At 41.9% G+C, this 72,089-nt stretch overlaps 3 protein-coding genes and 2 pseudogenes across 6 annotated transcripts; 4 read left to right on the top strand and 1 right to left on the bottom strand.

Annotated features, from left to right (window-relative positions):
* Nucleotides 1-593: 593 nt before the first annotated feature.
* Nucleotides 594-2,977, top strand: LOC147435447 (chalcone synthase 5-like). The gene is made up of 2 exons (XM_086488516.1): nt 594-1,500; nt 1,672-2,977. Exons 1-2 carry the CDS (start codon nt 1,272-1,274, stop codon nt 2,688-2,690), a joined length of 1,248 nt encoding a protein of 415 aa, XP_086344642.1. The 5' UTR covers nt 594-1,271; the 3' UTR covers nt 2,691-2,977.
* A 28,717-nt stretch (nt 2,978-31,694) lies between these two features.
* Nucleotides 31,695-35,624, top strand: LOC147435446 (importin subunit beta-1-like). 4 transcript variants are annotated; one of them, XM_086488514.1, is made up of 4 exons: nt 31,695-31,925; nt 32,279-32,398; nt 32,513-34,950; nt 35,044-35,624. In XM_086488514.1, exons 3-4 carry the CDS (start codon nt 32,525-32,527, stop codon nt 35,240-35,242), a joined length of 2,625 nt encoding a protein of 874 aa, XP_086344640.1. In that variant the 5' UTR covers nt 31,695-31,925; nt 32,279-32,398; nt 32,513-32,524; the 3' UTR covers nt 35,243-35,624. The 4 variants fall into 4 exon arrangements, with proteins under 4 accessions (XP_086344640.1, XP_086344637.1, XP_086344641.1 ...); XM_086488511.1 differs by having other exon boundaries at nt 32,279-32,411; XM_086488512.1 differs by lacking the exon at nt 31,695-31,925 and adding an exon at nt 31,933-32,188 and having other exon boundaries at nt 32,279-32,411.
* An 862-nt stretch (nt 35,625-36,486) lies between these two features.
* On the top strand, nt 36,487-37,441 carry LOC147435445 (uncharacterized). The gene has a single exon (XM_086487958.1). It carries the CDS (start codon nt 36,898-36,900, stop codon nt 37,306-37,308), a length of 411 nt encoding a protein of 136 aa, XP_086344084.1. The 5' UTR covers nt 36,487-36,897; the 3' UTR covers nt 37,309-37,441.
* A 27,123-nt stretch (nt 37,442-64,564) lies between these two features.
* LOC147435444 (uncharacterized) lies at nt 64,565-66,885 on the top strand (annotated as a pseudogene).
* A 1,904-nt stretch (nt 66,886-68,789) lies between these two features.
* Nucleotides 68,790-71,183, bottom strand: LOC147435443 (putative pentatricopeptide repeat-containing protein At3g13770, mitochondrial; annotated as a pseudogene).
* Between the last annotated feature and the right edge of the window lie 906 nt (nt 71,184-72,089).

Below are 72,089 nucleotides of genomic sequence, written 5' to 3'. Positions count from 1 at the left end.
TTCAAAAACTAGTTTTCAAGTCACACGCAAGTTATAGATGTAATTTCATACTTGAACAGGTGCTTAATAAGAGCATAATTTTGGTCTTCCAAAGGTCCCCTCATGGAATTGGGACTATTCTAGTGCAGTTTGACAACTACAAATGACTTTATATGTTGAAACCAAGAGACTATGCATTTTTTCGGCTCCCAAACTCAGTTAAGTTTCGTTGCTTGAACTCTATCTTGAACTTTTAATTTGCAAAAACTCTTGAAAAAATTGAGTTCTCCCTATAGTAACATTGAAATCAAGGTTTTAGGTGTCCCAATTGTGTATGTACTGCGTACTTTGATACATTTAGTTGATCTATGTGAAAATTTTGATATTATTTGAGGTTTTGAATGCTTAATGGAAAATATCAAAGTTTTCTCTTAAGCAATTTTGAATATTTAAAATGCTTCAAGAATTGTTTCATACCAAAGCCCTTCTACTTGCCACCGTGAGTCCTCAATGGAAAGGATATGCAATGTATCACTTTCTAAAACTCACAAATACAGCAAAAGCATATTTTTCTTTGTATACAACAATATGCTTGAAATGGCCATATCAAACATGTAGATCTTTCAATTATTTTATATACTCTAAAGTGATTTTTTTTTCACATGAAACTTTCAATTATCTATAGCACAATTGGAAAAAAGTCACGTGAAATTTTCTACAAGGTCCCTTCATTTTTTTCTTGAGCTTATAAAGCGCTCAATCCAGTGAAGAAGCGGTCAATGCTTTGTGTCGGAGGCCATCCTTGCTTATCAAGCACATGCAGGCGTTCTAGTGAGAGAAAGGAAAAGAGAGAGCGTTGTGACACAGTGCAGGAAGTTGCAAACTAATGAAGGACCCTCCCGCCAAGCAAACGGTGCTTCATCGACAGTGACTGTTAGGACCAGGGGTACTCAATCCCAATGACGATGATCATGTGTCAATGGCTCTGCGATACAAATGGACACGTGTGTGCACCGTTGACGGTGGGCCAAGCATGATTTTTGCCCTTTTTTTACGCCGACAGCATTGCATGTGCGAGCGAGAGAGAGAGAGAGAGAGAGAGAGAGAGAGGGAAGGCGAGCCAGCCTAGGACGAGCCAAAAAGGAGGGGTTGGTCCTACCAAAACGCTAGACGGGAGGTGGGGATAAGGTATTTACAACTGCAAACAAGTGACGACAAGGGAAGGCATCAAAGCGAACCCCCCTCACTCCACTTTTAAGTATCAGAAGCTCTTGAATCCTCATTGAACTGGAATGGCGCCAACTGCCAACTTCGTGCAGGAGAAGTCGATGGGCGGCGGCAATGTGATGATGAAGAAGGTGGGGAAGATGGTGGAGCGAGCAGAGGGGCCTGCAAGCGTGCTGGGCATAGGCACGGCGGTGCCCTCGTCCGTCTTCCTGCAACAGGACTACCCCGACTTCTACTTCGACATCACCCATAGTGCCCACAAGACGGAGCTCAAGGCCAAATTCCAGCGCATGTGTAAGATAAACTCTCTCTCTCTCTCTCACACACACACACACACATACATGTAACTCCTCTCTCTCTCTCTCTCTCTCTCTCTCTCTCTCTCTCTCTCACACACACACACACACACACACACACACATGTAACTCCTCTCTCTGTTCTAATATGATGATTTATGATTTGCAGGTGATCGATCCGGCATCTCTAAGAGACATCTGTACCTCAATGAGGACATACTAAAGGCCAACCCTTGTTTGTGTGAGCCTTGGGAGCCCTCCTTGGACGTGCGCCATGATATCGTAGTAGAGGAGGTGCCCAAGCTTGGCAAGGAAGCAGCCACCAAGGCCATCAAGGATTGGGGACAACCCAAGTCTAAGATAACCCACCTTATCTTTTGCACCACCTCGGGGGTCAATATGCCTGGTGCAGATTGGGCACTCACTAAGCTCCTCGGCCTCCGTAGCAATGTCAAGAGAGTGATGCTTTATCAACAAGGGTGCTTTGGAGGTGTCACTGTGCTACGACTTGCCAAGGACTTAGCAGAGAACACAAAGGGTGCTCGTGTCCTTGCGGTATGTAGCGAGATGACCACAATGAGCTTTCGTGCACCAAGTGAGGCGCGCGCAGATAGCCTTGTGGGCCAAGCCCTCTTTGGTGATGGTGCCGCAGCGATGATCATAGGCTCAGATCCTATCCCTGAGCTTGAGAGGCCAATCTATGAAATACAATGGGCAGAATCCGAAATCTTGCCCGACAGTGATGGTGCCATTGAGGGACACCTCAAGGAGGTTGGCCTTGTCATGCACCTTCTTAAAGATGTGCCCGCCATCATATCGAAAAACATAAGCTCCTTACTTAAAAATATCTTTACCAAGATGTTTAACCAAGGATCTGAAGGCCTAGGAGCTCCTAGCTATAATGAGATGTTTTGGATCACACATCCAGGGGGACCTGCAATTTTAGATCGAATGGAGGAGAAGCTTCTCCTCAAAAAGGACAAGTTGGCTGCTACTAGGCATATACTTGATCAATATGGTAACATGTCAAGTGCGACTGTGTTCTTTGTGGTGGATGAGATGCGCAAGCGATCAATGAAGCAAAAGCATTCCACAACAGGGGAGGGGCATGAATGGGGGTTTGTACTTGGCTTTGGTCCTGGCCTCACTTGTGAGGCTGTTGTTCTTCGAAGTGTTCCTCTTCCCTAACTTCACTTCTAATGAAGTAGCCTTTTCATCTCACATATGATAATATAGCCACCCAACCTAATTAAGACCTAGTCCCTAAGTGGGAAAAATTTTCTTTAGCATACAGAGATAAGATTCTAGAGTTGCTTCTACCTACAAATTATCCAATTGGTTCTATTTTCTTGGCTCTATGACATTTTCACCAAAAACGTTCATTACAAAAAAGATTTTATGTAGTTCATGACTGCAAAAACACAATATTTTGCAAGGATATGTGTGAGCTTATTCCAAACAAATAATCCGAATGTAAAGACCTATTTGCCCTCGACGTTCATTCCCATCAATGCTTTTGCCTTCAAGTAGCACAAAACCATGAGGCTCGAGCGATGATGGGGTACTTATGTGATCTGTGCCACTTGATTGAAGCCTTAACTTAAGTCTCCTCACCTTTAACAGTTTTCTCCTCAAGTCTTCATGCATGATTGTTTATGGGTTGCATCGAGCCTACTCTTGCTCCCATGTGGTTCAAGTTCACCAATCTTTCACTATAGCATCACCCTTCACCGATTCTATTGATAGCCCCTTCTTGACAAAGTGTTGGGATCAAATCCCCATAAATACTTCAATATGAGATGGCACTCAAAAGTTCTCATGGAACTTCACCTCCCAAATGATGTTCATGATAGCATCATTCAAAGAATTATAATGTGGGCTTCATGACACCGTTAAGCTACAAACACCTTCTAGATGCCTGATTGGAATGTGTCAAGGGTATCTAATTCCTTGGTAGAATCCCTCCAACTCAGAAGGTCTCTAAAGCTTCAACGTCGCCTTATCCTTCCCCTGCCTCTCAAGAAGAGGTGAAGATCCTAGGAACAACACACCTCCTTCAACCCCAAGAAATCCTAAGAAGGGAAAATCTTGCTCTTGTTGCTTTGCTGGAGGGAGCACTTCCTTCCATATGCTAGAATGTTTTTTAGGCATAGCTCCAAGTGTGCTATTGATTTACATGCCTCTAAAAAAAAAAATCCCTCAACCAACATGGCCTGCCTGGAGGGAGTCACATCAATAAGATAAAGCATTCATGCCAATTTTTTCTCCCCAGAAAAGGGTTCTCTCCTTATAGAAAAGGACAAGCTACCAATGAGTGGAGAGTCTTAGAAAACCCCTTACTTGTCACTAACATATGATGATTATGACCACCACCAGCCCCCCCCCCCCCCCCCCCCCCCCCCCCCCCCTTTTTCTTACGCTTACGAGAGGTGTAGTGAAAAAAAATATCATAGTTTTGTATGATTCTTTGAAAACACACGATTGTTGAATTTTTTGTGTAGTAAAACTCTCCTCCATGGTTTTTTAGCATTAGTTTTTGTAAATAAATCTCGAAGGGGTTGTTCTTATTCCTAAGCCTTAAATAACCCCAACACAGAACAAGAAAATCAAGAAGTAGTTGGTAGGTGATTCTCAATTGTTGTCTAAGTGAGTAATTTGTAGGAAAAGTAATATCAAAGACTAACTTTCAATTGATATCACATGGGAATCACAAATATTATGTTAGCCAGGTTGTCATTTGCTATATCCATCAAGAGCTCTAACCATATATGTCAATGGAGATAAATGTGACTCATCAATTTCATAGAGAGAATATATGATCCTCCACTTCCAATATATCTCTTATCTTTCCCCTTTCTCACTCCCCCCTCGAGTGGGACTTACATTGCCCCCGCCACCCCCAAAAAACCCCACTTATAAGTTTGAAAGAGAAACTATTGGGAGCCTCACCGTAGCTTGTACAAGTATGTCCGAACGATTTTGCAAGCAGGTCTCATTAGAAAGAATCTACTAAGATGCTCAAGTAGGTTGGAGGGAAAAAAAGGCACGGTTGTCACGTGGAGGAGAGAGAGAGGGGGGGGGGGGGGGGGGGGGGGGGGGGGGGGGGGTTTTACCGTGCGTCAGGAGTCCGTTGAGAGAGGGATAGATTTTTGTTGAAGACGCGCGGTTGTTTGCATCCAAGGCAACATGTCAGAGAGAGAGAGAGAGAGAGAGAGAGAGAGAGAGAGAGAGAGAGAGAGAGAGAGAGAGAGAGAGACGGGTTGGCGAATACCCGACTGGCAGAGAGGTATGCACAGGCTTAGAGAGGGAGAGCATGGAGTGGGAGGCAAGTCAGGGGCGAGGGAGGAAAGGCCGGGGCTATAGAGGAGAGCCAACCAGAGCCAAAAGCGAAAGGAAGAGCAAGAAAGTTGTACGCAGGGCTGGCGATGGAAATTTGGTGTGATGAATGCAGGCGACGAGGTGCGAAGGTATGCTCGCGACCACAGTTAGGTGTGTGTGTAGAGCCAAGATGCTTGTAAGCTTATGGAAGAAGAGAGGGGGCGTCGAGTGTAGCATCGCGATGCAGGCGACTGTCGATGCCGATCGCTGAGCAGGTGCAGGGGGACGAGGGGGAGGGTGTGTGATGTGGACACCCACTTTTGCTTTTCAATTCATGATTCCAAAGGAATCATCGACGGAAATTAATTAATGGTGTGCAAAAGGACCCAGTATGTCTGAACGATTTTGGAAGCATTTGTTTAGGTGGAATCTAAGAAAGTGCTCTTGAAACGCTAAACGAGAAGGAAAAGAAAGAGGCAGGTGGCAGACGAGGGGAGGAGTTGCACGGGATGCGATGAGCAAGCGTGGAGGCACATGAGTTAAAAGATATTTTGGTTTTACGAGGGGATGCGTGGAAGATCTATCTCTCTCTCTCTCTCTCTCTCTCTCTCTCTCTCTCTCTCTCTCTCTCTCTCTCTCTCTCTCTCTCTCTCTCTCGTGCGTCGCTCCAAGGAGAAAAACATGCACACACAATAATCTCCTGCGCCCCCATGCAGTTCCCTGATTAAAAATCGAATGCGAGATAATTCAAAGAACGGGTATCGAGCATCTCTGTGTTAACAACTACTTTACTTTGGATTCGCATTTCTTGTGCCCTAACTGCCATCATCCATAGCTCCATGTCTTGTAAATTCACACATTGAGATCTCTATGATTCCATTCAATTCAATTCAAATCATGAAGGGCGCAGAGAGATCTTAAACTAGTAAGAATTACACACACATTCTTTTCATTAAAAAGTTCTCTTCATCTATGGAGCTCCATGAAGCTCATCCTTGTAGCGGAGATTGGAGCCCCATAATATCCTTCTCCTATTGCTTTGTAACCAAACAAAGGATCTCCTCCCCTGCTAAGTACAACCCAATTTGAGTTATCAAGATTCGACATTGGCCCAGATCTGACCCCTAAATGGTGTATGTTGAGTGCTGACAAGCTCTTCTCTGATGGCAAATTTTGCCTTGTTTTGTTGAAGGAAGCTTTGGATTTGGCATGAAAGAGAGTGAATGGAGAGAGGAGGGGGGCATTTCGATATGCACAATGTGGATGGAATTTTCCATGGAGAGAAAGTTGCCCACAATCAGAGCAAGAAAGGTGGGGGAGGAAGTAGATGATGATGGAAGCACAAGCAGAAGATGTGGTGCGAAAGGGAAGGGGGGGGCGGTGCCTTGGTTTGGAAAAGGCAGGGAAGGCGAGGCGAATCTCCTTAGATTCGGTTTAATAAATTTGAAATCGAACCAGGTATGTGGCCCTAATTTTGGAAAGCAGCTCAATTAATTAGAATCTATAAAGATGCTTGTCTAAAGTTGGATAGGGAAATGGGAGGATAGGGCACATAGAGAGAGAGGGAGAGAAAGAGAGAAAAAAATCTGCCAAGTGTGGCGACAAAAACGGTGGGGATGGCGTGTGGATTAAGAGAGACTGGCACAGATTACGTATGTCAGATGCTTGTGGAGAGAGGGAGATTTTTCCTGCCTGAGGAGATTTTTCCCCTTTTGTTGTGCTTCTATGATGGGTGGCGAGGTGAGGACCCGTCTGTGCGCACAAGATGCAGGCGGCCAATGCAGGCAAAAACGAGAGGAACGGGCATGTGGTGCTCCTGTGGAAGAGTAGTCAGGTCATCTCACGAGGGAAGGGAGAGCAAGAAAGGTGTACGCAGGGCTGGCGATGGCTGACGAGCTGCAGAGGTATGCTTGCGACCACCACAGGCAGCTATGTGTGCAGAGCCAAGATGCTCGCGGGCTTATGGAAGAAGCTAGGGGGCGAGTGTCGATGCCGATCGCTGAGCAGGCCACAGGGCGATGACGGGGAGGGTGTGTGACGTGGAAACTCAATTTTGCTTTTCAATTCACGATCCTTTGGAATCATCGATGCAAATTAATTAATGATGTGCAGGATTTGACCGAGTAATACCCATATAAGTGCAAGGGAAGGTTTTTTTTTAATCTAGCTTTTAAAAAAACCCTTGCCTTGCACTTATATGGTATGGTAAGTTTTCCATGGTCAATCTCTTGGGCCATGAAGATAGGAACCTTAATCCAAGAAAGTTCATAAGCATCTATACTAATACATAATGGGGGAAGGGATTCCGGTCCCCTTCCCCGGACACGTGTCAACACAAGGTTGATCCGGCAAGTCTTAGGCCAATGTGCACGACGCGACACGGTGTAGTGACACTGAAGAGCAGTCACGACTCACACAGTAAGAGAGAGAGAGAGAGAGAGAGAGAGAGAGAGAGAGAGAGAGAGAGAGTCCCTCTCCATCTTCTCCTCGGCAACCTACAACAATTGCTAAAGCCGAAGATTGAGAATTTGAAGGTAGTGGAGATCAAGGCATGATTGTGTTGCAAAATTTCTCTAATCTCAAAAAAAAAAAGATTCCCGAGCAATTACAAGTATTCACGAGTATTCAAGTTGATTTAAGGAGGGTCTTCCCGCGGCAAAACCGCAACAGCTGAAGCCGATGATTGTAGCTATCGCTAGCACGTCAAGGTTAGTAAGGAGGTCGGTGAAGGGAAGCAAGTTGTTGGAGTCATTTCCTTATGGTTCGTGGCATTACAAGCTGCCACTTTGTCATGTGGCAAAGTATTGCAAAGTTTATTTTTGAATGTATGCACGACATGAGTGGGAAGTCATGTAGAGGTCGATAAGCAATGAAAACAAGAGTTGGCAAGTTTATCTATATGGGCTCCACGATCAAGAAGATTGATGTAACCAAAGCGAGTTTTTTTTATGCTTCTCAACATATGTCTAACGGGAACAAGTTGGCTTCTTTTGATTTTATATCAGTTAATTAATCATAGTTGATGCATATATGCAAGGTTGCCCGATAGTAAGGCAAGTTTAGGAAAGTCCTGTGGCTAGATGAAGGTATTTATTTGGCAAGGCTGACCATTAATTATAATTTCAAGAATTTGTCAAGCAAGTTTTCTAGGGCATGGCTCCTAGGCAAATTGTCTGCCAATGCAGTCAGACAAGGACAGGATCCACCCATTGTCGGCAAGCGTGATCCGACGAGTTTTCAAAGGTACTTGGCAATGAGCATATGCAAGCATTCTTGTTCAAGAAGAATGGAGGTTGGTCGATTAGCTTGTGATCATTGTAAATGTATACAATGGTGGGTATTTTACATCATTGGCTCTATGCACAAGGTGCAGCCAATCCAAATGATTATTTTTATGGGTAGGCATAGCCTAGCTATCAAGCAAGTGATTCATGGCACGATATGAATAGATTATGAGAGCCTCCACGCAAGTAAACTCTTGAGAAAATCTATTATGGCTATTTTCTTTGGGGGTATTTGACATCTTTCTCCTTTTTTCATGGAGGAAGAAGATTCTCTCATAACTTAGTTGTGAATAAGATTCTAACTGCGGAAGATCTGTTGCTTAGTTGCAACATTGATTATGTCTCTAGGAGTGGTATTTTCAGGGGTATGACGTAGCTAATATACAATCGCTCCGAAAGTCATGATTTTAGCTCACAGTTGTACTTTCAAGGAAAGAAGTCCGCAATCTACCAAGGGGTAGTGGAAAAAATCAACTTTCTCAATTGATTCCAAACACTTTTGGCCATGATAGATCGTGTTAGTCACCGTTGGCTGCTAGGTTGAGCAATTTTATGCCAAGTCTAACCAAGTGGTTTGACATTGCATAAGTTAACCAAGGGGTTTGGATTGCAAAGGCAACACCTATGGTTACCAATTTGTACTGCTTGTTTTTCACTAATCTTTCATTTAGTGTTCAGTAGGTCACCAAATTATTACCTCTTTTAAGGCTGGTTTTATGGTAAGGCTGAAGGGGATCGGAGAGCACCACAGACGGAGAGTGAGAGAGAGAAGGAGACACACGACACACAGATATGGGTCGGGAGACTCATAGAGTGAACAGCCCCCTATACACTTATGCTATGTATAAGGTATACAAGTCAGTGGGCACCCAGACTCTGGGCGGCCGGGGAAGGCACAGGCGCCTATACCCCAACAACCTCCCACTTAAAGGCGACTGTGCCTTTAAGCAAGAGAACCTAGTCTAAAGACTACAAAAGGTGAGAGAAAACCGCTCTCAATCGATGCCCACTGGCTGGCTGTGATCGTGTGCATCCGGCTGTCCTGCTCCTGTGTAAGTCCATACACCACCAGACGTACCGCACATGAACTGCAAGTATGCACGCAATACGTGCATATCTCCCTCGTGCACTATGCCATCATCAGTCAACAAACAACTGACAACCCCAACTACAAATGCTCCCACTGCAGCTGCGATATCCATTCTCAAGATCAGCATCTCATACATGAGACCATCGAATGCCGATGCAATGCTAGCGGGCCCTGCTAGCTCTACGGAGCATGCATCAACATATATATCCCTGGCAATAGGCATCTCTGACTGACAAGGCATGTCAGCCACATGCATCTCCTGACTGTCCGCAAAAGACGCATCAACCTGTCGTGCAACCTCAAAGCAAACCAACTGCTCTAGGTGTCTGTTGGAAGACATATCCTGCACAACTATATCCCCATGCTCACTGTCGAGCATAGAAAGGAATGATTGCATAATATCTGACATCTCAGCCTCCTCTGCAATCATCCATTGCAAACATGACCACTCAATCTGTTGTTACTCAATAGAGCTCTCATGCTCTAACTCCTTATGCATAGACTCTTGCACAACTTCCTCCTGTCGTGACTCACTAGAGCAAGACCGATCTACCTGTCTATCCTACATAAAAGTATCTCACACAATTGACTCTCTGCTTTGCTCAGTCACTAGCAAAGCATGCATGTCTGCCTCTGTCACCTTTCTGTGTGACTGCTCAAGTCGTGCCCCAACTGTGTGCACAACGAGCTCACTCCTCTGCACTCCATACAAAGCACCCTGCAACCCATGAGCAAAAGAGACTGTCCGGGTCTCTCGCTCTCTGCATGTCTGTAACAAGATTGAGACTCGACCATCTCGCACCAGTACTACGTGCAATGGGTACCATGTGCCAACTCTAGCACCTCTCGTAATCACCAGTGAACCCAAATGCAACGCAAAAGATCGCTTAAGGAGCGATACCCGACATCCACTATCCCTGAGCTGACCAACGGAGATCAAACTCATCGTCAAATCTGGCACATGATGCACATCTTTGAGCACGTACGATGCACCGCTCGGTAATGACAGTCTCACATCTCCTGAACCAACAATCTCATGCAATTACCCATCTGCCAATCGCACACTACCATGCACTCTGCTAGAATAGCTACTGAACCAGCCACGATACGGAGTGACATGAAAAGTAGCGTCCCTGTCTAGCACCCACTGCAAAAGAAGTGCACTATCCTCAGACATCAAAAAATCAGGAGTAATACAGGAAGCAAATGTGACCTCACTGTCACTAGGGTACTCAGACTCTGTATCTGATCCTGCAACAACTGTCAAGTCAACGGAGCCTATAGCATCTACTGCATCCTTGAAACTAGCCTGTCTCCTGTGCTGTCTCATACGACGAAAGCATCTCCGTCTAATGTGCCCTATGTGACCACAATGCCAACATCTCAAGTGTCGACACGAACGAGAACGCTGTCTCTCATGAGTCATTGTCCTAGACTCGAAAGTCTCACACATATTGACTACTATAAGTGAATGTCAAAAATAACCAAGAGCTGTAACTCTACTCTAGGTACGGTAGCAATGAAATGCACTCAACTGATCAAAAGAAGCAAACTGCAACGAGAAAATGCTCTCAAAAAAAGAGCTCACCAGCACCTACAATGCTCATGCGAATCCACGCATAAAATCTCTCGCGGTAGTGTAACCACTCTGTGCTCCACAAATGGCAATGATGCAAATCCCAAATGCCAAGTGTACGAGGCTCCTGTAGAGTAAACCAAGCTCGTGTATGGCTGTAAAATATGGCTTCAAATCAGCCCCAAAATTCACCTCTTAAACAGCTGCATAAACAAGTCACAAACATGTCCCAGATCAGCCTACAACTGAGCCATACATGGACACTTGCAAAGAGGAAACAATGGCTGAAAATTCAGCGCCCACATAAGCCCTCAAACTTGCCTATAATCTTGTAAACCTGTACTGTAGCTGAAACCTGCTGAAAAACCTCAAGCCATTAGTGCTCGAATCCGGCTACCTAGCTCGTAGCCACACAAGCATACATCACAATATTTACTCTTGTGAGTGTGCCAAGATAACTGTACGCCTGTCAAACCGTGAGCTAATCACCAAGCCCACACTATGTGGTATCGATGCATACACACGCACAAATCTCCCACCTGCAGAGAACACCGCACGCAAATGTTGGGTGTAACCCGCAATCTCTACCTAGATTGCATAAATGATGAGCATAAAACTCCTAGGAAAATTTAGCTAGATTTTTTACGCACAATGGCTATCAACACAAAATAACCATTGTCCTGCAAGGTCAATACAATGAGCAATCAATGCGCATCAAACTACACTCAGCATACATGCATAAGCTCTACAAACCTGTGTCCAACAAATGCTCACAAACAGTACCACAGGTGACCATACATGTCATCCTCAACCAACCTCTGCACTTGCTCACAAGATCAACTGCTCACCACATAAGGATACATAGAGCATTACCCGCTCAAAGACCATGTATGCAAGCCACAACACTGCAGAAGAACCACTCAACTGCAACTGACAACACCTGTGGGAGTACTAGACTCAACCTGTACCTGGGAGTCAAGCCCGATCTTGTAACACCTCATATGTGCCTGCTACCTACAGTGTGCATGGGGAGCTGTCTGCAACAAAGAAAACAACAAAGCCCAAAACTGTCCTGAAAAAACAGTCTCTGTGTTTTTAATTTCAAACCCACCTGCACTCCGACTTAGAAAACAATTCCTTCTACAAAGTCGTAGAGCTTGAAGCTAGCTCCGTTTTGAACCAAAAAGTTTTGGAATCGGAGCTTTGTAGCTCAAGTTATGAGCAAAACAGTAGACTGGTGTCAAACTGCCAAAAACTGAACGACTTTCTTCTGTGCTTCTTTGAGCTCATAGAAAGGCTCAAACTCACTTACCACCTCGATGCGTGAGCTGAATGCGTCAATCTCACAATGCTTCCATATCTATGGAAGCTCCAAGCTCCAATATGTCGCCGATGTAGCCGTTGCAAAGCTTGCCGAGAAGAGGGAAAATGTGTACATAGTGGGCTGATCTGTAGAGGAACTATGGACTAATCTGTGAGCACTAGGAAGCTTCTGAGAGCTCTCCTGCAAGCCTCTGTATGGATGTCCACAAGCCTCCTCTATTTCTTTGCTTAGATATGTGACCTCTCCGCCATAGCCGACGAGTTCATCGCGAAGCCGTCCATCTACGCTCTCACACATGTCGCTCTGATACCAATTGAAGGGGATCGGAGAGCACCACAGACGGAGAGTGAGAGAGAGAAGGAGACACACAACACACAGATATGGGTGGGAAGACTCAAAGAGTGTACAGTCCCCTATACACTTATGCTATGTATAAGGTATACAAGTCAGTGGGCGCCCAGATTCTGGGCGGTCGGGCAAGGCACAGGCGCCTATACCCCAACAAAGGCATCTTTCCAGTTGTATCTTTCAGGTTTTCAAAGTGCAGGTGACTACGGGTAATTGAATGTTATGTTCAACCTCCAGGTATGCATATGATTTGGTTTTATTCTCTTTTTGAATATGCTTTGCTTGATTTTTTCAAGTTGGATGAATAAACTTGAATGATTTCATCCATTTTTCTCTTTAGAGACATGACAAGGTCATGTAAGAGCAAAGAATTTTGGTCCGCAGTGTCCCAAATACATTTCTCTATTATGAAATTATGGACCTATATGTAGGGTTTTCTTTGCACATGTTGTCACACGGGATACAACATGGTCTAGTAACTCAAGGAGTTATGTTTAGCCAATGTGGAGCAAGGTTAATGAGGATCCTTCTCACTCGTGTTGCTGAGTGTTTATAGTTACCTCCATACACAAGTACATCTCGTACTTGAAAGATATTCTTTCTTCAAACATATTTATTTGAGACATATTCCACATGGGGAGAATATGAGTCTCTGAGATTGACACTAGCACCCGCTATTTCAATTATGTATCACGACAAAGTCCTTAGGTACTGGTAAAATCCGTTTATAAGACCATTTTGAGCACATCATATTAGGAACAATCTCAGTGGCCAAAAATTGTCAGATACTGTAAACAACTTTAATAGATGGTTGTTTATACATGTAGCAAAGCTATGTTCTGTTAATGAAATGTTTCATTTGATACCTAGGTATGATCAATTTTCACATTCTATAATGGTCCAAATATGTTCTCACGACTTTCACATGCAAAGTATTTAGTTCTTTCCTTGTGAGTTGTGAGCATAACGTTAGCCATAAGCATAGGCAAGTAGGATCATAGATATGCTGGTTTAAATTTGTTTTTGCTAAATGCATGCACACTAGGTGTTATGGGCCCTAGTGTTTAGCAAAGGCTAATTTGGAGCGGCATGCACATTCATGACAATAGTCGCTTATAAAGCATCTTGCACTCTATGTGCAGTATCTTTATGGGATATTTTTATCTACCAATCACCAATAGAGGTCATAACTCGGTTTGGATGCGGTTATTCATAACATTGTTGATTTGTCAGCAATGTTGTAAGGCATTGTGATCCCTATTTACCAGTCATTTTGGAAGATTGTTTGTAAACGATGGGGAAACACCCCTCAGTACTGTCATTTATCCAAAGAGGATAGGCAGATTACAAGTGCCATCTTGTGCTAAAGGATATGTGAATCACGTACGTTAACACCATGCAATCCAATTAGAAAGCATGTATCACTCTAGTTGGAGTTTTCTTACCATAAGGTAAAGCATGTTTGCGACTAGGTTTAGTCTCATTGTGTTTACGTCAAGTTATCAACCTTGAACAGTAGTTATGGTGGGGTTGTTTACTAACGCGATAAGATAACAAGTCAAGGACTTAAGCTTTGCTGATGAGTTATGTCAACATGTTACTTTCATGGAAAGTGAGAAGAGGTATTCTTTGCGACACCTCCTCATTGCAATAACTCATTTAGTATACTCAAGTGAGTTCTAAATAGAGTCTATACGCTATGTTAGATATGGGCCGGTTACACAAAAGGTTGCAAAGAGACAACAATGTGAAAAATCAAGATGGTATTCTTGATTTTATTGAACCTCCTATTGAACCATGGTTCGGTCAAACAGATGGATCCATGAAGGATGATGTTTTTTGGTTTGGTAAGCCATCTTTGTTGTTGGTGGCCTTTTGAATGTTGATTATTGTGTTTTTTCTCCTTCATTTATATATGTTTGGGCAAGGGGCACTACTTCCTGGTCGTTCCTAAGCCTCATTGCCTTTCTATTGGTTATGGACCTATATGCTTAGTTTATATAGTTCTCAGAACCAGGATATGCTTATTACCATGTATACTTTTTTATTGGACTTTGTGCATTAAGGCTTGGAATTAGTACGACATATGCTTTTTTTTATGTAAAACACTCTAAAACTTTTGAAAGTTAAGAATTTTAAATATAGGGGCTCAAAATTTTGTTCAAATTTTCATTTTTTGGTTGCACGACTTCTTATAGTTATGCCTATTTGCTCATGGCCAAGGTTTTTCTATGCATATGGTTTTGCTTCCTTTGAATATGATTTTTTTTTTGGGTCATTTGTAAGGATTACTTGTAAGATAATTGACACAATGGTTTCATAGAACCATAAAAAAGATGTTCTTTTTTCAAAACAACCCCCTACTTTGAGTGTTGTTGACAATAGTACTTATGCTTTACTGCATGGTCATATATACGATTAAAAATTTGCTACCCTGCAGACTATGATGTCAAAATAATTTTTTAATGCACATGTTTCTATACTTGTTGGAGTCATAGTTGGCAAATTCATTTGTCAAAGAATTTGGCTTTTCATTTTAAAACTTTAACCAATGAAGATAACAACAATGGCCATAACCACACTTTTACCAAGGAATCTTTCCCATGATTTAACATAGTGGTCATGGTATCCACTATTTTCATACATTATTTTACGTCCTCGATAGATGCATATTTCCATGATGGTCTTGACAAATTGATATGAATGGTTTTTTTGACAATAATTTTGGCATATTTGATAGTTTTTGTTGTTTGAGTCTATTTGTTAGTTGCACATATATTTTATAATTCATAACAACATTAGTAGCCTATTAAGACATGCAAGCCACTCTCAAGGGTGCATAGGTGTACATGTGTATTTAGTGCCAAGTATACCTATTTCCATACACCGCCAAGACCTCAATATAAATTTCTCCATGAGGGTGCACATATGTTACATGCATGCCATGCTCTCAAACAAACATTTTGCAATACTGTTTTTTGATTGGGATTTATTTTTCCCTATACACATTTTTATTACGCATTGGACATGGAAGTTTTCTTCTAAGCATTTATTTTGCCTCTATGGATGACAAATGACTCGTTTATGATTGAGTCTCCTCATTCTTATATGCATGCGATAAAAGGTGTCTCTTTCTTGTCCATAAGTGTGGTTATGAATCAGAAGGAGACCAAATCAGGTGGCCTTGATTTTTCTTTATTTTTATCATTTTCCAATCAAGCATTCTACTGCTATGCTCTATGTTACATGCGCGGCATGTATCCCACTAAATGATTGATGCAATGACATGCTAAATGTCCACATGCTAGCATACATGATGGTCTATGCTTTGGACAAGGGTCCGGGGCAAAGATCCCATATGATTCTACTTGTGGGAAAAGATTCTAAGTTGGATCGCTCAACCTATGGACATGTGATTTTGTACCATTCATGTTCCTTTAACTACATTCATGGTAAATTTTCTTTTGAGATATCAAAGCACTCAAACTCGCAAGTAAAATCTTGAGATGAGCTTAAACTGTGAGACAAGGAGTATAGGTACACTCATTCATTATGACAAACCGATGACTTCTTTATGGAGGTTTCATCACATAGGATGTTTATTGATAAGATAAAATTAGACATAGCTAGCAAAGGAAGGCATAACACTTAGTGTACAAGGTTGTCTACTCTATTAGCATTCCTTCCACCACATAGCTAGCACTTTTATGTTTACGTTACATTGTATGTGTTCTAAATCTTTTATATGGAAATTTTTTATTAGTTAAAAGGGTGGACAACATGGTGTAGAAGCTCATGAAGTTCAATTTAGCTACATAAACATGGTCTAGAGCCCATTGGTATGAGGGTCCCTCTCACTCTTGGGTAGAGTGTATTAACATATGTCCACACATGCTACTCCTTTTTGGCAAGGAGACTGACACAAATATTTGAGTTATCGACATATTCCACATGTAAAAGATATGAGTTCTCATGAACTTTGACAGTGACGTCATATTTTCATATTTGTCATGACAATGTTGATCACTCTAGTTCTATGAGGATCATTACAACACCCTCTCCTTAGACAATTACGGTGACAAACGTTGCCTATTTGGCTATGATTTAGGCTTGATTATGGTTATGCTTAAAAATATCACATGAAAGAAAGTAGGACAACCCCTGGAGTGGTTGTATGGTAGAACCTCGAGATGACATTATGTCCTACCATATTCTGGTTCTCTTTATATCAATGGTTGTTCCTTATGAACAAAATTAATAATGCTTGTTTTAGTATCCTTTACCTACTAACAAGTACATTCACCCATCAAACTTATGACATGTTTATGCTACGAGCATTTTGATTAAATGTTGCATGTCTACATCTTCTCAATCAACATAGCTATTTGTGGAGACAATGCTTTTACAATGCTTACAAAGTTTTTGGTCAAGTGGAAAGATAGCTCTGAGAAGGGATCCACTTGGGGAAAACATTAGTGTGATTGAGAAATGTTTTCCCAATTTTGTTTTTGAGGACAAAAACTCTTCTCTATCGGGGAGGAGTGTGAGGAAAAGGGTTCTCGGCAAGGTCATAATAGGCAAAGGGCCATGAGTCCATATGGCATATGGAATCATTGCCCATGCAAACTCAATAGAGAGCTATATAAGTAATGGATGGGTGGAGATACCCAAGATCTTACACTTTAAACTTTGGTCTTGCTGCCTCATCTTCTCCTGTAACATTTAATGCACTAGTAACTTGTGTGTAGCGGAAATTGATAACATAGTGAGCATTTCATTAAAAACAAGTTCCTAATGAGCATAAATAGAGTACTTAATTTGAGAAAGCAAAATAGCAATTTACACCTAGCTAATTTGGCATTGACAATACTTGAAAAGAGAGAGAAATAGAACAATTGACAACATTTGAGGACTTGATTTACATGGAGCCGGTCCCCTCTCCATAAAGGCTTTGTATTATAGCTTCTCCCATCAAAGGAGAAATTTGTACAATACAATTCTTGTGTTCCTTGACAAAACCCGTTGATGCAATGAAGATGGAAGCTTCATGCACCAAATTATGCTTGAAAAACACAACTAGTGTCCCTAGACTCAGTCCCAAGACCTCACACACCTTCAAAAATTGTGAGAGCTTGCAGGGAATGAGGATAGATTGAGAGGAAGAAGGTGCATCTTACGAGAAAGAAGTATTCACCTCACATAATCACTCTAATAGCATAGCTGAGCTTAGTAATTAGCATGGTAGAGGAGATGAGCATGCCATTTAAGCTTGGCTCTCGGTTGGATTTGCATTCCATAGCCAAGAGTTGTTGGTGTAGGCCTCTACTTGTCAATGCTTGGAGAAGGAGATGGAGTTCTTGCTCAACACATAGCTTGTGTGTGTGTGTGTGTGTGTGTGTGTGTGTGTGTGTAGCAAAGTGTGTAAGTAAAAAATGCAACTTTCTCTCTCTTCTTGGTTGACCCCTCTTGCAAAATACTCATGATGGCTTCCCATTGGCTCTTGCAAAGCTTAGCCAATGATAAATTAGGAGCATAATTGATAGCCTTGTGACATGGGTCCCCCTTTCCCCTAGTTTTGTGAGAGCTTTAGGTAATTAAATAATTCATTTAAACTCTCATTAGACCTTTTAGTCTTTCGGCCAATAGGAATCAGGCAAGACATTGGGCTATTGGATGCTCATTGGACCCCTTGGTAGACTGTCCAATAGTCCTCTAGGGAGCTTAATTTCTATTGGTTCTTTTATCAAGCATTTTAAAATTGATTAGACTAATATTACTCTAGCCTAATTCTTAGTGGTCCACCTCTATGGCCATCCAATAGGATTTGAGGGGAGCTTGGGGCAACTGGCCTAGGAGCCTGGCATGTGTCCAATATTCCCTTTGTGTAAAGGGGGACCTTTGGAGTGTGTGTGTGTGTGTGTTTCTCTCTCATCCCCTACTATAAGGGCTCGCCCCCTCCTTGATAGGATGTGGGTTTTGAGTCTTCCCTCCACCATCCAAATTTCCCCTACTTTGGCCATTGGATAATGCATTTAAATTTAGGAACTTTAGCCTATGGAAGTCTTAATGGAGTTGAACCTTAGGTCAAGCCCATTGAAGCACGTTGCTCTTTTGCAAACTGTCCCCCTTTGGATCCCTATTTTTCATCCTTTGGATCCCTGACAGACACCGGTCTAGCATCCTTACTAATATTCTAGCTTTTACTCCCCTGGCACTTCCCCATATTAAATGATCAGTTTAACATGAGAAAATAATTTGGGAGAATTAGATATTAGTTTTTATGATATTACCTCTCTCTTAAAATCATAGTCGTCCTTGACTATGAGGTAGAGAAGATAAAGCCTAGTCATTAGTCCGTTTGCTAGCGGGTAGAGGATCCCTATTTTACCCTATGACACCGTTCCAGAATAGATGACTAGTCCATTTGATGCTTGAGAGCCTTAGCTGCCACAAGCATGTATGCGCATTAGTCCGTATCAATCTTCCATAGTAGAGTGACAAACTCTACTTGGTGTTCGGGAGACGTCGTCTCCACAAACATGATCCTAAGCATGCATACTTATGAACATTTGTGCACAATAAAGAAAAAGAGAGTCTTATAAGTCAAAAACTTCGTTCATTCAAACATATTTACATTTGCTTACTCTACGGAATCATTGTAAGCATTGACAAGGTTTAGGTTATCCTTTGTATGCCTTGCATCCATCTAGCATCTTTAAAAGGATAATTTTTAAACTTGATAAGGTATCGTCGGATAGTCTTACCGCCTCGTAATACCTTGTATTTGTGTCGGAGAATGTACTAGGGCTGCAACATCTCTTCTTGGTCCTCGATCTCCGGTGGGTCTTCAATGATTGCTTCTTGAGGTGGCTCTCCTTTATAAGGCTTTAATAGGCTCACATGGAAAGCATTGTGTATGATCCAATGGTTGGGCAACTTGAGTTGATAGGCCATCTCATTGATTGGCCTAAGAATATGAAAGAGACCATAGTACCTTTTTGCTAACTTAGCATAGTACTTTTGGTGTCCTGTAGGATTCTTGCCCGTTGTGTGCCTTAATTGAGCCTTGGGAAACTTGAGCAATTCCCAATCATTTTGTTTAAAGCCTAGGGCTCTTTTGTGCTTATCAGCAAAAGCCTTTTGCCTTTGCTGAGAGATGGATATAGCATCCTTAATCTTTTGGAAAGATTCTTGCAGGTCTTGGCTATATTCATCTACAGTGAAGATCTTCCCATGTACCTTGAGTAGCAGGGGACTTTTTGATCTTCCCTCTATCACCTCAAAAGGTGCTTTTCCCGTGGAGGTATGTACAATGTTATTGTAATCATAATCCGCTAAGGGTAAGTACTTCTCCCATTAGGACTTTTGATCTACTTCTGTGACATAAGCTTTTAGTATATCAAGAATTGTTAGGTTAGCTATTTCACTTTGGCCATCCGTTTGGGGATGATAGACCGAAGAGAAGTTTAGTTTGTACCTAAATTCTCAAAGAGACCCTTCCAGAAATTATTGATCATTCTAGGATCTCTATCCGACACTATAGGCATTGGCAAGCCATGGTATTTGAAGATTTGTGATATAAAGAGGGTTGCCATTTGATGGGCCTTGATAGTCTTTTTGACAGGTATGAAATGTGCTTGTTTCTAAACCTGTCTACTATCATCCATATTCCTATATTCCCATGGATAGACTTGGGCAATCCAAAGATAAAATCCATGGATATGCTCTCCCATGTGGAATTAGGGATTGGCAAAGGTTGAAGCAATCCAGGTTGCTTCCCTCTATCAAACTTCGTCTTTTGGCATACCACACATTTTGAAACATACTCTTGTATGTTTTCTTTCACGGCAGGACAATAGAAATATGTTTCTATCCCTTTTATGGTAGACTGAATCCCTCTATGCCCCGCATAAGGAGGAGCATGAGATTCATAAATTGCTTTCTCACATAGTGAGTTAGTAACACATAGTTTGGTTCTTCCTTCTTCCCTATAGCAAGGGCTGAAATCACATCTCTAAAATCGGGGTTGACAGCGTACTCATCTATCATAGAAGATAGATCATTGTGAGTTGCTATGGATACCACATTTACTCTTGGTCGTCTTGAGAGTGCATCGGCCACTTGATTATGCTTGCCAGAAATGTGAGCAATATGAAAATGAAATTGCAAAAAGAAATTTGCCCACCTCATTTGTTTGTCGGAGAGCTTGGTCTACGTCATGAAGTACTTAAGGCTTTGGTGATCCGTTCGTAGAATGAAAGGAGTCCCCAGTAAATAGTGCTTCCACGAATCTAGAGCATATAGAATTGCTAAGAGTTCCTTCTCATATATGCCTAGAGCTTGCTCAACAGGGTCGCGCCTTCGACTTTCATAGGCTATGGCGTGCCCTTCTTAGAGTAAGACAGCTCCAAGGCAATCACCACAAGCGTCGCATTGGACCTCAAATGGCTTTGAGAGATCTGATAATGTAAGCACAGGTTGAGAGATAAGCTTCTCTTTAAGCTTTTCAAAAGCATTGTTCCCCTTGGTGGACCATATATACCTAACGTTTTTCTTTGTTAAGTCATGTAATGATCTCGCGATTTGTGAGAACATTTCTAAGAAGCATCTATAGTATGCACACATACCTATAAAGCTTCTTAATTCATGCAGATTCCTTGGATTAGGCCATCCTTTTATTACCTCTAAGTTTGATGGATCCATTTGGGTGCCATCTTGAGAGATAATGTGACCTAAATACAGAATCTCTTGAAAGAAAAATTCACTTTTCTTTCAATTTATTTAAAGCTTATTCTCTCGTAAAACTTGGAATATTACATGGAGGTGTTGCTTGTGTTCGTCTAATGAATTAGAGTAGATGATTATATCATCTCCAATAAAGCTTCGGTGATGCATGAATAGCTTCTCCATCAGACGGTTAAATGTGGCTAGTGCATTGGTCAAGCCAAAAGACAATGTACTTGTAAAGACCAAACGTAGTGCGAAATGCGGTCTTTACAATGTCTTAATCAACTATCCTTATTCGGTAGCCACTTTTTAGGTCAATCCTATTGAAGTAGGTCGACCCCTGTAGCTTATCAAATAGGTATTCTACCCATGGAACGGGAAACCTATTCTTGATAGTGATCCTATTTAGTGCTATAGTCAACACACATATGATATGTGCCATCTTTCTTTTGCACTAATAACACTGATGAGCAAAATGGAGATGAGCTAGGCCTAACCATGCTTTTTTCAACTAACTCATGCACTTGCCGCATAATCTCCTCTTGTTGAGCTTGAGAAACATTATAAGGAGGTTTATTAGGCGGTGAGCTTCCTGGAAGAAGCTCCATTGCATGGTCGTCATCCCTTTGTTTGGGGGTAGCTCACAAGGGATGTTGTCAATAAAAACATCTTGGAACCCCTTGAGGAAATTGGATAACTCTAATTCATTTTGATTGTTTATATTTTCTTTTGCTAAAGCATAAGGTTCATTTTGAGAATCTTTAACAAAAATCATATACACGAAAATAGAGCTCTTTATTGACTTATTGAAAGCTTCTTATGTACAATGGGTATGATACTACCCAACTCCTTAGCATCTATGTACATAACTTTTTCCCTGAACCTAAAGTAGATTTGTCTTTCAGGGAATACAACCTTGGTAGCTATGCGATCAAACCATGGTGCCCCTAGGATTACATCCTCATGCTTGAGAGGAGAGATGAAGGAATGCTCCTTGTCCACATAGCTTTGGACATGGAGCCATGGAGCCTCAATTTCCCAATTAAGGGACTAACTGAGGCTTCTTGCCCCTTGAAAGCACCATCAGCAGGTAGGACATCTCCCATCTCATAGACTTGGATGCCTAGCTTGGTGGCCAACTCTGTGGATATGAAATTGTGAGTAGAACCAGAGTCAAAGAGAATGAAATCATCATGTTCTCTTACCTTTCCCCAAGCATGTCATAGAGGAGATCCTTTGTGATGAGCATCCTCTTCTTAAATTTCAACCAAGGTAGCTCTAGGAGGCTCATTACATGTATTCTTCTAGGGGCAAGCACGATAGGCATGCCCTTGCTCCCCGCACTTGAAACAACGGTGATCTTTTCGATAACACTCTAGCTCTTCAGGAGAGAGTTTATTTTTGCCTTTATAAACTCCCTTCTCCTTAGCTTTGTTGTCGTAGGATTTGACTTTGGGATACTTTTGGACGTTTTCCTTCCCCTTAGGCTCGTTACGGTCCTTGTTTTTCGTGGGCTTAAGATCTCTCTTAGCCCCTTGTTGGAAGTTGATTCTTGAAGCCACCATGGTAACCACCCGCACAAAATTGTTTTTTTTGTTCTCCAAAATCCATCTTTTTGAAGACAGTGGCTTTGAGGTGTAAATCCCAAACCTTGTCTACATATTTGTGAATAGATTCGTAGAGAGAGAGCTTCAAGCTTCGCCACTCGGTGAGTACTTTGTCTTTGGCATCGATAACCGAAAACTGCTTCATGATGAAAGCTCTTAAAGCTTTCCATGTTCGTGGAGCTTCACCGTTTGCTCGTAGGCTAGACCACCATTGCCTGGCAGACTTTTGAAAATGCATAGCTACATGATGTAGCTTAGAGGACTCCGTGAAGCCCTCATATCCAAACACCGCATCAAATTGTTGGATAAAGGCAAGACTTTGTCCATAGAACCAAAGGTACTATCGTAGGTAAGGAAGGAGATGTTCTTTCCTCCCTCTTTGAACTTTTTGAGCTTGGACGACCTCCTCCAAGTGGCATAGGATTTCCTATGGCCTCTTCTTTTGGGTGATTTGAGAGCTGCACCATCACTTTCTTCAGAAGAGGAAGAGTATGAGGAGGCCAGAGAAGAGGGTGACCTCTTTCTCGCCTTTTCTTTCCTTGCTCCTCCTTGTCTGCACCATCACTTTCTTCAGAATAGGAAGACGATGAAGAAGATGGAGAAGAGGGTTACCTCTTTCTCGCCTTTTTCTTCTCTTGTTTTCTCTCTTCCCTCTTTGAATTGTGGTGAAAAGGATTATGTGATGGTCTTCTCCATTTAGGGGGTGATGGAAAGCGTTTTGCCCGCCCTCTTCGCGGAGCCATCTCCACCAAGGTGGCAGGAGACTCGCTTCTTTCTCATTCTTTCAGTGAGGGCTCTACCATTGAAACTTGGGTTCTCCTTTGGGAGGGAGATGCTTCATCGAGTAGTAAATTTTTGAGCCCTTCGTACGAGTCCTTCTCTTCTTCCCTTATCGAAGAGAGTCCTCTTTTGGAAGACTCACTAAGAGACTTCTTAGGTACTCTCTCTTCTTGGTGGGGAGTTTGGAGAATACCATGGGTGCGCAATTGCTATAGCACTTTACCTTGGAGGGATGGATTGCCCAGGGCTTGTTGAAGCCTAGAAACAAGATAGTTCACAAGCATAGGGGCATCATTAGTCTCTCTTTCATTAGCAAAATCAAAGCTATCAACATTCATTTCAATCTCTTTTCCCTTGTCAGCCATACTAGCAAATTTTAGGTGTAGATTTTTACTTGTACTTTGGCACTTCAAGCCTTGGTTGCGACTCCTCTTTACCTTCAAAGTTAAGCACTCAAGCATCTATACCCGTGGCTCGAATATTATTAATTGCAAGGAATAGAAGAGAGGGTTCAACAGAGCCAAGACATCACCGATTCTTGCCAAGCTTCTAATAGCTCAATAATGGTTAAGCCATAGGTAAGCCCCATAGGACTTCATTATTAATCCCATAGCTCTCGACGGTATCCCCGTTAACTGCATAAAGCAGGCGTGCTTCAAGGATGAAAATTCCCTATTCTACTTACTCTTTTGCAACTAATAACACCAATAGTTGTAGCAAGCTTGAGGACCTCTCTTCTTGAGAAAGAAAGAGAAACCAATAGCTCTGATACCAATGTAACATTTAATGCACTAGTAACTTGTGTGTAGCGGAAATTGATAACATAGTGAGCATTTCATTAAGAACAAGTTCCTAATGAGCATAGAGAGAGTACTTAATTTGAGAAAGCAACATAGCAGTTTACACCTAGCTAATTTGGCATTGACAATACTTGAAAAGAGAGAGAAATAGAACAATTGACAACAGTTGAGGACCATATTTACATGGAGTTGGCGGTCCCCATCCATAAAGGCTTTGTATTATAGCTTCTCCCATCAAAGGAGACTTTTGTACAATACAATTTTTGTGTTCCTTGACAAAACTCATTGGTGCAATGAAGATGGAAGTTTCATGCACCAAATTATGCTTGAAAAACACACCTAGAGTCCCTAGCCTCAGTCCCAAGACCTCACACACCTTCAAAAATGGTGAGAGCTTGGAAGGAATGAGGATAAATTGAGAGGAAGAAGGTATATCTTACAATAAAGGAGTATTATCCTCACATAATCACTCTAATTTCATAGCTTAGCTTAGTAATTAGCATGGTAGAGGAGATGAGCATGCCATTTAAGCTTGGCTCTCGGTTGGATTTGCATTCCATAGCCAAGAGTTGTTGGTGTAGGCCTCTACTTCTCAATGCTTGGAGAAGGAGATGGAGTTCTTGCTCAACACATAGCTTGTGTGTGTGTCTAGCAAAGTGTGTAAGTAAAAAATGCAGCCTTCTCTCTCTTCCTGGTCGACCCCTCTTGCAAAATACTCATGATGGCTTCCCATTGGCTCTTGCAAAGCTTAGCCAATGACAACTTAGGAGCATAATTGATAGCCTTGTGACATGTGTCCCCCTTTCCCCTTTTGTGAGAGCTTTAGGTAATTAAATAATTCTTTTAAACTTCTCATTGGACCTTTTAGTCTTCTGGCCAATAGGAATCAAGCAAGCCATTGGTCTACCGGATGCTCATTGGACCCCTTGATAGATTTTCCAATAGTCTTCTAGGGAGCTTAATTTCTATTGGTTCTTTTATCAAGCATTTTAAAATTGATTAGACTAATATTACTCTAGCCTAATTCTCATTGGTCCACCTCTATGGCCATCCAATAGGATTTGAGGGGAGCTTGGGGAAACTCGCCTAGGAGCCTGACATATGTCCAATATTCCCTTTGTGTAAAGGGGGAGCTTTGGTGTGTGTCTGTGTGTGTGTTTCTCTCTCATCCCCCACTATTAGGGCTTGCCCCCTCCTTGATACGGATGTGGGAAGACTTTTGAGTCTTCCTTCCCTCCACCATCCAAATTTCCCCTACTTTGGCCATTGGACAATACAATTGAATTTAGGAACTTTAGCCTATGGACGTCTTAATGGAGCTGAACCTTAGGTCTTTTAAGGCCCAATTGAAGCACATTGCTCTTTTGCAGACTGTCCCCCTTTGGATCCCTAACAGAGACCGGTCTAGTAGCCTTACCGATATTTTAGCTTTTACTCCCCTGGTATTTTCCCATATTAAATGATCAGTTTAACATGAGAAAATCATTTAGGAGAATTAGATATTAGTTTTTATGACATTTCCTCACATGTGGGCAAAGACTAACATCCTTGTTCCAAAAATCTTGACTCACTCTTACGACTATTGTCGTCCTATTAAAAGGGCCTTTTCCCACCCTTGAAAGACATGTTTTATTGGGTGCAATAGGATTGTTGTGCTATGCTCTCCTTCCTCACTACCTTCTTGTTCTTTATAAGCATGGTTTACCCCTTGTTATGCAACCCCAATATTTATGAATAGTCCACCTTGCCTCATTAAGTAGAGGAAATGCCAACACTTCTCCCTCTACTTCCTCCATCTCTCTTCATACCACACCAAATCATTTGGGAGCTTCCCCTAACGGTTCCCTTCGATGAGCTTCTCCTAGGCCTATAGCATTGGAAGATCCAATCCTCCTCTTGTGGTGGACCGTTGTAAGTGCATGAATGCGGTGCGTGTATGGAGAGTGAGAAGGGGAAGGGGGGGGGGGGGGAGAGAGAGAGAGAGAGAGAGAGAGAGAGAGAGAGGAGTGAGAGAGAGAGAGAGAGAACATAGGATGTGGGTGGAGCATCTCAACACTATGTGAGTGAGAGAACCCCTTATTCTACTAACTAGTAAAGGATACGATGTGTAAAAGTAATGGGTGGTCGGACGCCTCTGGCATGTCCAATCAGGGCAAGAGGCACATCCCTAATGGTTCCCTTTGATGAGCTTCTCCTAGGCCTGTAGCATTGGAAGATCCAATCCTCCCCTTGTGGTCGACCGTTGTAAGTGCACAAATGCGGTGCGTGTACGGAGAGTGAGAAGGGGGGGGGGGGGGGGGGGAGAGAGAGAGAGAGAGAGAACATAGGATGTGGGTGGAGCATCTCAACGCTATGTGAGTGAGAGAGCCCCTAATTCTTCTAACTAGTAAAGAATACGGTGTGTACAAGTAATGGGTGGTCGGACGCCTCTGGCATGTCCAATCAAGGCAAGAGGCACATCCCTGCTAGAATCAACATGCATACCTTGCAGCCCTGTAATGACCTGCACCGCTCCATGATGCATCATGCTAGTGTCAGTCATCGCACAAGTGACAATCCCAACTGCACGCTCCCACTGCAGCTACTATGTTGCGTCTTGACCCTAAGAGGTCGTACATGAGAGTCATGAAGGTTGATGACAAACATGTAATCTCTACCAACATATCCATGCCAATCGCATGAATGCCATGTGTAAAGACCTCTACCAATTTATCTGCAGTAGGTATCTCAACCCTCACTGCATCACCACCAGAACTAGTCACATATGGATGCGTCAAACCTGACTCCAGGGTAGTCGTCACTCCCTCATCATCCATAGGGATTATATCCACATGTCCTTGCATCACCATATTAGCCTCTAGCATGAGCATATCAAAGAACTCCATATTGCTCATCTCCGTGGTAGAAGGCATCTTTGTCCAAGAGGATCAATCCACTGTGTCTTGCTAGAACATGGCCGCCCTAACTTTGCATCTACAGACATGTTGTGCACAGCACTCTAAAGATCATCCGCAAAAGTACATGTCTGCAAAGTAGCTGAGACTGCACCGTCTCGTACATTGGCAGAGCTTCCAAAACTATCACCACCACCAATGATTGCTCTAGTCGTGCACTAAAAAAACTATCCTGCTCTACATGTTTGTCCTCATACCCTGCATGTACAATGAGTGAAGTGTCACGCTGCTCATCAACAAAGTGTACTCGCCTAGACTACAAACATCTACATGGAAATGGACTCACAAAGACTATGGCATCTTTGACATCAAGAACATAGAGAAGAGTCAAACGAACACCACAATGGCCTTGCACTATCACAAGTGAATCTCTCCTCATCAAGTAAGACTCATCAGTCAATGAACATGACACCCGTGATCTTTGATATGCAAGATGGAGATCAAACTCCTACATCATGCACATATTGAACATCAGGGAGCATAATCATACTCCCACTAGCAAAGTGCAAATGAATGTCACCCACACCATGAACACTATCCTGTCTCAAAGCAGAAAAAGTGCTAAACCACTCCTTGCTGTCTAGCTGTCAATCGTGAGACAAAGTCCACACATGTTTAGGTGAACCTGGGGGAGTAGGAGTGTCTAACACACTCGTACTCTCACCAACAAACAATGGAAACCTTCGCTATCTCCAACACCTGAATAATGTCTTCTCATGTGCCCTAGTCTGCCACAATCCCAACAAACCAAATGTCGCGGCTTGAGATTTGCCTGATACACCAACCTGTGTATCTAATGATGAATTGTCAGTGCAAGATGCCATAACTGAGCATCAAAAAATGAGTCTAACCTGCCACCAAACCTATGGAAAGCATCACATCATAAACCTCTGCCAAATAAAAAACCAATCATGCATAAATAGTGACCATCCGCATAGGCACAAGCCAAAATCAAATGAGAGATGGTCTGTCAAAGAGTAGTGCTAGCTAATGGAACTTGAAAGACCTTAGGGTTAGCTTCATTAAAGACCTCCAAAGGTTAGTTTTAAAAGTCCTTAGACCTAGGACCTTAGGCAAGCTAGGGCTGAGCTTGAAGTGGGAACCCGGCCCAAGCTTGAGGTGCTTGTCGTGCTTGCTAACTAAGGTGCTTGAAATGCTTAAGGTACTTGGGGGCTAAGGTGCTTGAGGTACTTGAAGTCAAAGCAAGGCCTACAAAGGAGGGGGCGAGCCATGTGAGTAGGGGATGGGGTTGAATGACCACTCCCTCATCCAAATGGCACCCCTTGCTCAAAGAGGCAAAAGGGACACATGCCAATCCCCTAGCTAGGTTGCACTCATGGTATGCCTAAAGCCTATTGGTTGACCCTTAGAGAGATCCAATGAGAATCGAGCTAATTAAATTAATTGCTTAAGCATTTATCATGCCCTCTCTCTGAAAGGGGAAAGGAGGGCACTTGTCCAAAGGCTACCTCTATTGCTAGTTGTGACCAAGGCTTGTGATTGGCTAGGCTTGAGAGAGCCAGTGAGCCACAAGCATGAGCTAGAAGAGGGGGTCGACAGTATTATACCAAGTCTCTTTTTATGGGAGAAACTATAATACAAAAGCCTTTTGGAGGGGGGACCGGCTCCACATAAATCCTGTCCTCAAATGTTGTCAAGTTCTCTAATTCTCTCTCTTGCAAAGTATTGTTCATGCCAACTTAATTAAGTATAATGGTTATGTTGCTACCTCTAATCAAGTTCACCCTCTATTTTCTCAAAGTAGATTCATAAAAATGTGTTAGCAGTGGCTAACACATGCTACACCGAATATGCATCAAGCAGGAGATATGCTATGGTTGTGTATAATATTTCCAACTCATTTTGTATAAGTCTTGGGCTCACTTGGAGTTCCAAAGTTGTATATTCTAGCTAGAGGGCTCAAACTTAAACCCATAGTAGAAGGGATTGTGCTGAAAGCCTTTATGCAAGGAGGCTTCATTCTTGAGTGTCCACTCTTGAGAATCCACTTTTGAGAGCTCTCTCTCTCTTGAGTGTTATTCTATGGATGGCCTAGCCTTGACCTTAATGCCCATGCTTAAGAGGCTAGTACTAATCCATTGTAATTAGAGAAGCTTGAAATTTAATCTAATTCCTATTTTCTCATTGGTCTACTTCTTCTCTACATTTCATTGTGTCATGAAGTAGTATTACGCTCTCATTATTCTAGATTTGAGAGAGGTATATACTTCTTGCTATTAATCACTCCTATTCTTCTATACGCATTCGCTTTTGTGATATTTAGCATCACTAATTAGGTTGATTAAGTTGGGTCTTAATCTTGTAATTAGTGTGTGTGCCCTATTGTTTACTTGTGTTTAGATAGGTTTTATGGAACTTTAGCACCATTCACCTCGTGTGTGTACTATTGTTGAAGTGCCCTGATTGACATGTGGTGATTGGAGAGGCCAACACCAATGTAATTAATGTGTGCTTATCATTAGTGTGCTTGGGGTTTCTAGTCTATGGTAAGTCGGACTTCGGTGGGCTTGATGTGTGTAGGAGTTGATTGATTAGTGATTAGAGTATGTTTAGAGTTAGTCTTGCCATGGATAATCTCTACTTGCATTGGAAAGGTGATGTCTTGAATCCTCCATTTCTATTCATCCGATGCTCGTGCTTCCATGCCCTAGCGGGGTTGCCGATCCACGGATTTGATAATTCTGTGTGGGTTGCGATTAGGTCGTGCTACAACGCCTCCCAATAAAAGCTCACTACAGTTCTCTTAATTCCTCTATTCTCTATGTTCATAGGCCATTTCCATTACAGTAAACGCCTCCATGCTTCGTTACCCAAATCTACCAGAAACCCTCAAACCAAAAGCTCTGCATAAGTTGAAATTGCATCTTCAGCTCAGAATTTATGCAGCCAACTTCGACCACATGCCGTGCTTCCAAAAGTGCATCAAACTCGCACACTATTAAAAAATAGAAAATATGAATTTTTTGTATATAGTCAATCTGAACTGTGAATATTAGCAAAATGGTGAGAAATTTGCAAAAAGTTTCTTCTGCAAAGTTGGAGACCACGCGAAACGGAGGGGCATTGCAATAAGAATTTTCAGATCTTTATTCTACAAGCAGAAAAACCAATTCAAAAACAATGCTGCTGCGTACACAATTTTTAGGATAGCACCTTCACCTACACTATCTTCCACACACTTTTCTGAGTTGAGCTCATAAGCTCCTATTGCATTCTCATAAAGCTTCCAAGCTTTGATCTCTCCATTGTCAAGAGCGAGCAAGCTACCGCCTCAAAGCAGTCGACACCGCCATGCTCTCTCACAATCATCGTGCGCTCTGATACCAATTGTGAGTGCACAAATGCGATGCGTGTTTGGAGAGAGAAGAGGGGAGAGAGAGAGAACACAAGATGTGGGTGGAGTAGCTCAACACTATGTGAGTTAGAGAGCTCCTTATTCTTCTATCTAATAAAGAATAAGGTGTGTACAAGTAATGGGCGATCGCACACTTTTGACGTGTCCAATCGGGATAAGAGACACACCACCGTTACCCAACAACCGTGGTGGCTTATACAAAGACCTGTTCATGAAACATACAATCTTTGGAAAATGTGGATACTTGATTGCTTGGTGCTTCATACACAAATGTTGTATGGATGGAATGCCATATCATATTGTTGAAAAGGTTGCACATTGATTCTCCAACAAGATGCTTGTAAATGTTGTGCTAGATTTCTACTTGGGCTTGTTGCAACTAGGATTGCTTTAGGAAAGTCCCAAAACAGTTAGTTATGTGGTGCTGATACACTAGTGTGCTAGTCCCCTTTGACATCTAGCCACAACATTTTGTTATGGGTTGAGCGTCATCTCTACCACGTGCATGCTTTTCTCTAATGGATCACAAAATGCAAACTTGATAGAGAAGCTTGAGTGTATGCCTCCTCTTTTTTCATAAACCTTCATGCAATTTGTAAACCCAGGCTTAGATCGTGTGAACTATCAATGTAATGCTTATGCTCTCATCCGCATGAGAATTCTCATAAGTGTTCAAAGCTTGATCTTTGTCTCATGCCTTCAAAGCTTCTTGTGCTAGCCACAATTTTTTTAAGTATGTCTAAGTTGACTTAAAAACTTGAAGGTGAACGTCTCATCTAAAAATTGTTACCCAATCCTTGAAGCTCGCCTTGTAGTGGAGAACTGCTCTCTCTCTCTCTACTCTTTCTCACTCAATAATAATCGTCCAACTGCAGAATGCACATGGTGCGGGCGGCAAAATAGCGCATCTTTTTCAAATATCGGCAGCGACAGATCTGGTCCGTCGATCACGATCCACGTGAGATCGGAACCGTCCAAGCTCATCAAGAGACGGGGCTAGGGCTTGTGCTCCCATTCCAATTAGACGCGCAGTTTAAACTGCGGGTTTAACTTCGCTTCGAGAAGCAACCCTTAGCCTAGCTTCTTCTTCTCTTCTCATCATTTGATTGTTAGGTTTAGGGTTAGGGTTCGTTTCTCTTCCCTGCTCCTGCTTGGGTTGCATTGTGGTAGTCTACCAGGAACGGTTCGCTTGTTACGAAAAAGGGCTTGACAGTTCGCTCAAGGAGCTTCCCTTTCCAGGTAGCCTTTTTCTGCTTTCTTGTGTTCTGCTAGTCTGATCGATCGGTCGGCGTTGTACACCCTCTTCTTCTGCAAGTTTCTATTCATGCAAAGGATTTTTTTTGGTATGCGCGGTGCCGTCTTTTAACGAAGTTTCACGCATGAGATCAAGCAGCTTCAGACAATCGTTCTCTCGTTTTGGGAGTAAAACTTCTTTTTCCTTGTTTTGAATGAGATTTTCTCAGCGCATTTCTAGTTTCAGCTCTGGATCCTAAGTAGCTCAGGTTTGATATGCGATGATCTGATTTGCCTCCATATTAAATTTCTCGTTTCTCGCTTCAAATGAGCATTTTCTTTGTTTGTTGAGCACGCAGGAATCAGAAGCTCAGGTTTGATATGCGATGATATGATCATACCGATTTCCGTGTAACAAGTCCTCTATTTTTGAGGCTCCAACACTTTGAGCTGCTTATGACCCTTGGCAGTTGACTCCTGTACTTAATCCCTGTGAGAAATGTGTTAATCTTTGATTGTGTGGGCTTGTTTACCCATGCATTGCCTATTGGTGCACTGATCAAGTTTCATTAAGCATGCTTTGTTGAATGCAGCATTTTTGAAGAATGGCATTGGAGGTTACCCAAATTTTGCTCAATGCACAGTCACCCGATGGAGCAGTTCGCAAGCATGCTGAAGATAGTCTCAAACAGTTCCAGGAGCAGAATTCAGCTGGATTTCTTCTCTCTTTGGCTCATGAGCTGGCAAACAATGATAAACCCGCAGAGAGTCGTAAGCTTGCTGGTCTCATACTGAAGAACTCTTTAGATGCAAAGGACGTGTCTCGGAAGTCAGAGCTGGCTCAAGCATGGATGGCTCTTGATGACACGGTGAAAGTTCAGATTAAGAGAGCTCTCTTGAGCACCTTATCATCCAGTGTTGTAGATGCAAGGCATACATCTTCACAGGCTATTGCAAAAGTTGCTGCAATAGAACTGCCGCAGGGGCAATGGCCAGAACTGATTGGGATTCTGTTGACTAACATGGGGGGAACTGCTGCTGAGCATCCACCTCACCTTAAGCAGTCAACATTGGAAACTCTTGGTTATGTTTGCGAGGAGGTGCCAGCAAATGTTCTGGCCCAGGAGCAAGTTAATGCCATTCTTACTGCAGTTGTTCAAGGTATGAATACTGCTGAGACCAACAGTGATATCAGACTGGCAGCTACTCAAGCTCTTTATAACGCGCTTGACTTTGCACACAGTAACTTTGAAAATGACATGGAGAGGGACTACATCATGCGAGTGGTGTGCGAAGCTACACTCTCTCCGGATAAGAGGGTTAGACAAGCAGCTTTTGAGTGTCTTGTATCCATATCTTCGACCTACTACGAGAAGCTAGCTCCTTACATGCAAGATGTTTTTGCAATCACATCCAAGGCAGTGCGCGAGGATCAAGAGCCTGTTGCTTTGCAATCAATCGAGTTTTGGAGTTCTATTTGTGATGAGGAGATAGAAATACAAGAGGAGTATGGATCAGATTTTTCGGGAGATTCCGAGGTTCCGTATTTCAAGTTTATCAAACAGGCTTTACCTGCTCTTGTGCCTTTGCTGCTTGAGACACTCACTAAGCAGGAGGAAGACCAGGACCAAGAAGAGGAATCTTGGAATTTGGCCATGGCAGGTGGCACGTGTCTAGGATTGGTTGCCAGAACCGTGGGGGATGATATTGTGCCCTTGGTAGTGCCCTATGTCCAAGATAACATTGCAAAACCAGATTGGAGATGTCGTGAGGCTGCCACTTATGCCTTTGGGTCCATTCTGGAAGGTCCTTCTGTCGAGCAGTTAACTCCGCTGGTCAACCATGCCCTGTCTTTTATGCTGAATGCAATGAGGGATGAGAATAATCAGGTTAAGGATACAACAGCTTGGACTTTGGGTAGAATCTTTGAGTTTTTGCATGGTCCTAACATTGAAGTTCCTGTAATTACCCAATCAAATCTACCTCAAATACTAGCTGTTCTCTTGGAGAAGATCTCAGATGTGCCGAATGTGGCTGAGAAGGTCTGTGGAGCTATTTACTTGCTTGCTCAGGGCTATGAAGAACCCAATGGGTCTTCTTCGCCTTTGTCTCCGTTCTTACAAAATATCATTCAAGCACTGTTAGTGACCACAGAAAGAGAAGATGCAGGTGATTCACGTTTAAGGGCATCCGCTTATGAAACATTGAATGAGATTGTGAGATGCTCTACTGATGACACTGCATCTATTGTAGCACAACTTGTGCCTGTAGTCATGCAGAAGTTGAATAGTACCTTGGAGATGCAAGTCAATTCATCTGATGATCGGGAGAAGCAGACAGAGGTGCAGGCCTTACTGTGTGGTGTATTACAGGTGATTGTGCAGAAGCTGGGGTCATCGGAATCTACCAAACACGCTATTTTGCAGTATGCAGATCAAATGATGGGGATCTTTCTTCGTGTCTTTGCCTGTAGAAGTGCCACGGTTCATGAAGAAGCCATGCTTGCCATTGGGGCCTTGGCATATGTTACGGGTGGGGAGTTCTTGAAGTATATGCAACAATTCTACCAGTATCTTGAGATGGGCCTTCAGAACTTTGAGGAATACCAAGTGTGTGCAATCACTGTTGGAGTGGTTGGTGACATATCTAGAGCTTTAGATGACAAAGTTCTACCATTCTGTGATGGTATAATGACACAGTTGCTACAGAATTTGTCAAGCAACCAGTTGCATCGATCAGTCAAACCCCCTATCTTTTCATGTTTTGGAGATATAGCCCTTGCTATTGGAGAGCAGTTTGAAAGATACCTGGTTCTGGCTATGCCAATGTTACAAGGGGCAGCCGAGCTTTCTGCTCAGGCAGTGAATGCTGATGATGAATTGATTGAGTATTATAACCAATTGCGAATTGGGATTCTGGAAGCTTATTCAGGGATTTTTCAAGGCTTCAAGAACAGAAGGCCAGAGTTGATGGCTCGTTACGCCCAACATATTCTGCAATTTCTTGAGAGCATTTATGCAGATGCGTACAGGTACTGGGCTATATTTTCCTTTGTGCCCCTGATGGAGCTTTCCTGTGTGTTTTCACTAATCTAATCACCTGTGTTACTGTTTTTCAATGACAGGGATGAAGCAGTTACAAAGGCCGCTGCAGGAGTTTTAGGTGATTTGGCTGATACACTCGGCCCCAATGCCTCAAGTCTCTTGCAGAGTTCTACCTTTTACAAAGGTTTTCTGGAGGAATGCCAGAAGTCTGATGATCAATCGCTAAAAGAAACAGCCGATTGGGCATTGGCAACCATCAATCGGCTGCTGTCCGGGTGATACGTGTCCGCCAATGAGACTAGTTCGATCTTTACATGTACTATTGCTTTAATTCAATACATACTTCTCACAGGTCATGTCTATACAGCTGAAAACCCATTTTGGAAGAGCTGGTTTGTTTTTGCTGAGTCCATTTTGAATGGATCAGCTATGTCAAACACTACTACATAATAGTAGTGTCGGGAATGTAAGGTCTTTGTAATTGTCAGGCCTCCTAGGAGGCCACTACTCTCTGTGGCTCCTTTTAAGGCCAAGAGTGGGGGTCTTGAGTACCATGCATTGCTGTGTTAAAGCACAGTATGAGTTTTGGTGGTTTTTTCTGTTGCTATGCTAATTATGGCTGATGTGTTTCATTGTCTAATCTGAATCTTTGTTCATGGCAGTTGTTATTGTGAATTTGAGATGGTGATATTTTTATTGTGATGTTTTTCTGCTCTGATTCTAGTTAAGTGGCTCGCTTAACGTAGATTTCGAGTCTCGTATACTGTTTTGGATGTATAGGTATGGTGCTGTTAAGTATTATTTGCATGACTTTGAGATTATGTTAAGATGGTTTCTGTTTGTGTAGAGTATTTTATAGATGTCTTTTGAAATTGTTGAAGACTGTTGGAATCTTCAGGTCTGATTGTCCAATGAGAATGTTTAACCAGCGTATTCGGGATTTTAAAAACAGATAAGTACCTGAACAAGGTTTGGATTTCTTGTTCCTTGTTTGTTTGCATGCTGCACATGCGTGCTGGCGATGCTAGCTTGACATTAGGTATGAGCATTATATACATTTAGGTGTGGTGGGAGCATTTACTGCTATGATGTAAGGGAATTTAATTTGTTGCAAAAGCTTGGTCGAAACTTGACCTGCAAAGCTATGGGTAACCAATTGTAGGTTCTCATTTTTCAGATTTGCAACTTAGAGCAGTCTGGGTATTGCTGAGTTCATCAAGCCATGCTGTTCTGTATGACCATCATAACTGTCATGACCAGCTATGATGGTCATACAGAACAGCATCTCTCTCTCTCTCTCTCTTTGTGACATAAAAAGATTGGGGGGGGGGGGGGGGGGGGGGCGGCGGCGGGAGGGATACACACTCCTCGCCACCCCTTCTCTCTCTCTCTCTCTCTCTCTCTCACACACACACACACACACACACACACACACACATTCATTTTGTGAAACAGAAAGACATGGATTCTTGTCCATGCCTTATACACCTGCTCATATAATGCGTAAATGCGTCATATCTAATGGAATATGAAGTGACGGTATGTGTTGGGAAAGCCTGTCTCAAGGCATTGTAATTTGTATATTCACAAAAGCAACAATCATGCTTTTGTCTCTACATGTGAAACTAACTCAAAGCAACATGCCTCCCATTTGGATGCTGTCTGCTTTAAGGGATGAAGCCCAAGCTGTCTCTGACTCTCTCTCTCTCTCTCTGGACGTGAACATCTGCAGCTTCATTAATTGAGCTGCATTGATGTGCCTGTACATCTCTTCATCAAATATGAGGTCCTTATCATTACTCAAAAAGAAACAAATGAACCCAATATTCATCCAGTTGATGTGGACAAGACACAATCGATGCTGTCCCGCTAAGCAACAATGTATATGAAGGCTTTCATAACAAATGGCCGAGGAGGGCGGATAATCAAGAGGAATGGTGAAAGGGATCGCTCTCGGCGCAGACAGGGTTTTCATCAAAATTGGTGATTGCATAAGAGGCAGAGAAGGGACCAACTTTGAAGACGAGGTTTTCGCCACTCACAGTAATGGAGGAGATGCTCCACCAGATGAAGAAGACCTTGACTGTGATACCGCTGAGACTAGAGATCTTACCATAGGTGATGTATCCGGCGATGGTGGACTTGTATTTGATGGGGTACACATTGGGTATGTTGACAGTGCAGGCAGATTCGAGGTAGAGCGTGAAAGCGCCATCGCCCTCGTCAAGCTCGTAGCTCGACACCGTGGATGGCAGCAGGCCTGCAGGAAACCCATTCTCCTCCAGGATCTCGTATGCCGTGGTGCTGTTGCTGTTTCTCACATCCAGATGCTTGGAATGGCATGATAAAATGAGTAAGCTAGAGATGGCAACCAGCGACAGGAGCAGAGAATGCGCAGGAAACGTAGAGAACATCATCCCCACCGCCCCTCGCGCGCGCGCTCTCTCTCTCTCTCTCTCTCTCTCTTTCACACACACACACACATGAACGCACGCGCGCACACCAAAAAAATATATGTGGTTGGGGCTTCAATGGTTCAATGGGTGTTGGCATAGGAGGATAGCTATCTCGCACGCGCGGCTTCAAATGGGATCGACGGTTGAGGTGATTCGGACCGCTAGATGCACATGTGTAAATTCGGGACATTTGGTAAAATTCGGAGAGAAAAATAAATTCGGGTAGGCTTGTAAATTCGGGGCAGTCCGCACCCATGTCTTGAACCCGCGACCTCCCCACTGCGAGCCATGAGCACTAACCACTACGCCCGCATGCATTTGTTGATTATAGGTGATTCGAGTATGTCATATTGTATACGTGGGCCGAATAGAAAATTCGGGGCAAATTTGTAAATTCGGGCAGACTAGTAAATTCGAGGAAAATTTCGAATCTGACGGTCCACGATTGGCGTGCCCCGTGTTTTCCTCCACCATTGATCCCATTTGAGCATGTCCGTGTGCTATAGTGATGAGGGTGGGCTATCGACACTTTGATAGTATTGCAAGCCTTCTCTCTCTCTAGTGCCCACTTGCACATGAGAGAGAGAGAAGAGGCGAGGGGGGGGGGGGGGGGAGAAGTTGCTTGGGTCGACTCCCTCTTTTTGGCCTTGCTTGAAGCTCATTGGCGCTCTCAAGCCTAACCAATCACAAGCCTGGGTCATAACTAACAATAGGGATAGTCCTTGGACACGTGTCTTCCTTTCTCCTTTGAGAGAGAGGACTTGATGAATGCTTAAACAATTAATTTAATTAGCTAAATTATCATTGGACCCCTTTAGAGTCCAACCAATAGGCTTTAGGCACCTTATGAAGGCAACATGGAGAGGAGCTTGACATGTGTCCTTGTTGTCTCTTTAGACTAGGCTTGCCTTGTGTGAGGGTGTATGTGCGATCTCTCATGATCCTACAAATAGGGCTTGCCCCCCCATGTGTAGGAATCCTTGATACTTCGTTAGCGTAGGAAGAAATTTCAAATCCCTGGCCTCTCAGTAACTCACGTGGATGCTCTTTTATAAAAATTATTAAAAACCACTACGATGAAAAGCTCTAAAAAAGCCTACGCAGTCAAAAGCTACCAACTGCCAACTCTCAACAGCAATTCGATCTTCTCCACGAGTAGTTTGCAGGTTTCCAGAAGCAGCTCGGAGCTTTGTCTGCAGGTTTGTCTCTGGCTACTGTTTGAGAGAGAGAGAGAGAGAGAGAGAGAGAGAGAGAGAAGGCTCTTAGCAGCAATTCGATCTTCTCCACAAGCAGTTCGCAGGTTCCAAAAGCAGCTCGGAGCTTTGTTTGCAGGTTTGTCTCTGGCCACTGTTTGTGTGTGTGTGTGTGTGTGTGTGTGTGAGAGAGAGAGAGAGAGAGAGAGAGAGAGAGAGAGAGAGAGAGAGAGAGAGAGAGAGCATTCTTCAGTAGCATAGAGTCTATAGGCCAAGCTCCTCCCTATTCATTCCAGCAGTAGAAGGTCAATAATGTCACTGTTTGCCTCATCGGCATATTGGAATCGACCTTCTTTTGCAGTAAAGCCTCTGCGCCTTCCCCGCATAGCAATCACAACAACTTTGTGTGCAACAATACCCAATGGCTAGTTGAACAGTATGTCTAGCTTCAACTACCTTACTCAACTCGTTTCTGTAGGTGCTACTAAGTTATGACCAACATTATACCGCTCCAAGTATAGCTCATGTAGATTCAACACCCCTGTGCCCTCGGCCATCCTTCAATGTTCATGGAAATGATATACAGCAGGTCCCATGCCTAATTCTCAAGATACACACCAGTTCTTTTCCGCGCAGTATGCCCGCGTAGCAGCAAGCCGGACATAACGGGAAAGGAGTATCGAAGATCTTTCAAACCCTGGTAATATTTCGCAAATCATCAAGCTGGAGAGTACTTCGGATGCTTGCTGACGTGATGAGCACTCCCAAAGCTCAGATATTTAGTGCGATCAACCCATGGCAGAGGTATGTTCTACTAGTGCTTTCAATCGATAATCAGTTGGTCTGATCTGTAGTCGAATCACCAAAACTCATCGTAGCACGTTATAATTTCCGCACACATACTCACAGGAGTAATTGCTACAGGAGGCTGCGACTTCTTTCTAGCTAGTATTGCAGGAAGTTACAAGCATTGCTGGATGTGGGTCTACAGATTACCCTTCTCTTTCCATGCTTTTCTTCTGTGGTCCAAAATAGCTTGCATTTATGCTACGCTAAAGAAACTTATTAGGAGGTAACAAGCATTGTTGGATGTGGGTCTACAGATTACCCTTCTCTTTCCATGCTTTCCTTCTGTGCTCCAAAATAGCACGCATTTACCCTACGCTTAAGCGACTTATTAGGAGGTTAATTAGCAGCTTGTACTCACATATGAAGTCATATAAGAGAAAACAATGGAGCCAAAAGTTAAAAGTACTTGCTTGCACATAGCTTTAATGGAACCATCAAATGCGGACCCTACTGCCTTCGACTCATCCTCTGATCTATGGTGCTGGGAGTGGCAACACCCATCTATGGTGTTGGAAGTGGCAACGCCGAGCTAGCTGTTGTACTGGCACCTTATACCTGTTCACCTGAAAGCAAAGAGCCATGAAGAAAAGCCTATCTCGTCGACATGGCGAGCATTCTTCAGTAGCGTAGAGTCTGTAGGCCAAGCTCCTCCCTATTCATTCCAGTAGTAGAAGGTCTACAATGTCACTGTTTGCCTCATCGGCATATTCGAATGGGCCTTCTTTTGCCGAACATCAGGGAAGCGAGCAAGTCTAGAATATTTCCAGCTGTCTGATGCGAAAGCTTTAGGCTATTTTCAGCTTCCTATCAAGAGTATTGACTCTTGGAATGCAGTGGTTGTGGGATGTATCGAACATCAAGGAAGCTAGCAAGATCTGGAGTATTTTCAGTTGATGCGAAATGAGCACATCTTTGTATATGAAACGAGCACGTCTCTCCATATGCAATCACCTATGCTTGCATCTTGAAGGCATGTTGCAATTTTGAAGATGCAAAGATGGGCAAAAGCCTTGGGCTATTTTGAACACATGCAAAGCAAGGATATGCGGAGTGTGGACTCTTGGAATGCATTGATTGCAAGATTCCCCCAACAAGGAAAAGCTCTAATCTGTTTTCGGTAGATGCAAAGCGAGGACCCCTCTCTGGATGCAATCACCTACGCATGCATCTTGAAGACATGTTGCTCTACACAACAGGTTGATACGAGCACATAGAATCAGCCTATTATTGTTGGCCAGAGTCTGATGAAAAAACATCTCATGCTTGGCACAATCATTTCAAAAGAGTGATGATTTATCCATGGTGTTCTGCAAGCGCATCTCTGTAGATGCAATCACCTCTGCTTGCATCTTGAAGGCATGTGGCAATTTGGAGGATGCTAAGATGGGCAAAAGCCCCCCTCGCTGTCACAAGATGGGCACCCACGTGCCAATGGAAAAGAGCAGACTGAACAGACTTTTAGCACTTCAATAACAACTGAAAAGAGAGAGAGAGAGAGAGAGAGAGAGAGAGAGAGAGAGAGAGAGAGAGAGAGAGAGAGTGGCGGAATTCCACCCTAGAGAGTATTGGCCCCAAACCTTGGTGCCCCTTTCTATATTTCTTTATATTGCATCATCAAGTACAAGCCGGTACTCCAGACTCTGCACCTTCTCCAGGAAGCATGCCAGAGAATGAGCCCTTAGCACATATTTAAAGGCCCTTGGCCTATGAAAAGGAGTTTACATGAAAAGCCTTCAAACTCAAAAGCTTCTGGTCCAAAAGCAACGCCAAAAAGCTGACAGTGTAAACCACGGAAATCCGTACAACTGCCATGTCAGCACTGTCAGTGCGTTTTGCTGAAATTTGCTATGTCAGCACTGTCAGCGCAAAATTTGGAGCGTTCGTATAGTTGCCACATCATCAGATTTTTTTTGTGTGTGTGTGGGGTTCTGCTTTATTTTAATTCCTTTATGTTGTTGGGGCCCCATCGGACGGGGTCCCCATAAGTTGGTAGGACTTCTTCCTCTGTTACTTGTTCTTCTTAGGGTTTAAGCCCCTCGGTCGGCATCTGCAAGTTGGCTCCATTCTTCAGGGCTTTGACACGTCAGCAGTTTATGACACTCGCTGTTTTCAATAGATGCAAAGTGACGACATCTCTCCGGATGCAATCACCTACGCTTTCATGAAAAGCAAGGATTTTCCAACGGACGAAGTCTCCGAAGTGCTTTTTTACGCAAAAATGCCAATACGACCCGGGCATGTTCTTTATGACCGAGATATTGCCTGTCAGGTGCATTGACTGATGGGAATGGCGTCGCTTGGAATACACTGGTCATGTGATGTACACCGCAAGAGTAGGGCGAGAAAGCCTTGTGTTGTTTTCAGCTTCCTATATGGAGTGTTGACTCTTGGAAGGCACTGGTTGTGAGATGTGTTGAACATGAGGGAAGTGAGCGAGCTCTAGAATATTTTCAATTAATGCCAAAGCTTCAGGCCGTTTTCAGCTTCCTAACAGGAATGTTGACTCTTGGAATGCACTGGTTGTGGGATGCGCTGACCATCAGTGAAGAAAGCAAGCTCTAGAGTATTTTCATAGATGATGCGAAGCGAGCACTTCTTTGTATATGAAATGAGCACGTCTCTCTAGCTGCAATCACATAAGCTTGCATCTAAAGGCATGTGGCATTTTGGAAGATGCAGAGATGGGCAAAAGGCCTCGGCTTTTTTGAACAGATCCAAAGCGAGGCTATCCAAAGTGTGGACTCTTGGAATGCATTAATTGCAAGATTCGCCCCATAGGAGAAGGATCTAGTCTATTTTCCCATGTTGAATCTTGGGAATGCACTCATTGCGGGATGCGTGCAACAAGAGCAAGGCCAATGAGCAATACAGGAAAGAAGTTGTGCTTGAGTTTGCCTCGGAAGATGTATACGCCAAATATGGTGCATTGACTGATGGGAATGGCGTCGCTTGGAATACACTGGTCATCGGATATACACCACAAGAGTAGGGCGAGAAAGCCTTGTGCTGTTTTCAGCTTCCTATCCGGAGTGTTGACTCTTGGAAGGCACTGGTTGCGAGATGTGCCAAACATGAGGGAAGCGAGCAAGCTCTAGAATATCTTCAATTGATGCGAAAGCTTCAGGCAGTTTTCAGCTTCCTAATAGGAATGTTGACTCTTGGAATGCACTGGTTGTGGGATGCGCTGACCATCAGTAAAGCAAGCAAGCTCTAGAGTATTTTCAGCTGATGCGAAGCGAGCACTTCTTTGTATATGAAACGAGCACGTCTCTCTAGCTGCAATCACCTGAGCTTGCATCTTGAAGGCATGTGGAATTTTGGAAGATGCAGAGATGGGCAAAAGGCCTCGGCTTTTTTGAACAGATGCAAAGCGAGGCTGTCCAAAGTGTGGACTCTTGGAATGCATTGATTGCAGGATTCGCCCCACAGGAGAAAGATCTAGTCTATTTTCAACAGATGCGAAGTGAGGACCTCTCTCGGACGAAGTCCCTTGGGGTGCTTTTATATCCAGATATGCGAAGCAAGGGTAGGTGAGGAAGCTTATAATTATGTTTCTAAGATGCAATACGACATGGGCATGTTCTTCATGAACATTTTGCCAGAAATATTACCTGTCGAATGCATTCAACGATGGGAATGGCGCCTCTTTCAATGCATTGGTCGTGGGATACGCATCGCAGGAGCAGGGCCAGAAAGCTCTAGGCTGTTTTCAGCTTTCTATGTGGAATGTTGAATCTTGGGAATGCAATCATTGTGGGATGTGTGCAACAAGAGCAAGGCCAATGAGCAATACAGGAAAGAAGTTGTGCTTGACTTTTCCTTGGAAGATGTATAAGCCAAATATGGTGCTCTTCAGAACGCATGGAAAGCGCTTGAGGAGCTTCTTGTACAGAATTCCACCTCTTCAAACGCAATGATTGTGGGATGTGCCTAACATCAGCGGGGAGAGGGAGCTACACTATTTTCAGCTGATGTGTAGCCGCGATCCATGCCTTTCTGCTTGCCAGCAAAAACGACTCTCATGTGCATCAAAAGCTTTTCAAAGGAAACGTCTTCTTCCAGATGGATTTAGCCATGCTTGCACCTTGGAAGTTGGTCACCTTATGCAAGACCTTCACATGGGTTTGACAATCCATGATGATGAAATTTCTAGCTGCGGGTTGTTGGAGAAGATTGTCATGCCCAATGGTGTTTTGCGCATGCCCAATGTTGTGCCCTCACGGAACTCCAAAAATTCATGGATGCGCTTTTTCTATTGATTGCATTTTTCTCAACCACATTGACTGCTAGGTGCGAACGACATGTTTGTGGAAAGCCATCTTCATAAAGTACAGTGAGTTCTTGAGGGGCTAAAGTGAGCGCATCTCTTTAGATGCAATCACCTATGCTTGCTTCTTGAAGGCATTTGGCAATTTGGAAGATGCTAAGATGGGCAAAAGCCCCGGGCTGTTTTCAACAGATGCAAAGCCAGAGCATCTCTCGAGATGCAATCACCTATGCTTCCATTTTGAAGGCATGTGGCACTGCATTGATGTCCGGAATGTCGTCTCTTCAAGTGCATTGATAGCAGAGACAAGGCTGAGAAGCTCTGCTGGCTGTCGGAATGTTGTCTCTTCAAGTGCATTGATTGCGGGATCCTTAGTCATTGCTTTAGGTAACATCCCTTCAATGAAAAACTGAACCTGTCTTCATACCAATCCCCTGACTTCTCTGTCACTGAACTAAAAACAACTCTGCATCAGGTAATTGATCAGGTACTCCTGAGGAATCAACCTCACCTATTTCCAATCTATTGAGATAGTCAGCCAAAACATGAAGTCTCCCAAGAGTATGTATTGCCACATATTCAAATTGCTGCAAGAGAAATATCCATATGGCCAACCTTCTTGATAAATGTGGTTTGTTCACCAAATAGATAAGAGCCCGATGATCTATGTGGAAGATTACCCTATTGGCTAAAAGATAATGTCTAAATTTTTGCAATGCATAGATCATTACCAAGCATTCCCTCTTTGTAACTATATAATTTGTTTTTGTACGTGTCAGTACCCTGCTTGCATAGTAAATTGGTCTGAACCAACCTTGTCTGGTTTCTTGCATCAATGCTACATCTACTACCACATGAGATGCATCCACAAAAATATGGAATGGTAAATTCCAATCAAGAACAATTAAAATCGGTGCTACATTTAAATCTTCTTTAGAATCCTAAATGCTCTTCCCTGCTCTTCTCCCCATTCAAATACTGCATCCTTCTTTGTAAGCTTTGTTAGTGGTGTACAGACATGTGCTAAATATCTCAAAAATTGGTTATGCCACTTCACTTGACCCAAAAATCTACTCAATTTATTAATTGTCCTTGGTTCTGGTGCTTTACTGTGATTGCTTCCACCTTCCTTGGATCTATAGATACTCCTTCTTCAAAAATTACATGTCCCAAGAACTCCTCTCTTAACTGCAAATGCACACTTGGCTAGTTTCAGTGACAGTTTGAATTCTCTGCATTTCTGAAAACACAACCTCAATTGCTCAAGATGCTCCTGCTTCTTCCAAAAACACTAAAATCATCCAAAAACACCCTTATAAATGTTGTAAGGAATTCAACAAACACACGTTGAACCACCTTCTGAAATGTTGGTGGAGCATTCTTTAAGCCAAATGTCATCACATTGCTAGCATAAACTCCCCACTCACTGACAAAGGCTGTTTTCTCCCTGTCTTCAAGTGCCATTAAGATCTGGTTGTATCCACTACAACCATGCAGAAAACTATAAAGCTCATGTCCAGCTACTACATCCAATAGTGTATCACAAAAAGGTAATGGAAATGGATCAGTCATTGTCAGTTTTCTGTAATCTACACACACCCTAATCTTTCCATTCTTCTTGGGAACTACAACAATCGGTGACAACCAAGTAACCTCATCTAATGGGTAACGAAACCCACAACCAACAGTTTTTCAATCTCCTCTTTATCCTGTCTGGCATAGTTAGGATTCATCCTGTATCTTTGTTGTACAACTGGAACTGCATCTGCTTTCAAGTTAATTTTGTGCTAACAAGAGCTAGCATCTACTCCCTTCATATCTGCATATTTTCATGCAAAAACATCTTTGAATTCTAACGACTCCTTTAGTTTATCCTTAAACTCCTCATCCAGTTCTGCCGATGCCCTCACTATTTGTGGTTCCTCTTGAGTGTTCAGGTTCAGTTCCTGCAGTTCATCCTAAGTGACCCTAGCAGTTCTTTCTATCTGATGTTCAAAATCTCTTTTTGCTTGCTTTACTGCTTCAATAGATTCCAATTCTTCTTTATTTCCAATCTACAAATTTTTCAACAATTCATTACCCAATTTGGTAGTTGACTGCTTACCCCCTGAGCGATCAGTGCTTCCTTAGTCAAAGATTTCAACCCATTATCCTGATCCTGCAAAACATACTTAGTTGTTATCTTTTGCACATCCACTTCAAAAATACGTACCATTGATGAATTGGTTTCAAAAATTCTTCTTCTACATCCTCTCCTATTTCTTCTACCATGTTCAGTCCCTCTGCATGTAGTGCCCTGAAACCAGGTGGTATTACCTTTCTGGCATACATTTGCATTCTGACTTTCTTCTTTCCTCTTTTGATCACAATGGAGTCTGCTCCCCATAACTGCTTTACTCTTTCTGCTTTAACCATGGTCTTCCCAACATTATTGGATAAAAATGAACAGATTCTTCCAACCTGAGTACTACAAAGTTGTCTAAAACTGCAGTCCTCCAATAGAGATCTGCAAATTCCTTGAAATTCCCAAAGGTTGAACACATCTCTGGTCTGCCATTTTCACCTGAAAAGGATCCGGATCCCACTTCAAGAGATTCAAACGTTTGCAAGTTGACTCCGGGAAGATATTAACTCCTGATCCCCCATCCAAGAGTACACCAGGGAAAACACCTTTCCAATAGAGGCCCCTACTAATGGTACCTTGTAATCAACATCTAAAGGTTGAACTTCACAAAATTCTCCACAATCAATTTCCTCAATATACATTCTTGTTTCCAAATTCTTTCCTGCTACTTCCTTAGTAAGTCTTTTTTTCAGTTGTGAAAATGCAGGTACCAGCCTCAACGTTTGCTTTACTGTGATTGTTATCGGAGCTGTCAACAAAGCATCATAAAATTCATCACCCCCAACCTGTTCTTGCAGTACAATTGGACTGTGTTCTAAAGTCCTTCTTCCCTGATCATCCAATGACCTTATAACAAAATTCCAATCCTCAGGTGGTACACTCCCTCTCTGAGAGTCTTGCACTTCCTTGAGTGCCCCTGTCCTAGGATACTTTTTGATATTTTCAGTTCAGATTGGCCGAATTGTTCACTTCTTCCAAGGTGGATTTTCCAACCTTGGCCTTTGCCCTAGTGACCACCATGGCATCAGTACATCCACTGGGTTCTGGACCATCCTCAATTAGAATACAAGCCGTGCAGTCACAATTATAATGCCTAGGTGTTCTCTGAGTTAGGTTGCTCTCCTGTACCTGCTGCTCAGTTTGCTGTTTCTCTTTGGGAAATTCTACCTTTTTCTCAATCCATTCTTCCTCAATCCATGCTTCTTTAGTCCATAAAATCACTAAATTAGCTTGACGTGGAGGTCTTTACTGCTGTTGTGGTGGAATTAGTGGCTGATTTTGTTCTGGAGATCGATTATTATTGTTATTGTTGTACCTGATAATAGGGATTTCCCTATCATTTTGATGCCTAAACCAGAGTTCACAATCAAGTCTTTGCCTGTGTCCCATGACCCCACAATAATTGCATGGTGATTGTTACATATTGTTCTGATTCCTATTTTGATATCCCAAATTATTGGGATTTTGGAACCTCCTTTGAGGTGCAGGTCCCTGATATTTCCTATTAGCACCCTGAGGAGCTACCACATTTGCAGCTGCCTCCCTCATTTTTTGAGTAATATACTCAGGTCCTCTTCCCATGAAATCTCGATTATAGTAACAATTTTCATATTCATGACCAAATATTTGACACACCTGACAATATGGTTTTCTTGAAATTCCAAACTGATTCATTCCAATTGTCTGCAATTTCTTATGAATGATTTTGTTGACTGCATCTGCAGTTACTGCTTCCTTTTCCAACTTCTTTTCATTCTTGTGTTTACCCTTATCTTTCTTCTACTTCTTCTTCTTCTTTTCTGATTAATCTTCCTCCTCATCACTTTTAGTGTCAACTTCAGTATCCTGATCCGAATCATCAGTTTCTGACTCTGACTCTTTTGACTCTAAGTCCGAATCCTCAGTCTTCTTCTTCTTCTTCTCCTTTAGTTCTGCCTTACCTCCATATCTTCTTTCAACTCTTGCAGCTACTTCCACCAAATCAAAAAAATCCTGTGCATTTGCTAATAAGGGTCTCCCCGCTACTGCACTTCTGAACTCCTTTTTGAGTCCCTTATAAAAATAGTCTCCCAATTGCTCCATAGAAGGTTGTTGTGCTGCTTCTAACCTATTATTTAAAATTTTGAACATTTGTGCATAATCTTCGACTAACAAATCTTTCTGCTTCAATTTCCTCAACTTTTCAGAATGTCTTCAGGTGTTTTATCCTCCCTGAACCTTAATAAAAATATCTGCCTCAAATCATTATAATCAGCAAAAGCTGCCATGCCATACTGCCAGAACCAGTCCATGGCCTTATCCTGCAGTGTTGCTGCAAAATGCTCTTTCTTCACTACATTCGGATGTAACACCTCATAAACACTTGCAGACCACCTTGTTTGAAACTGACCAACATGGCTATCAGTATCTTGGGACTTTTTCCCACTGAAATTTGCTGCCCCCACTTTGGGATTTGGTGCAGCCATTGGAGGTGTCAAAAGTGTTTTGAGTACTCTCACCGGGAGTGGATTAAAAGGTAAAGTACCTCTTCTTGATGGTACAAATTGCAATTTTCTTCTTGCCCTTAAGATTGACTGAGTCAGCAGTACATTAACCAATCGTCCCAAAAGTGGGTAAATTGTGGGAGGAGTTGTCTGTTGGCCTTCTTAGTTTGCAGGTGAGGTCTCCTGTAGCCTGTGTTTAGGTTCTTGCAGTTCAGTCCCTACCCCAATAGTTTCCTCTCCTGTAGCAAGCCCCCTTACAGGTTCTTCTTGATCATTAATACTCGACTCTTCCCCTTGCAAAAAACTCTCTTCTCAGTCTAAACCCCGGGGGATTCACCATGGAAAACTTACTGCACCACATAAGTGCAGGGGAGGGGTTTTTTTTTACAAGTTACATAAGCGTATAAATTAGGGACAGGCCCTCAATAATTTAACTCCCAAGTTTGAAAATAAGGGAGGGGGTATAATATTTGGGGTGGGGGGGGGGGGGAGTGAGAAAAAGGGAAAATAAGAATATTTTTTTTGTGTTTCAAAATCATGGCTTCCCAAAAGAGCATGCCCTCAAACTTGTGAGTGAATAGCTACAAGGATACATGCAAGAACTAACATTGCTTTGATGGTACATCTGGTTATCAATAGAAGTGGTTCCTTAGTACATTGCCAATCACTATGCTACACACTGTTTGAGTCAATTAGATCATGTGAGACCTAAGTTCTATATGTAAGATAGGGGTATGATAATTTCTTACTTGATTATTGTATAAGCGTAGAAAGGGGGGTAATATCTCCTAATTCGATTTGTATATAGGGGTTTTATCAAAGTTATCCGCTCGCAGGTGGCGTCCTATTTTGTATATAGAGTGAATCCTCCGGGGTCTAAACCTTGTGCCATATGAGTGTTGTAATAAATTGGACCCTTGTCTTGACCCACTCATGCACGATTTCTTCTTTTCTGTCTTAAATAATGTACCAACACTTTCCTTCATACAAACTGTAAAATGAAGGTAGATTGCATGCCCCAAAAGGTAAAAATGAAGTAACTACCTTGTAGACACTACAATTTTGATTTCCCCTAGCAAATTCGTGAAGAACTCCTTCAAGAACTTGGTTGCATATTCCTCAGACTCTTCTTGCAAGGTTACCCAATTGGAGAATTCCCTCAGGTGGTCTATGTCCACTTGCATATTAGTTCCCACTGTATTCTTGACTGCCATATGGTTTAGGCTGAATTTGAACCGATTGCAGGATTGCCAAAGTGTTAGGGGCTCATAGCCCTAATAGGTAATTAATACAAGGATCATGCAGTGTATAGATAAACGAGGTAGGAGACTGCATATAGATAAACGAGGCAAGAGACTGCATATTAAAATATAGAACTGCATAATAGATGAATCAAAAACACCATAATGAAGATAAGAAAGTGCAACATTCACTGTATATTCATAATCACAATCAAACTACATAAGAAAGTGCAACATTCACTGTATATTCATAATCACAATCAAACTACATAGGAAAAACAATAGTATGACTGCAGGAGGGAACTGCGAAAATTGCATGTCGGTTACATCCAAAAAACTACTTCACGCCATATGAACCTTCAAGACTTTAAAACTAACTAGGAATAAAGTTCTTGTGTAAACAAACCCCTAAGGCTTAAAGCTAAGACCCTAGTTACACTCAAAAAATAAGTGCTCTGATGAATCAGGCACTAACAATCATGGCTTCTTGAGCAATCAAATCATCAACATAAAATTCTAATAACAATGACATCTCCCTCAATATGCTTCACAAACGATGACTGATATGAGATAACTATCTGAAACCAATTTTCATCAAGAACCTACTTATCTTCTCACACCATGCTCTAGATGCATGCTTCAAACCTTTTGAATGTATCATGTAAAGTTTCTCAGAAGGTCATCAATATTTTTGTAGGGACATCTTTTCCTTGTGTCCTCTATATACCTATCATAGCCAGATTTGCAACATTTCCTAGGGGAGTCCACCTCAAAATATGTAAGTGTAGAACGTGAGTTCACCCGGAAGGGTTCTTTTTAATACATCAAAGAGTTACAAAATTACATGTACAAGAGGGGTTCAAAAATAGAAATTTGAAAAAAAGCTACAGATTTATGAGGCAAGAAGGGCCTATTAAAATTCCTGATGAAGTGTGTGTAGAGGGGTTTTATAAGTACCTCTTGAATGACATGCTATAGGTGTTTTTTGAAAGGTGGACCCGTCAAGGACATTTCTCTAAGTTCTCATACTACTTGTAGAACAAGATCTGATCTTTGGGAAATATGTGGATTTTATGGTGATAAATGCCCATGGACACTAAAAAATTCTTAGTGTTTGGTATCTAGTTATTGTCTAGTAGAATCAACTCCTTACGTAGCCTATTGACATCACCTGAACAAGAGCTTGGACACACACCATGAATTTCACCCACCTGTGATGTCTCTCCTCTCACCTCTATATGAAAATGAAAGCACGTATCCCCTATCATTGATGGATTCTTTCTCTCTCTATGGCGGTAATGCGTAGTATCACATTTACTAAATTTGACATAGCTTCACACTATGAATATTCTGATATGAGATTTTTTGAAGACCTTGTTTTGGATGGTATCTCTCATACTCCTTGATGTACCTGGATGCTAGGGATTGTTGGACCGAATGCTTTCACTACCTCTTCCTCATGGTAAAATTTTCATGCACTATTGAGTGTGTTTCCCTCTATCATGCTAATGATTCTGATGGTACAAGATGTATCCCATGCCAACTACGCCATGGCATCTACCAACACCCACATCCACAAATCCATATACATCGGTTGATGAAGGGTACCACCATGAAACTAAGTGCGAGAAGCATGTGGTTGCCACCAAAGAGATAACTTGCCACCGCAATCCCCTTACCCACAAGCAACTACAAGGGAACATAATGTCAAGAATAGAATCTATTAGCCACCAACCTTGTCAAAAGCTAGCAACCCATCTAGTCGGTGGCTTGTTACACCAACAAGATAAAACATTTTTTCTTTTCCTTCTTTTTTACTTGACTAGTACTAGCCTTTCAACCTGAAACATTTACAATTTGGCTTATGAGGTCTAGCTTCTTGTCTTGAATGTCTTCGATCGTAATGTCAAGCATGGGGGTTTTAGTGGTCATCAAAGCCTCTACAGAGGATCCTACAAGCAAATTTGGTTTTTGTTGCATCTCTTTAGAGTGCCAATCCGTCTGCTTAACCACCTCCCTGTAAGTCGTATCCTGGTTGCTGGACTTTTCTTCCGGCCTGATGTCACTTGCAAGGGGCTTGGCATCCTTGGTGACACGCCTCCAACTTGACCAAACCATTGGATTACGCACAACTTTTGCCTCGAGGAAATTCCTAGCATGGTGACCAGTCTTGCAACATCTGTAGTAAGCATTTGAAAATGAGGCAAACACCAGCTCTTGTCTAAAGGTGCCAAATCTACCCATATTAAGATCCAGTATTTGGGAATGGGCCTACTATTCTTCATCTTTTCTTGTTAATCACTAAGCTCACTCTAAGCTTTACATTATCAGTGTTGCATTTGTGAAAAGCTTAAAAGATATACCATAAGACTACTTTGAATAGACAGCATGAACTAACTCTAAATTATAGCTAGCAATGATATACAAACCACAACTAGCAATGCCCAATTTTGTCATGATTTTTTTCCGGAATAAGACTAAAGAATTCCCCGTTGTTTTGAAGAGATTTTGAACTATTACTTGCACCTTCCTATTGGTTCTTGTCTCATAAAATAAATTGCATTAAACGACGCTCCTCTTGTAGCTCGGGTCGATCGGATTTTCTCTCATGATCGGTAGTTCCTTCTGTTGCACCTGGTCGGCTGGGTCGTCTTCAATTTGATGATGGAGCTTCACGCTCCCCCTTATGTCTTCCTTTCCCTTTCCTTGCTTCCTAATGTGTTGATTTGTCATTGTGTGCCTTGGGTCCCTCTTCAAAATCCTTGTAACCTTTTTTGAATCATTAGTGGTGGTAAATGCTGAATGGGATGGACCACAGGTGGCTCCCCTATGAATCCTTGAAATTCTTTGTGGATGTATTGGTCTCCTGCATGATGAGGTGGGGAGTTTGTATTTCCTTCGCTCGTTCCCTTGTTGGGTCCTTGTTGTCTCCCTCTCGCCTCCTCATGCCCACCCAATATCCAGCCTTGGCGCTGCCCCTTGTCATTAAATATAATATCTAGCTTTACCAAATGATTTTATCATGTTAAACTGATCATTTCATAGGGGAAGATAAAAGGGATATAGATATATGATTCCAGACCTATCTCAAGAGGTGACCAAAAGGAGAAATGGTTGCATCTCAATAGGGGTCCAAAAGGAGACTGTCTACCAAAGAGCAATGTGCAATAAGTGCTTCTAGATTTACCTTAGCAAGGGATCAAGAGGAGAGATGGTTACATCTCAATAGGGGTCCAAAAGGAGGTAGTCTATCAAAGAGAAACGTGCACCTAATGGAACTTAAAGACCTTAGGGTTAGCTTCATTAAAGACCTCCAAAAGTTAGTGCTAAAAAAAATTCATTTGACATTAGGCAAGCTAGGGCTGACCTTGAGATGGGAATCCTACCCAAGCATGAGATGCTTATTGAGATTGCTAACTAAAGTGCTTAACTTGTTTGTGGGAACCTTTCCCAAGCTTGAGGTGCTTCTCATGTTTAAATGACTAAGGTTCTTGAAGTATTCAATTCAAACATAAACTCTCAAGAGGTATAAACTATTTCCATGCTTAAATAAGTAGGTGCTTGAAGTGTCCAATTCAAACATGATATCTTAAGCAGCATAAACGACACATGACAAGATCCTTCACATGTGCCCTCATGATGTGTTTGAATCCTATTGGATAGGCTTTGAAGGGATTCAATGAGAATTTAGATGCATAAAAATAAATAATTAAGTTTTTTCTCTCAAAGAGAAAAACGAGGACACGTCCAAATGATATAATTAAATAATAAGAGAGAGAGAGAGAGAGAGAGAGAGAGAGAGAGAGAGAGAGAGAGAGAGAGAGAGAGAGAGAGAGAGAGAGAGAGAGAGAGAGAGAGAGAGGGTGACCAAGCATGAGAGGGTGGTATAGTATTCCCATGGATAGACTAATGTAATCCAAAGATAAAATCCATGGATATACTCTCCCATGGTGAATTAGGGATTGACAATGGTGGCTGGAGTAACCCAGGTTGATTCCCTCTATCATACTTGGTCTTTTGGCATACCACACATTTTAAAACATACTCTTGTCTGTCTATTTTCATGGTAGGCCAATATAAGTATGTTTCTACTCCTTGAAGAGTAGGTTGGATGCCTCTATGCCCCGCATAGGTAGGAGCATGGGATTCATACATGACTTTCTCACGAAGGGAGTGAGTAACACATAGACTATTGCCATGGATAAGATAACCATCCTGCAAGGTGAATGGTTCTTCTTTCTTCCCAATGCAAGGATTGACATTCTGTCTTTAAATTCAGGGTCAGTAGCATACTCATCTATCATAAAAGATATATAATTATGAGTTGATATAGACACCACATTGACTTTTGATTGTTGTGAAAGTGCGTCGGCCACTTGATTGTGCTTACCAGCAATGTGAGCAATATGAAAATAAAATTGCGAAATAAAATTTTTCCACCTCATTTGTTTGTCAAAAGCCTTGGTTTACGTCATGAAGTACTTGAGAATGGAGTCCCCAATAGATAGTGCTTCCATGTGTCTAGGACATGTAGAACAATTAAAAACTCTTTTTCATATATTCCCAAGACTCAGTCATTGGCATTGAGCCTTTGGCTCTCATATGCTATGGCATGCCCTTCTTGAAGGGTAAAAGCATGTTAACCTGGTATGCTTTTTCATGTCCCGGACAATGCTAACTAGCACAGTTTTGACATATGCTAACTAGAACAATAACTTGAGCTACATCTCCAAGATCTATGACATATGATATATCAATAGAAAGCACTTGAAACAAGGAATCCAAATGTACAACCTTCAACAAATTTTGATATTATTTGTAAAAAATTGACCGGACGCCCAACTTTTCGAAGATGTGCTAACTTGAAACCGCTAACTAGCTCAAAAAGCGCGACAGGTTAACATGCTTTCACCCTGAAGCAATATTGCTCCAAGAAAATCACCACAAGCATCACATTGGACCTCAAGTGGTTTTGAGAGATCCAGAAGCATAAGGAATGGTTGGGAGAGGTAAGCTTCTCTTTGAGCTTATTGAAAGCATTTTTCTCTTTAGCAGTCCATGAATACTTAACATTCTTTTTTGTTAAGTCATGTAATGGTCCTGCTATTTGAGAGAATTTTTCTATGAAGCGTCTTTAGTATGCACACATACCAAAAAATATTTATAGCTCATGTAGATTCCTTGGATCAGGCCATGATTTTATTACCTCCAACTTTGATGGATCCGTACGGATACCATCTTGAGAGATAATATGACTAAAGTATTGAATCTCTTGAAGGAAAAATCTGCTCTTCTTTTGATTGATAAAAAGCTTGTTCTCCCTCAAAGCTTGAAAAATTACCTGGAGATGTTGCTTGTGTTCCTCCAAGGACTTGGAGTAGATGATAATATCATCAAAGAACACTCCAGTGTACTTGCAGTAGGGTCTAAATATTTTCTCCATCAAACAATTGAACATGGCTGGAGTATTTGTCAAACCAAAAGGCATGACAAGATATTCATAAAGACCAAACGTTGTACGAAACGTGGTCTTTACGATATCTTCATTCACTATGCGTATTTGATGACAGCTGCTTTTAAGGTCAATCTTATTGAAGTAGGTTAAACCTTGTAGCTTATCAAACATATCTTTGACCCATGATATGGGAAATGTGTTTTTGATAGTGATATGGTTTAGTGCTCGATAGTCCACACACATGCGGTATGTACCATCTTTCTTTGGCACTAAACGGATTGGAGAACAAAAGGGAGAGGAGCTAGGCCTCACCATCCCTTTGTCTACCAATTCTCGTACTTGCCTCATGATCTCCTCTTGTTGAGCTTGGGAAACTCGATAAGGAGGCTTGTTAGGCGGTGAGCTTCTTGAGAGGAGCCCAATTCGACGGTCATCATCCCCTCATCTTGGAGGTAAGTCCGTAGGGATATCATCGATTAAAAAATCTTGGAATCCATTTAGAAAATCAGACAAGTCTAACTCTTCTTGATTCCTACCATTTTCATTTGATGAAACATTAGCATAATGTAGAGACTCTTTGATAAAATTCATGTACGCAAAAACTGAGCTTTTCGTTGACTTATCAAAAGGAGGTGAACTTACAAGTGGTATAGTACGACCGCACTCGTTAGCATCTATATATATGCTCTTTTCCTTGTAAGTGAAGTAGATTCTCCTTTCAGGGAACTTCATGTTGGCAGCCATGCAGTTGAACCATGGTGCCCCTAGGATAATGTTGGAGAGGAGAGATGAAAAAGTCTTCTTTGTCGAAGTAGATTTGGACATGAAGCCTCAGCTTCCCAATCAAGGGAGTAACGAAGGCTTGCTGTCCCTTGAAATCTCCATTGGCAGTTATAGTATCTCCCATCTCCAAAGCTTGAATGCCCAACTTAGAGACCAACTCCATTGACATGAAGTTGTGAGTAGAGCTAACAGGATGAAGGCATCATGCTTCCTTACCTTTCCCCAAGCATTGGAGAGAGGCGATCCTTCAATGAGCATCCTCTTTTGGAGCTTCGACCGTGGAAGCTCGAGGAGTCTCATTGCGGGCATTTCTTTTGGGGCAAGAATGATAGCCATGTCCTTGCTCCCCACACTTAAAACATTTGTGGTCCTTACAACAAAAAGCTTCTAGCTCTTCATGAGAGAGTTTATTTTTACCTTTGTAAACTCCCTTCTCCTTGGACCGATTGTTGTTGTTGTTGGAATTACCTTGGGAAGAGTTTTGGGCATTGTTCTTCCCCTTTGCTTCATTTCGATGTTTTTTTTAATGGGCTTGGCATTCTTTTTGCCCCTTGTTGGAAATTGATACACAAAGCAACCATAGTGTGGTGGATTACTTTGGTGATAGAACCAGGCCATTGGGAGTTGACATACTCGGCCATTTCTCAGGTAATCCCGCACAAAATTGCTGCTTTTTCTCGACAAACTATTTTTTGAAAGACTGTAGCCTTGAGATGTAAATCCCAAAAATTTTCCACATATTTGTGGATAGACTCGTCGGGGAACACCTTCAAACTCCATTTGGTAAGCACTTTGTCCTTTGCATCGCTTCCAAGGAATTGCTTCATGATGGAAACTCGTAGAGTTTTCCATGTCTTTGGGGCTTTGCCATTGCCGTGAAGGCTAGCCCACAATTGACAAGCATACTTTTGGAAGTGCATAGCTACATGACGTAGCTTGGAGGACTCTGTGAAGCCCTCATCTCCAAAGGCCGCATCAAATTGCTGGATGAAGGCCAATACTTTGTCGGTAGCACCAAAGGTGCCATCATAGGTGAGAAAAGAGATACTCTTTCCTCCCTCTTTGAACTTCTTGAGCTTTTGGGACCTTCTCCATGCAGGGTAGGATTTACAATGTCCTCTTCTCTTGTATTCTCTAGGAGAATAGCTATTGCTTTCGTCAGAAGAGGAGGAAGGTGAAGAAGAAGGAGAAGAGGGTGACCTCTTTCTTTCCTTTTTCTTCCTTTGTTTCCTCTCTTTCCTTTCGGAGTGACAAGGAGAAGGACTATGGGTTGACCATTTCCTCTTGGGAGGAGTTGGACACCATCTAGACCGCCGTCGTTGTGAAGCCACATCTTCAGAGGAACTTAGTGATTTGCTTATTTCTCATTCTTTAGATTCCTCCTCTCTTATAGGAGAGAGTCTTCTTCTGGAGTCTCATCAAGAGGCCTCCTAAGCTCTCTCTCCTCTTGGAGAGGAAGGGAAATCCCATAAGCATGAAGTTGTTGAGTAACTTCGCCTTACAAAGCAGGGTTGCCCATAGCTTGTTGCAACCTAGTAACAAGGTAATTAACAAACATGGGGGCATCATCATTAGTACCTTCATGTGCAAAATCAAAGTTATCAATATTCATTCTACTCTCTTGGTTATTGTCAGCCATGCTAATTAAACTTATGTATAAAATTACTTTGTGCTTTGGTACCCTCAAAAACCTTAATTGTTACTCTTCTTTAACTTTGAAAAATAGTTCTCAAGCAGTCACACCCGTGGTTTAGACACTGTTGATTGCAAAGACTAGTGGAGAGGGTCTAATATTGCTCGGTTTATTATGGTTCGTGTTGAGCTTGCTAGTAGCTCAATAACGGTTAAGCCAAAGGCAACCCTTGAGAGACTCCATTATTAAGACTATAGTTTCCAACGGTGTACCTTGAACTAAGTCCTTTTCAACCAAGATAATTGATCCCTGTCCCACTTACCCTATTGCGATGAACATGTCCAACCTTTCATGGAAAACTTAAGGACCTCTCTTCTTAAGCAAGTAAAGGGAAACCAATAGCGCTGATACTAATGTAATGGAAATGGCCTATGAACATTGAGAATAACAAAATTAAGAGAATTATAGTGAACATTTTTATGAGACTACTTTGAGAATATAGAGGGTGAATTTAATTAGCGGTAGCAACACAAACATTATACTTAATTAACTTGGCATGAAAAATGCTTTTGCATGAGAGAGAATTAGAGAACATGACAACAATTGAGGACTGGATTTATGTGGAGCCGGTCCTCCCTCCAATAGGATTTTGTATTATAGATTCTCCCATAAAGAGAGACTTGGTACAATACAATCTTTGTGTTCCTTGTGACCTAGGTGATGCAATGAAGATGGAAAACTTCATGCATCACAAGCATAACATAACCTTTGTAAAAGCATTAACCATCCCGGGCCTCAGTCCCAAGGCCTCAAACACCTCTAAAGGTGGAGAGAGCTAGTGGGGAATGAGGGTAGGGAAGAGAAAGAAGAAACATTCATATGAGAAAGAAATAATTCCTCACTTATCATCACTCTTCTTGCTTAGCATAGCATAATAACATAATAATAATGATGGAGAGGATGAAGTGGCTTAAGCATTGAAGCATGGCTCTTGGTTAGATTTGCATTCCATAGCCAAGAGTGTTGGTGTAGTCTCTCAGCTTCTCTACTAGCTTGGAGAAGGAGATAGAGTTCTTGCACTTGGCACTTCACACAATGAGTGTGTGTGTGTGTGTGTGTGTGTGTGAGTGTGTGTGTGTGTGTGTGTGTGAGAGAGAGAGAGAGAGAGAGAGAGAGAGAGAGAGAGAGTATACCCTCTAAGATATTTCCCAAGTTTCTTGCGTCAACCTCCTCTTTTTGGCCTTGCTGGAAGCTCATTGACTCTCTCAAGCCTAGCCAATCACAAGCCTGGGTCATAACTAGCAATAGGGGTAGTCCTTGGACAAGTGTCTTCCTTTCCCCTTTGAGAGAGAGGACTTGATAAATACTTAAAAAATTAATTTAATCAGCTAAATTATCACTGGACCCCTTTAAAGGACAACCCATAGGCTTTAGGCACCTTATGAGGGCAACATGGAGAGGAGCTTGACATGTGTCCTTGTTGCCTCTTTAGACTAGGCTTGCCTTGCGTGGGGGTGTATGCGTTCTCTCTCATGCTCCTAAAAGTAGGGATCGCCCCCCCATGTGTAGGGATCCTTTTTGACTTTTGGAACACATTAAGCCCCGGAAGCACCTTAGCCATGGAGCACCTTAGCACCTTAGTCATTAAGCACCTCAAGCACCTCAAACTTGGACCGGGTTCCCACCTCAAGCACAACCCTAGATTGCCTAAGGTCTAAGGACTTTTAACACTAACCTTTGGAGGTCTTTAATGAAGCTAACTGTAAGGTCTTTAAGCTCCATTCTAGGACTGCTCTTTGACATACCATCTCTCATTTGGACCCTTTGACTTTGGCCACGGGTTGAGATAGATCCATAAGCACATGTCTATATTCTAACCCTTGTTCCCATTTATTCTCTCACATTAAATGATCACTTAAATATGAGAAGATCATTTGGGTTGGTTAGATATTAGATTTTATGACATACTCCCACCATGGTCTCGGGCTCTGTCGGTCTCCATGTGGTTGCACATATTACAAGGAATGGTCCTTGAAGGACTATTCCCTACCCCTTATGCATCTTCTAGCTCAAATAGAGGAAAGGCTAGAAGTTTTACCAATAGAGGTAGAGCCTCTTAAGAATTTACTTGATTTGTAATTCTCTTACTTCAGGTTGTGGTTAAAGAAATTGGAAGGAAGATGTTAAGCTCCACGGATACAATTTGAAATTTAGAGTTTGTTCATTGTCACTGTGGTTTTTTTGGGAACATGATGCTTTGCATCAGCTAGTTTTACGGGATTGTACCCCCCATTTTTACTTGTTACTCGACATTCTTTCTATGTTTTTTTGGCTTTGTACCTTGAGATCGCATGTTAGTTCACTTTCATAAGCTATATTTTTGTATAGACAAAAAACAAGGGTTGCTATGCAAGTCACTCACCTCCAAACACCATCAAATTGTTGAATACTTCATCAACATTAGGAAAAGCAATACTCTGTGGTAAGGTCTCTTCCAAGTACAATATGATTGCCAGTGTCTCCTAAAGTTGGATCTTTTGGAGATAGTTTAGACTTTGAAGAGCTTAAATCAAAATTTGCATAACTTGAAGGTGAAGATGGGAGAGAGGTTTCTTTCACTTCTTTGCACATGGCCTTTTCTATTGCTTCTTTTTTTGCAAAAACAAAGAATGTAAGCTATTTATATGGGCACAAAAGGTCGATTGAATTTTCACCTTCATCTGTCTTTTTACTTTCCACCTTCATCTATCTTTTCATTTCCTAAACTTACCCTTCACTTATGCACTTAATATGTTTTGAAAGAATTTTTATGTTTTTGAGATTGGGTAGACCTAATTTCTCTTTCTTTTATGATATGCCCTTGGTGGAGAGCCATTTGGTAGGGGAATTTTATTAGAATTGAGTCGTCTCCCTTCATCATTTGTGTTATGGCTCCCATACTTTTATGTACCCTTATTACGGGCTTCTTCTTGGTGGAGTTCTTTGGTGTAATGGAGGAAGAGCCCTCTTGAGATTGTCTTTAGTGGAGTTTCTTCCTCTTTATTATGGATAATACATAGAATTTTGAGAGCTTGCCCTTTGGTATTCAATGGTTGGACATTGCATTCTTCCACAAATGAGAGAGAGAGAAGGTGAGCTTGCACAATCGCTACGAGATTCAAATTATTTTGTGCCAAGCATAAACTTTAAGCAAGAAAATAGAGTGCACATTAGGGGAATTTTGGGGTCCCCAAGGGGCCCTTCAGGGTGTCACATAGTCTATAATGGCTATGACGAGGTCGACCGCCCTTTGGCCGTAGATATGTGAGGAAGGGGTTTAGGAGGAGACTATGGCCATAGTGCCTGGGTGGCGGACCAATGTGGATGACAGGCCACACACACTATAAATTTTCAAAATAAGGGGAACTCCTCATTCTCTCAATACCTGGGTGGAGAGTTGACGACCTATCCTTCCTAGGTAGGCACGCATGTAGTAGTGTTATAGTAAACTAATATTGATATTAGAGTTGGTTGGTCAGTCTTGGGAAATGCCGTGTGTGAAGCGTGCCTGAGTACCTTAGCCTATCATTAAGCATGAATGATTGGTAAGGGTGTGGATAAGCTGCAACATGTAGAGATAAGGAGGAGGGTTTGCCATTGCTACAAGGAGCAAGCTCTCTCTCTCTCTCTCTCTCTCCCCCCTTGCTTGCCCTCGCATTGCTTTCTCTGCCCGTTTTGGCACCCTCGCTTGCTCCAATTCCCTCTTCACTATCGTTGCTCCTCCACTCATATGGGTTGGCCGAGCTGCCAGTAGCCATAGCCAGTGAGACAACCACCGATCGTAGCCAACGGCGGTAATCACCAATTTCCACCACCACTCATTGCCACCATTGGACGCCATCTCTGCACCGCTACAGCCGTTGCAAAACCCCATCACTGTCGCCACCTCTCGTCTTGCCACTACTATTAGTTGCCGAAGTTGCCAATGCCCATGTCAAGCTCTCTCTCTCTCTCTCTCTCTCTCTCTCTCTCTCTCTCTCTCTCTATTCTTTGTATTCACAAAGAGCATTAATTAATACAAAGGCTTCAAAGATCTAAGAATTAAGGAGCTCTTATAGCTTGAGCCCTAGTTTAATTCGGAGTTATTTGCATAACACCCTACAATTTGAGCACGGTGGTAGGGTCATCATTCTACAAGGTGACCATAGTGTCCCCTCTACCCCTCTCATTTGGGTTTGATTTTGTTGCGAGCTTCCTTTGGTGAGCTTTTTAAAGTTTTTTTTTTGTTTTTTTGCGAGCTTCTCCACTATTTAAGAATTTTTTATAAATAGCATACCACTATCAAGACTTCTATAAGTCATGGAGGCAAAACTATAAGTGACACTTTAAACAAACCCATGAAAGGTATGGTTTGGAGATAAGTCCTAAAATCCCCTCCCGCTACCAAGCTAATTGTATGAGCTATTTCATGAGATTGCTCTGAGAAGTTAATTTCCTCTCACCAGTATTTTGACAATCCATTACCTCTTTGGATATCAAAGACATTGCATGTTCTAGTTATTCTTACGAATCAAATTTTTTCATATCAAACCATGCTAAGGAGGACCCTTGAGACATAAAATGCAAAGTAAATAGCTAGACTTATCATTGGGATCATGTAATTATAAAATACATATTGAAAGGGAAAATTCCAGTTTTGTGCATTCATGTGTGCTCCACGCAAAGTCCACTTTTTTCAACAAAAAAAACAAAAAACAGAAGCATTGCATAATGAACTACTCAAAGGGTTACATGTTTTGTCCATGGTCAATATTTGCACCCTCAAATGAGCTACTAGATATCTCAACACAAGGATTGTTTGACATACTTTGGAAGAGTCTTTCAGCTGAAAACCTGTCGTGATCTTATTGATTGTGAAGATTCAAGACAATCCGCAACAACAAGAGGGCTACAAAAAAGTCTAAACATTTGGCTTACAAAGGTGTCAAGAAGGTAGTTTTTATTCCCTTCCATGTTGTAATGACCAACAATGTCCACAAGGTCTCCGTTGTCCATAATACCCTTGACAACAAAAAGTGTGTATGATGCTGGTAGAAATTCTTGTAGATATTCATGGCTAATTAGCATAAATGGATGGAAGAGTGACAAGGATTGAGATATCTTGTTGCAACCTTCTACCTCCCACTCAAGGTTGATAGAATGCATCATTGCTTGAATGTGGAAGGTATAGACTGGTAAGCTATGGGGTATGTGAAATCAATAAAAATGTAACTCAAATAAAAAACAAAGGGCTTCTTGAAGTGTAAAAGCACCACAAAAACATAAGTTAATTTAAACTTTGATATGACGTGGTTAGTGAGGGGGTTTTGAGACACATAATGTCACCTTGTAATAATTAAAAAACGAGATGATGACCAATTTTGTGTCAAACCTGGATTTATTTTTTGGTAGGGAGTCACACCAGGAGAGGAATTTGCCTTCATTTGTATGATAATCATGGCAATTTCCACCTGGTAAAGTTAGTTCTACACTTTTCTTGTGCTTTCACAAATTGATAACTGAATTTTGTAGAAAAAATTGTCCTTAGGGTTGTTAATTTGCAATAAATTTATTTGTGAGAGTGGTCATTGTAACTAATGAAGGCATATGGGGCACAATTTTTCATGCACAATTTTTAAGGTTACTGTTTAACTAATGAAATGCAGATATAATTAATGGCATGAGGATAGAAGGACTGATATGATCTCTTAGGGTATGTGTAGATAATCAACTATTATCATGTATTATTGCAAAAAAGAGATTTGACATATGAGAAAGGCAAAAAAAAAACTAACGACTTGAAATTTATTTTCTTTTTTGTCGATTCCATGTGAAAAGGGAAAATCCAACAACTGTAGACCCAAAACATAGCAAATAATGTTTTTTTACTCATTCCTCATCTCCAAATGTTTGACAACAAGGTATCGTCTTTCTTTGCGCTTTCTCATATGTGCTCTTTCTCTATGCTTGGGCATGGAGGTCATCCGCGTTAATGAAGACGACCCTGTGATGCAAGCTAAGTCCATCATGGCGTGCACACCGCTTCCAAAAACCTACTCAATATTACTGTTTTTGGAAGCTTGAAGAGATCCCATGAAAAGTATTTGGGCATGGAGGTCATCGGTGTTAATGCAAATGACCCTCTCATGCAAATTACCTCCATTGGTCAGTGAAAATCAATGCAAAAGAACTACTCAATATCATTGTTTTTATTATCTCAGAGATGTCCAATGAAAATTGCTTGGAGATGGAGGTCATCCTCGGTAATCGAAATGACCCTCTCATACAAGCTAGCTCCATTAGAGAGTGCAAATTGATGAAAAAAAAGCAAATTCCATTATTTTTGCCTGCTCAAAGAGATCCCATGAAATTTTCTTAGGCAAGGGCATCATCAGCATTAATGTAAATGACCCTCTCATGCTTGCTAGGCCAAAGGGTTGTCAAAAAAGGGGTTGACTTTTCTTGGGCAAGGGGGTCATTTGCATTAATGCAGACGACCCTCTCATGCGTTGGAACTAAAAGAGAGTAGTCTTGTATTGGAATCATCGCATCCTTATTGCTTGAGACTATGGACGACATCAAATTTCATGCATCAAGGTCTCTACAAAATATTACTAGTATCCATTGAATGCCACCATTCTATCAACCCTTCAGAACTTGTGCTATCTCAGCCCCATGCAAGCCAAGTCTTCCTTTTGGGGACATCTAGACAAATGATGGGAAGGGTTTTTGTCCCCTTCAAAATACAAACTTAATGATGCACAAACTACTCAGATTTAATAATCTAAATCATCTCATTTTTGACAAGATTTTTGGTTTTGTAGGCTTTGTGAACAAGATATGGCTCCCAAGAAAAGAGGGCAAAATCCAATGAATATGAATTAAGGTTGGTCTTAAGCATGTTATTTATTTTCTATTTTGAACTTCAATTCATACATTGACCAAAGCGTTTAATTTGGACGTGTGTTGTAGCAAAAAAAGGTTACTCATTTAGATCTGGACATGTATCTTGAACTTTGAGTGAGGAAGCGCATTCTAGGATTCTTGCACACTTACATTTATCTACAGCTCAAGAGAAAGATGTGGGCAATGATCGTGATGGGGAGCAATGATCAAGATGCCATGCTAGCACCTAGTGCCCCAACTATTATCTCCATTACTCAAAATGTTAGCCAATCAAAATTGGAGAGATATGATACCACTAATGATGTGGGGGTGGTGCATAGATGGCTTCTTGGACAATCACTTGATTTGGGATTGTTAGGTGATGTCTTTTTAGAATTCTTTGTGAAATGCAATTGCTCTCCTCCATCGATCCCTTTGTGTATATTGATTCATGATGAAGCAATCCGCACAATCTCTAGCCAGGTTGAGGTATTTTGTGATTCCTTTAATACCATGATAATTTTGATGCATTTTCCCCTTTCTTGGTCTCCCTGACTCACCCTGGAAGCTCTATCTACTTTGATGTGACACAGCTAGGTTTTCATGAGTGGGGGCCGAATTGGGTTCTCCAACATGAGAGATTTGAGACAAAAATTAAAGGAACAAACTGGGAGGATATCAAAGGCAAGAAATTTCTAGTTTGGGGTGGTATCATCATGGATTTCACGCGTGCGTGAAGGTAAGACGCTTTTTAAAATATTTTAAGTTTTCTATTGTATTATGGAGAGAGAAATGTGCTAACATGTTTTATGTTCCTTTATTGCTAGCTTGGTCACATGTCCCCTCACACCATGTGCATGTAAGGTGTCAAATTTTGGTGATTGACAAGAAGCAAGGAGAGTTTCTATTAGCTTTGCAGTGTCAAAAGCGTAGCTACACTTAATTTAATTTTTTAATCAACAAGTGCTCCAGGGAATTCACCATGGAAAACTTACTGCACACACGTAAGTGCAGGGGAGGGTTTTCTTTTTACAAGTTACATAGGCGTATAAGTTAGGGACAGGCCCTCAATAATTTAACTCCCAAGCTTGAAAATAAGGGAGGGGGTATAATATTTGGGGTGGGGGGAGCGAGAAAAAAGAAAAATTTGAGGATTTTTTTGTGTTTCAAAATCATGGCTTCCCAAAAGAGTCTGCCCTCAAACTTGTGAGTGAATAGCTACAAAGATACATGCAAGAACTAACATTGCTTTGATGGTACATCTGGTTATCAATAGAAGTGGTTCCTTAGTAAGTTGCCAGTCACTATGCTACACACTCTTTGACTCATTTAGATCATGTGAGACCTAAATTCTATATGTAAGATAGGGGTATGATAATTCTTACTTGATTATTGTATAAGCGTAGAAAGGGGGGTAATATGCCCTAATTCGAGTTGTATATAGGGGTTTTATCAAAGTTATCTGCTCGCAGGTGGCGTCCTGTTTTGTATATAGAGTGATTCCCCCGGGCAAGTGCTAATATTCATTGCCAAAATGTTTGGTATTTTATAGATTGGTGTGCACATGTGTAACTCCTATGGTCTCTCATGAAATATTTATGTTTCAAAGAATTAGATTGACTGATAAAACTTCAATATTAGAGTATTTGGGTCAGGATATAAGGAAGTGGGCTTCAATGGAATTTAGCTTAGAGCAATGCACATGAGAGCAAAGTACAATGTTCCTGCTACTATTCTAGGCCGACTTGTATGGCAGGTAATGGTTAAGTTCCTTTGATTTTCTTTAATGCAGATTTTTAGGTAGGACACTATAGTTGTCAATGAGCATAGAAGTTTTAATTTTTTGCAGATGTGAGAAGGCAAAAGGAACGATGGAACAAACATGCAAAGATAGAGCATAAAAAATGCTCACCATTGCAAATTCAAGTAATGGTGATGGATTCTTTTAGCTCATCTATAAGTATGACTGGTGCAAGAAGGGTATGGTTGCACTAACAAAGGAAAAGATCTACACTGTGGTCACCTCTTCTGCTCAAGCAGAGGGTATGCCAAAATAGGTACAATGCTCAAAATCTTCTATTCATTCAAAGTTTTGAATCAACTGTTTAGCTTGATATTGTTTTTAAAAATAAGAAGATGGAGGTGTTGCATATGCTTATGACGGGAAAGGTGAAGGATGAGGCAACTATAGAGATGTTTGGTGATTCCAAAAAGACATTGTTGCACATGAGAAAGGAAGTATATTTCAAGGAGATCATAGATGATGCTGAGTCCATTGTGTAGGGGCTTTCAATATATGATGATGTGCCCATGGATGGATTTGCAAAGTGGGTGAAAGAGAAATGAACAATACATGTACGATGGATTTTTCGGAAATGTGGAAAGATCTTTCCTTAGTAAAGGAAGGAGAAAAGCAACTTGGTGTTGAGGAGGTTGTCGAGAGATTTGTATACAGGTATATTTTTATTCACAATTTCACTTTGGAACACGTTTCACGAACGAACGAGGCAAAAATCATTTTGAGAACTATTTGATTGTAAATTGCTTATTTATACTTAGGTGGATCCAGCAACTAATTGGTGAAGGTCTCATGGATAAGGAGGGATAAATAGTGAAAGATTTGGCAAATGTTCATTACAAGGACACTATACATGTATCCTAAGGCATGGGTGGAGACAAGTGTCTCTGAATGGGAACTACCCACTTGGACAAGTGCTCCTTGCTTCTAAATGGGAACTACCCACTTGGACAAGTGCCTCCAAGTAAGGAGCACCTATAGAAAGGTATTTCCTTGTTGCTAAACTATACAAATTTCTTTATATGTTTTCAAAGATAAATCTGTAGTGCCTCTTAAATATCACTACTTGCTTTTGTCATTTGCTTATTGTTTCATAGAGCTTGATAGCATTCAAACGTAGACTGAAAGCTATGGAGGTTCTCCACTTCATGAGAACTCTCCACTAGCTTCACCAGAGCCAAATGTAAAGCTACCTACAATAGTCTCCACCTCACACCAAGTGGCTACATCTACCTCACCTTAGCTTGTGTGTCAAAGGTGCACAAAGCGACGACTTGACATTGTGCATGAAGCTCAAGAACAAGAGGTCCATCATCAACATGAGACGAAGACCACAAGTAAGAATGCTTCATCCTCACAAACATGTACTTCGGAAATTTGTTGGCAGATGATGAGTGTTTGTCACAAATTTTGGTGGTAGATATCCACACTCTTAGCAAGGGGTCCACATAGGTGAAAACTTTGAATCTAGGGATGGGAATGGAAGGATCTTTTGGACTAGGCTTTTTCTAGATTTTTGCTCAACTGAGCAATTCAAAGAAAATCTTGCTTCGCTGCAAAATCAATTTTTGGAGTGAGATTCTCTCTCTCTCTCTCTCTCTCTCTCTCTATATATATATATATATATATATATATATATATATATGTATATATCCTCGTTATAAGGACCATCTTGTCTTTTTAGTAATACCTATATGTATTACTAACTAGTTTGCCTTGATTGACTCAGTGTGCAGATGGTTAGAAGTAAAATAGTGATAGTGGTGTGGACTTTACCGCATGGCATAGCTCATGATGATGGCTCCATAGCATCTCTCCTTGAAGCTTTTGCCAAAAAGGTCAGCTCTATGACCTCGCACCACAAACGAGATTTTGCTTGAAAAGATGTATGAATGTAAATAGTTCCACAATATAATATAAACAAAACGAGATGCATTTCCTGCATTTACGATGCTTGTGCCCATTAAAAAAAGAAAAAACCATACATATGTATGGTGTGGAATTGGCACCGTTCTCCACATTAATAATAATATCGTAGGGAACGTGCCCTTCCCTCGCCACTTTTATCCCCTTCAGTGTTGAAGGGGGACTTATGCTTCTCCTCTAGTGTTGGAAGTACTTTTTTATTGTAAAAATATTGTAGTTGTATAAGGAAGAATTCTTTACCGATATTTTAATAAAACATGTATCGCTCCATGTTGCCATGTCAGTCATGGTGTACTTTCTACGCACGTCCCTTTGTTGGACATAACCTAAATTCTTTAGCCTTTTTCACCTTCATCTGCAATCTTTTCAATAAAACTGATGTAAATTTATTTAATGTGTACGCGATGTAATCTAAGTACTTTTGAGATCACATATAGGAAATTAAAATATAGAATATAAGTGTACCTTTGATATTGGTCGACTGCATCAAAGCACAATCCTTTCTGCGCCTTCTGCCAACATGTTGACTGTCACATTCACTTTTTCTATCATGCCTACAATTACCTACACTACTTCTGATGTTCAAGGTCTTAGGGTAGACTGAATCTACCTTATTGTCCATTCGTAGGCTCACATACACACATACACAAACTCGCAGTCTTTGTGGCACTTCATCTGGCATACATATTGAACAAGGACTGAAACATGAGAGTTTTAGGGATGAGAGACTGAGATTGTGATGATCCTAGATTGATCCTCTTCCTCATCCTCACCATGCTGTACAACATACAACCATCTATTCAAGGCAGTGCCAAGCACATCTCCTTTCAATAGCATCTGACTAACAACATCATCGTGAATTATTTTATCCATATCAGCATCTTGCATAGAGCCACACGCTTTTGATATAAGTGTACCTTTGATATTGGTCGACTGCATCAAAGCACAATCCTTTCTGCGACTTCTGCCAACATGTTGACTGTCACATTCACTTTTTCTATCATGCCTACAATTACCTACACTACTTCTGATGTTCAAGGTCTTAGGGTAGACTGAATCTACCTTATTGTCCATTCGTAGGCTCACATACACACACATACACAAACTCGCAGTCTTTGTGGCACTTCATCTGGCATACATATTGAACAAGGACTGAAACATGAGAGTTTTAGGGATGAGAGACTGAGATTGTGATGATCCTAGATTGATCCTCTTCCTCATCCTCACCATGCTGTACAACATACAACCATCTATTCAAGGCAGTGCCAAGCACATCTCCTTTCAATAGCATTTGACTAACAACATCATCGTGAATTATTTTATCCATATCAGCATCTTGCATAGAGCCACACGCTTTTAAGATGTACGCGCAGGTGATTGCGTCTGGAGATACGCCCTTGCTATGCTTCTATTGAGAATAGCCCACAACTTCCTAGCCCTATCCTTGTTGAGCATATCCTGCAATTAATGCATTCCACAAGACGACATCCCCCCATAGTAAGCTCGTCAAAGACTTGTTGGGCACTGATAAGAGAACCGCACTTGACATACATACCCACTATCGAAAATATTAACATGAATCCTACTGCCTCAGTACAAAACCTTCTGCTTAGCACAATCTTTAAGTGAGCTCACAAAGAGAGACTCATTCTCTTGCTCTCCCTTTTTGGTTCTATAGCCTTTATTGCTGCTTGCTTGGCAATGTTGTGAGAGAAAACCAAGGCATTGCCAAGCACGACCTTTTTTGTGACAGCCCTTGGCTAACAATATAAGATTGAATATTTAAGCCCATATCAGGGTAGAGCCACATGCCTTCAAGATGCATGTGTAGGTGATTGTATTTGGACAGAAGCCCTCACTTTGCATTCACTGAAAACAGCCTAGAGCTTTCTCACCCTGCTCCTCTTGTGCATATTCTACAATCAATGCATTCCAAGAAATGCCGCTCCAAAAAGTAAGCTCCTCAAGCACTTTTTGTGCTTTCTCAAGTGCACCACATTTTGCATACATGCTAAGGCAGTGCCTAGTATGTCATTTTTTTCCAACAGCCCCTGCCTAACAATATCATCGTGAGTTCTTTTGCCCATATCAGCATCTTGCATAATGCCACATTCCTTCTTGATACAAGCGTAGATGATTGTATTTGGAGAGCCTCCCTCTCTTTGCATCTGTTGAAAATAGCCTAGCGCTTCCTGGCCCTGCCTCTATTGGGCATATCCCACGATCAAATCATTCAAAGAGACGGCATTCTGGACAGGAAGATCATCGAGCACGTTTTGTGCTTTATGAAGTACACCGCATTTGGCATACATGTCAAGCAAGGCAGTGCCAAGCACGAGGTTTTTTGTCAACAACACTTGGCTAACAATATCAGCATGAATCCTACCGCTTTGGTACAAAAGCTTCTACCTAGCACAATCTTTCTTGCTCTCCATTTTTGCTTCTGTAGCCTTTATCGCTGATTGCTTGGTGGTGTTCTGAGAGAAAATAGATGTGTGTGGACCAAGGCATTGCCAAGGATAATTTTTTTTGCAAAGGCCCTTTGCTAACAATATAAGATCAAATATTTAAACACATATCAGCATGTTGAGTAGAGCCACATGCCTTCAAGATGCATGCGTAAGTTGATTGCATCTAGACGGAGGCCCTCAATTTGCATCCACTGAAAACAGCCTGGAGCTTTCTCGTCCTGCTCCTCTTTGTGCATATCCTGTGATCAATGCATTCCAAGAGACGTGGCTCCCAATAATAAGCTCTTGAAGCACCTTTTGTGCTTTCTCAAGTGCACCACATTTGGCATACATGTGACAAGGCAGTGCTAAGTACGTCATTTTTTTTCCACCAACCTCTGGCTAACAATATCATCGTGAATTCTTTTGCCCATATCAACATCTTGCATAATGCCACATGCTTGCAAGATACAAGCGTAGGTGATTGCATTTGGAGAGCTACCCTCTCTTTGCATTTGCTAAAAATAGCCAGCGCTTCCTGGCTTTGACTCTGTTGGGCATAACCCGCGATCAAAGCATTCCAAGAGACAACATTCTGGACAAGAAGCACGTCGAGCACTTTTTGTGCTTTAAGAGGTACACCGCATTTGGCATACATGTCGAGCAAGGCAGTGCCAACTATGACGTTTTATGTCAACAGCCTCCGACTAACAAGATCATCATGATCATTTTCCCATACCAACATCTTGCATGATGTGAGATGCCTTCAAGCTACACGTGTAGGTGATTGCATCCGGAGCTTGAGGCCCTCTCTTCCCATATGCTGAAAACACTCCAAAGGTTCCTGGCCCTACCCTTGTTGAGGCCCTCTCTTTGCATATGCTGAAAACAGTCCAGAAGTTCCTGGCCCTACCCCTGTTGGGCCTATGCACTCCAAGAGACAAGATTCTAGCTCAACCATTACTGATTCTCTGTCTTTCTCTTTCTCTCTCTCTCCCTTGCTGTAGCAGAAAACAGTCCAGAGCTTCCTGGCCCTGCCCCTGTAGGGCATATCCCACAATCAATGCACTCCAAGAGACAAGATTCCGTGCACCCAATATAATCTCTCTCCCCACCTATGGTGTGCTCTGACTAACAAGATCATCGTAAACAATTTTGCCCATACCAACATCTTGCATGATGCGAGATGCCATCAAGCTGCACGTGTAGGTGATTGCATCGGCTGGAGGCTTTCAAGCTGCATCAGAAAATAGTCCAGAGCTTTGCTTTCTCTCTCTCTCTCTCTACTCCACGCACCTGACTCTCTCTCGATATGCTTACCTCGTTTTCCAAAAATACCATCCGAAGCTGGAGGCTTTCAAGCTGCAGCAGAAAATAGTTCAGAGCTTTGCGGTCTCTCTCTCTCTCTCTCTCTCTCTCTATATATATATATATATATATATATATATATATCTCCGCGCACCTGATTCTCTCTCTGTCCCTGGCCTGGTCCACTCGTTTTCCAAAAATAGCTCACTGCCTTTTGCCCTTTCGATTTTTTAATAATAATTATATCTCTGGAATG

The sequence above is a fragment of the Adiantum capillus-veneris genome, chromosome 18 (assembly GCF_014529385.1).
Source record: "Adiantum capillus-veneris isolate H3 chromosome 18, ASM1452938v2, whole genome shotgun sequence".
NCBI lineage: Eukaryota > Viridiplantae > Streptophyta > Polypodiopsida > Polypodiales > Pteridaceae > Adiantum > Adiantum capillus-veneris.
The sequence above is the reverse complement of the archived record's forward strand: the minus strand, read 5'-3'. Positions and strand labels throughout refer to the sequence as shown.

Excerpts from the sequence above, each read along its gene's own strand:
- LOC147435447 (XM_086488516.1), top strand. The coding sequence starts at position 1,272 with ATGGCGCCAACTGCCAACTTCGTGCAGGAGAAGTCGATGGGCGGCGGC. Across the intron at positions 1,501-1,671 it reads GGCCAAATTCCAGCGCATGT|GTGATCGATCCGGCATCTCT; the intron begins GTAAGATAAACT and ends TATGATTTGCAG.
- LOC147435446 (XM_086488515.1), top strand. The coding sequence starts at position 32,525 with ATGGCATTGGAGGTTACCCAAATTTTGCTCAATGCACAGTCACCCGAT. Across the intron at positions 34,951-35,043 it reads ATTTATGCAGATGCGTACAG|GGATGAAGCAGTTACAAAGG; the intron begins GTACTGGGCTAT and ends TTTCAATGACAG.
- LOC147435445 (XM_086487958.1), top strand. The coding sequence starts at position 36,898 with ATGGTGAAAGGGATCGCTCTCGGCGCAGACAGGGTTTTCATCAAAATT.